Source organism: Pipistrellus hanaki (assembly GCF_964339955.1).
Source record: "Pipistrellus hanaki genome assembly, chromosome: 9".
Lineage (NCBI taxonomy): Eukaryota > Metazoa > Chordata > Mammalia > Chiroptera > Vespertilionidae > Pipistrellus > Pipistrellus hanaki.
In genome coordinates, this window is record NC_140511.1 from 39,821,632 (window position 1) to 39,893,720 (window position 72,089).

The 72,089-nt window shown below is 40.8% G+C and overlaps 2 protein-coding genes across 2 annotated transcripts in view; one reads left to right on the top strand and one right to left on the bottom strand.

The window, feature by feature from the left end:
- CLNS1A (chloride nucleotide-sensitive channel 1A) overlaps positions 1-23,714 on the top strand; it is a 24,520-nt gene extending 806 nt beyond the window's left edge. Inside the window, exons 2-7 of the mRNA XM_084895026.1 lie at positions 7,691-7,827; positions 14,128-14,229; positions 15,032-15,139; positions 16,695-16,868; positions 19,779-19,869; positions 22,963-23,714. Coding sequence (XP_084751152.1) covers positions 7,691-7,827; positions 14,128-14,229; positions 15,032-15,139; positions 16,695-16,868; positions 19,779-19,846 — 589 coding nt within the window. The 3' untranslated portion in view covers positions 19,847-19,869; positions 22,963-23,714. The remainder of the gene's footprint in view (positions 1-7,690; positions 7,828-14,127; positions 14,230-15,031; positions 15,140-16,694; positions 16,869-19,778; positions 19,870-22,962) is intronic.
- Positions 23,715-29,108: 5,394 nt separating this feature from the next.
- AQP11 (aquaporin 11) lies at positions 29,109-39,621 on the bottom strand. The gene is made up of 3 exons (XM_084895023.1): positions 38,782-39,621; positions 32,406-32,522; positions 29,109-29,423 (listed from the first exon to the last, which is right to left on the bottom strand). Exons 1-3 carry the CDS (start codon positions 39,404-39,406, stop codon positions 29,344-29,346), a joined length of 822 nt encoding a protein of 273 aa, XP_084751149.1. The 5' UTR covers positions 39,407-39,621; the 3' UTR covers positions 29,109-29,343.
- Positions 39,622-72,089: the final 32,468 nt, after the last annotated feature.

Sequence of the window (72,089 nt, forward strand, 5' to 3'; positions counted from 1 at the left end):
TACTGCGGTTGTAGAACTAAGGCCCCGGTTTTCTTTGATGTATATGCTTCCATTCGTCATCAAGCCAACAGTGAAACCTTGAATCCTTACTGCCCTTCAAATCTTTCTGCTGCCTCCCTTTGGCCAGAGAAAATTCTCTGCTTTTAAGAGCTCCTGTGATTACATTGGTCGTACACACATAAATAGGATAATCTCCATATTTATTGTCAACTGATTAGAAACTTTCATGACACCCACAAACTCCTTTTTTACCAGGTAACTATGTAGTCACAATCTTAACTCCCAGGAATGAAAAACATGGAGGCCAAAATTCTGCCTGCCACAGAGGACACACAAGAAATTTAAAAAAACACCCTGGTTTAGAGAGAAACCTAGACATTGAACAATGTGGCTTTTGGCCATCACCGAGATAAGAAATATGGATGAGAGGAGAAACAAGTTTTGACTCAGCTGCAGGTAATGAGTTTGCTTTGAACAGTGAGGAGTAGTTAGACACAAAAGTGGGTGTACATATCTTCAGAGAGTGATATTAAAGAGAGAGGTTTGGAAATGGTTAGTATAAGTGTTAGCATATAATCATGAGAATAGATTAGATACTCCAAAAAAGAACAGGGCCAAGGATAGAACCTTGGGGACTCATATACATTAGGCGAGGATGGTTATGGAGAGGAAGGTTAAGAGATTGGAGAAGAGAGAGAACAGTAAAATCTGAAAAGCACTTGTTGGGTGTTGACAAGGAGATCTTTCGTGATCTTGAGAGAGCAGTTTCTTTTTAAATGGTGGAAAATGGAGCACATATATCCCCATTCCCTACATAGTTCTTTTTCTTTCTGTATTTGGCTCTTTCTATAACATAACCCTTTTGGGGGGAAGGGTCTATATATGCTTCTTCATTTTGAAAAATTTTAAACCTAAAGAAGACTTACATTGTTAGTTAATATCCATAGACCAACCTTTCACAAAGATTTTTCAGTTGTTAACATTTTGCCACGTGTTTCCTTTTTTGAACTATTTGAGACTTGCAGACATGTTGTTACTTGATCTGTAAATACTTTAGTGTTTTCTCCCAAGAACAAGGACATTCTCCTGTATAACCACAACACAGTTATCACATTCAGGAAGTACAGCTCATCTGAAATTCTTATTCGTTTAAAATAAATTTCATTTCAACTGTTTATTAACACAGTTTTTACTTTTTTGTAAATGTCTTTTTATTGATTTCAGAGAGGAGGGGAGAGAGAGAGAGAGAGAGAGAGAGAGAGAGAAAGAAATCAGTGATGGGAGAGAATCATTGCCTGGCTGCCTCGTGCCCGCTCCCTACTGGTGATTGAGCTTGCAACCTGGGCATGTGCCCTTGGCCGGAATCAAACTTGGGACCCTTGAGCCGCAGGTCGACATTCTATCCACTGAACCAGACCAGCTAGGGCATTTACTTTAAGACCATAGTTTTCTGCCCTCGCCAGTGTGACTCAGTTGGTTGAGCGTCATCCCATGCACCAGAGTACATGCCTGGCCAGGTAGGGGGTATGCAGGAGGCAGCCTATTGATGTTTCTATCTCTCCCTCCCTCTCTAAAATCAGTAAAAACATTTTTAAAAAAATTACTATTGACCTCGCCTGCCCCCGCCCCAAGGCTGCCTCTCAGACATGGCTGGAGACTTTTGCGGGAACTTGAGGGTCTGCTGGGTCAAGTGATGAAGGCTTAGATCTGGATGTGTTGAGTTAGTATAGCGTTGGGGTGTTGATCTGTGAGTGCCTTGGATGGGGCCTGGATGAGGCTGGTTGACATATTTGGAAATGTCTTTTGTGTGAAGTGTATCTTTGGGCATGTGGAGGTATTGTTGATATGAGAAAATGCTAAGTAACTGATTTGCTATCTGAAAAGGGATTTACTATCGGGGGAAAGGGAGGGAGGAAGAGACTGAACATAAACTGTGCACCTATGGATGAGGACAATGGGGGAGGGGAGGGGGGCGGAGGTTGGGGTGGGAACCTGGTGGAGGGGGGAAGAAATGAGGAACCTTTGTAATAATATGAACAATAAAGATTGATTAAAAAAAAATTACTATTGAAAGAAAATACTTTTGTAAAAAATGTGTGTGTGTGTGTGTGTGTGTGTGTGTCACACACACACACACACACACACACACACACAAAAGAATGTAAGTTAAATATCTTATGGTTTAAAGAATTACAATTAAACTAACATGTGTATCCACTGTCCAGGTTAAGAATACATTACCAGTACCTTGGATACCTCCATTTACCTCTTCATTGTTAATCTCTTTTCCCATTTTGTTCTTTCCTGTGTGGCATTTCCAAGTCTTGATAGAATCAAGCTCTCAGCAAACTGAGAAGGCTTCCTAGAGGAAGTGATAAATGAGTATTAGCAGTTATCTAGGGCAGTGTTTCCCAAAGTGTGGTACGCATACCCCCAGGGGTACGGGAAGAGTTTGATGGGGATATGCACTGCACTGTGCTTAGCTGTGCCTAATTCTACGTTCTCATGAGTACGAGGGGTACTCAACGTTATGAAAATTAGAGAAGGGGTACACATATGTCAAAAGTTTGGGAAACACTGATCTAGGGGAATGAGATGGGGAAAGGGGGAAATGTTCTAATTAGAAGAAGCAGGATGCAGAGAGCTAAGGGTGAGAAACTATTGTGTCAGTATCTTACCTATATGTATATGTATGTGTATTTTATCTCTATATACTAGGGGCCCGATGCACAAAATTTGTGTAAGGGGCTTGGCCCTCTCAGTCCTGGCTTCGTCTGGAAGGTTGTCCAGAAGGTCTGGAAGGTCGTTAAGCTGTCTGGTCTAATTAGCTAATTATGCTTTTATTATATAGAGTAAATTATTATAAATAAAAAAAGCGTAATATACTAAGTGTCCAGTCATCTGGTGGTCCATTCAATCAAAGCATAATATGCTAATCACATGCTAAGGTCACTCAACCACTTGCTGTGATGTGCACTGACCATCAGGGGGAGACAGTCAGCCGGTAGACTAGTCGCTATGATGTGCACTGACCACCAGGGAACAGATGCTCTGACCAGTAGGTTAGCTTGCTGCTGGGGTCTGGCCTATTGGGACTGAGCAAGACGGACTGGGCATGCCCTGAGGCCCTCCTATAACCCCTCCCCAGCTGGCCAACCTCCCGGGTCCCTTCCCAGCCCCCATCATGCACTGGTGGGGTTTCTCAGCCTGGCCTGCGCCCTCTCACAATCTGTGATCCCTTGGGATATTGGAGAGCCAGTTTCAGCCCGATCCTGCAAGCTAGGCTGAGGGACCCCACTGGTGCGCGAATTTGTGCACCAGGCCTCTAGTACTATATAATAAAGAGGTGATATGCAAATTGACCCTCACATCCTTACATCACAAGATGGTTGCCCCCACATCATCACAAGATGGCCACTCCCATGTCACAAGATGGCTGCCCTCAGGTTGTCACAAAATGGCAGCCCCCACATTGTCACAAGATAACCACTCCCATGTAGTCACAAGATAGTTAGCAGGGGAGGGCAGTTGGGGGTACCAGGACTGCAGGGGAGGATAGTTGGGGGCACCCAGGCCTGTAGGGGAAGGCAGTTGGGGGTGATTGGGCCGGCAGGGGAGCAGTAGGAGTTAATCAGGCTAGCAGGGGAGCGGTTAGGGGGCTATTGGGCTGGAAAGCAGAGTAGTTAAGGGCCATCAGGCAGGCAGGCAAGCGGTTAGGAGACAGTGGTCCCGGATTGTGAGAGGGATGTTCGACTGCCAGTTTAAGCCCGATACCTCAGGCAGTCAGACATCCCCCGAGGGGGTCTCAGATGGAAGAGGGTACAGGTCGGGCTGAGGGATAAATCCCCCTCCCCCAAACCCTCAGTGCACGAATTTTGTGCACTGGGCCTCTAGTTACAGATATAAAAGGCTAGGTGACCAACCTGCTGGTACATATGATGTGCACTGGCAATTTAAAAGTAAAGATTGACTCCTGCATGCGTGATACATATAAAGCTCTCGCTGGCACCAGTTGCATGCGTATTTCAATTTTATAATACTATATTATATTATATTATATTATTTTAACATGTAACTTACAGATATGTAATTACTGCACAAATCTTTCTTCTAATTAATTTCCTTTCAATGTGCATGAATCCATGCACTGGGCCACTAGTATTGTTACAACAAAATATATACTTAAAAACAATATAATGTATTTAGAAAGTTATTTACACACAGAGCACACACACACACACACACAATCGAGCAGTTCTTTATTTGAGGAAATGAAGGCGAAAGGGTGGGAAAATAAAGCATGTTCATGAGCTTGGCTTTTAGCCCTTAGGGTTTGGGGAAACTGCTTTAGGATTTTAGGCAAAAAGAGCAGGGTCTGATTTGGTTTTAGGTATATATAGTTTCTCAGATATATATTGAGAGATTTAGAATTCTCAAGTTTATTTTCAAAGCTTAGTTTTCATAGGAAGTTGATGTTTTAGCCAAATAAGAAAGGGCTTGAATTATTCAAAGTAGATCATTTGAAACAGGTAAAAGAAAATAGGTAATTAAATTAAAAATAGGTAATTTTGCCCTGGCTGGGTGGCTTAGTTGGTTGGAGTGTCATCCCATTTACCGAAAATTTGCAGGTTCAATTCTCAGTCAAGGCACATACTTACTGGTAGGTTTTGGGTTCGATCCCCTATAAAGTCCCCCTCAAATCAATAAGCATATTCTTGGTCGAGAATTTAAAAGAATAAAAAGGTAATTGATCCAAAATTAATTTAAAACCAAATAAACCAAATCAAATTCAAGACCTCTCTTATCTTCCTGTCCCGTTTTTCACCCTGTGCCAGGAATAAAGGACACTGATCATACTGTGCAAAAGCATTCTAAATTAGCAAGTCATTTTTTGCATGTTTATTGGCTTTAGAATTCTTCTGTTTTTTTCTTTTGTGACTCATGCTTTCTTTGGGAGTGAATATAGTTAATTTGATGGTTTTGGAGGGCATTTCTTCTAGAATATATAAAAAGATGATAAAATCAGAACTTAATGACAGAGTAAATGATGCTTTTTTAAAAAAATATATATTTCATTGATTTTTTTTTACACAGAGGAAGAGAGGGGGACAGAGAGTTAGAAACATCAATGAGAGAGAATCATCGATCAGCTGCCTCTTGCATACCCCCCACCAGGGATGTGCTCGCAACCAAGGTACATGCCCTTGACTGGAATCGAACCCGGGACCCTTCAGTCCGCAGGCTGACACTCTTTATCCACTGAGCCAAACTGGTTTCGGCAGTAAATGATGCTTTTAAGTGGAACTTGCTTATGTATAAAATTATAAGAGCTCTCTGAGAGATGCTCCGCTGAGGCAGCATTTGTGTCCTGCTAACAGTAGGGAACCTCAGAGCAATTATGATGTGCTTTTTAAAGTCAAGGCCATAATTTGGTAGGCACTGAGTCTGTTCAGTTTTTCCATCTTTATAATGAATGAGTCATTAAGTTTTATGGCTCTGGATATTTGAAATTTTGGACACCCACATTTGGAATGCTGCTTTTAAAGTGTTTGCTTAAAATAATAATACTTTTAGTAAGGGACTGGCTATACTTTGGTGACATGTGACCACTATTTCCTTTCCACAGTAAGATGAATGCGGTGGCCAGGAAAGGCACATGTAGCATGCACAATCTAATTGCAATAATAAAATCCATTTCCTTAGGACTAATGGGATGAGTCATTCTGAAAAATCATTTCTAGAGCTTTTACCACTTTAAGCTCCTTAAGATTGATTACTTTAAGCCTTCCACATTTTCTTTTTTAATAAGCATGTTCAGTGAAAATCTTTCCAAATGATAGTATGCACGTTTTTTGTTTTTGCTTTACTAAGTATACAATTTATTAGATTTTAGTATACTCAGAGTTGTACAATTTTTATCACAATTTAATTCTCCCCTAAGTTTTGATAAGTAAGTATCATCATATGTTATACACTTATGCTGTTAAACATCAATTTCCTTTAGAGGCACTGACATATGTGTTTAACCTCTCCTTACATTGACTGTGAATGAGCTGACTGCTGCACTGTCATTGTTACTGCCAAGGGAATCCTAGCTTTTCTTACTGTATCTGTTTTTTGCTTGGTTACAAATTAGAAAACCAGACTTGTTAAAATTGTATAGAAAATAGAATGATACAGGGGTTATATTGTATTAACTTCTTTTTAAAGTAACAACTTTATTGAGATACTGTAATTCATGTGACAATCAATTCATCATTATACATTTAAAGTATACAATTAAGTGTTTTTTAATCAATATACAGAGTTGGGTAACCATTGTTACAATCAATTTTAGAATATTTTTATTTTCCCCTAAAGAAGTCAACACCCATTAGCAGCCACTCTGTTTCCCTCTAGCCCTTTGAAACCACTATATTGCATTAGCTTTTCTTTCTTTCTTTTTTTTTTTTAAAGATATTTTTATTGATTTCTGAGAGGAAAGGAGAGGGAGAGATAGAAACATCAATGATGAGAAAGAATCATTAATTCGCTGCCTCCTGCACGACCCCTACTGGGGATCAAGTCCACAATCTGAGCATGTGCCCTTGACCAGAATCAAACTTTGGACCCCTCGGTCTGCAGGCCTGTGCTCTATCTACGGAGCCAAACCAGCTAGGACGATGTTTCCTTTCTATAGCAATAAAATATTTGCATTTGACTCCTTTTGAGCTTGCTTAAAACTGTACCTTGCTTATCTGTGGCTTTACCTTTAAAGCTGCAAAGTAAATGAAAATCTTAATAAAGTCTTTCAGTGTGGTAATTATTTTATAACTTGTGGTAAGTATGATTACAGCCATTTCATGTATATTTCATTTAATGTAGGATTAGTGGAGAAATGAGTGATTCCCAAGTAGTTATTTCATACTTACTGGGTTAGTGGTTTTGAAGAACATTATATAAAGAATATGACAGTTTCTCTGGTAGCTCACATTCGGGTGAGGGTATATACCAGACTCATTATCATAAAGTTAAATGCTAAATGGTATATTACTGGTCATAAGTGCAATTTAGAAAAGGAAGAAATCATTATAGACTCAAGTAATTGGAGGGAAGACTCAAGGAGGAGCTGGGACTTAACCAGATGAAGATGATTTGCACAAGCAAAGAAGGTACCTGAAGACCTTCCAAATAAGAGCAAGCATAAGAGGCATAGAAACACATATGTGAATTAAGAAAAATTGCATTTCTTTTTATATATATATATATTTTATTGATTTTTTTACAGAGAGGAAGGGAGAGAGATAGAGAGCTAGAAACATCGATGAGAGAGAAACATCGTCCAGCTGCCTCTTGCACACCCCCTACCGGGGATGTGCCCGCAACCAATGTACATGCCCTTGACCAGAATCGAACCTGGGACCCTTCAGTCTGGACCCCTCAGCTCTACTGCTGAGCCAAACCGGTTTCGGCGAAAAATTGCATTTCTAATATACCTGAATTATTAGCTGGAGAAAAAGAGACAATAACAGAATTGGTCTTAAAGAAATTCAATTCCTGCTACTGAATTTTCTTATTTTAGGAATATTTTTAAATAGTAAGCTTGATATTATTGTGCATAAAAATGTCTAAGCTGAACCTTTATAAATATCAGGAGGTTAAATTAGGATTTAATTGCTTAAAATAATCTACTTTAAAACATGTTTTTCAGCCGCCTGTCTTGGTTAGATGGCTCTGGATTGGGATTCTCACTGGAATACCCCACCATTAGTTTGCATGCAGTGTCCAGGGACCTAAATGCCTATCCACGAGAGCATTTATATGTTATGGTGAATGCCAAATTTGAAGGTATGTATGGTAATTTAATCTTATATTTTTTATTTTTATTTATTGATTTGGGGAGGGGGGAGAGAGAGGGAAATTGATTTGTTGTTCTACTTATTTATGCATTCATTGGTTGCTCCTTGAATATTCCCTTACTGGGATTGAACTTGCAACCTAGGCATGTCAGGACAATGCTCTAAACAACTGAGCTACCAGGCCAGGGCTGAGGTAATCTTGGGCTGGCTTTGGTAAAATGTTACATATTTAAAAGCAGTCTTTGATCATAATCAATGTAATGTTCAAGCCATTGGCCGATTTTGGAAAATAGTTTCTTAAGCAAAATTTCAGCACAGTAAAATAAGTTGAACATTGCCTTTTTTATATATGCTTGCATTTAGAATTGTTCAGTTATTACGGGTTTATAGTTCTAATTTTTCCTCGTGGGTTTAACTGTTTATTTTCTTTCTCTCTATAAAGGCATTTATATTTGGCACCCTTACAAGTTTGGATCAGTATATTTTGTGCTTCCAAGAGTTTATGATAGAACCTGATTTGTTTTGCTTCATTATCAGTGGGGATGATGTTGCCCTCCCCCTACACTCAGCAGTGACATTTTGATACCATGACTGGAGTGAGGAGTAGAGCTACTGGCATCTAGAAGTTAGAGAGCATGGATGCTGCAAAACATCCTACAATGCACAAGATAGCTTCCACATCAAAGAATTATCCAGGTCAAATGTCAATAGTGTCAGGATTGAGAAACCATGCAATATAAGATTCCCAAATTTTGCTATTGAAGATAACTTCCAGGATTCATAAAAATCTAGTGAGGTTGATAAAAGATGAAATAAGAAAGATTAAAAAATCAATTTTTTAGGCTGTAAACTATGGGTTATAAGAATTCTGAATGAGCTCTGAAGAGGTAGCACAGTTGGCTAGTGTGTAGTCCCGATAAGCCAAGGTTGCAGGTATGATCTCTGGTCAGGTCACATACAGGAAGCAACGAATGAACGCATGACTAAGTGGGACAACGAATCAACGTGTTTCTCTTCCTCTATCACTTCCTCTCTCAAAAAAAGAAAATCAATTTAAAAAATTGGAATTCTCAATGAGAAACAAGTTAGGCACAAGATAAAAAGTAAGATGTGGGTATACTATATTGTGTTAGTTTAATATGTTCATTTTTTTATGTGGAAGTACAGAACTTTGGGATTAAAGGACATTTGTAAAACCTTTAGTAAACTTGCTTTTAAATAATGGGTGCTGCTTTTCTTTGAAATAGCGTGCAAAAGACAATCCCATAAGTTTGCCTAGTGAGCTATTGCTCCTTCAATTTGGGATTTTAATATAATTCCTGATATAAGATGACCATTTATATTCAGCCCTAGCTGGTTGACTCAGTGGATAGAGTATAGGCCTGCAGACTGAAGGGTCCCAGGTTCGATTCCGGCCAAGGGCACATGCCCAGGCTCAATCCCCATTAGAGGGTGTGCAGGAGGCAGCCCATCAATGATTCTCTCTCATCGTTGATGTTTTTATCTCTCTATCCCTCTCCCTTCCTCTCTGAAATCAATAAAGAAATATATTTTTTAAAATTATTTATATTCAGTGTGACACCAATTATTTAGTAATTTTTAGGGCATTTGGCATGTTCTGCCTCATTAAATGGTAATGACTGATTCAGCTATTTGAGAATATTTTTGTTACAAAACTTCATTACCATTGGAAAGGGCCCAAAGATAGATAAAAATCTAGTCGAGTCTAAAAGAAAGGGTAAGGAAAAGGAAAAGCCTTTGACCTTGGGTTATAGTAAGACTTCCAAATGAGGTATCGACACAAAGTTTACTTTGCATCTAAGTAAATGCAACTGTAATTTCATAACCAAGAGTACTCTGTATCATATTTAGTTTAAAGGCATTCATTCATTCATAGAAATGGGAATCCTTAGAGGTACCTTTGTCAGTCAATTTCAAATGCTAGTGTGAAATGTCCATAAATAATGTAGACCACTGCCATTGGTCAAAGGCAAAAAATAAGGTTGAAGAGGAAGGGTTCAAATAAATCTAGCTTGAATAAAACTAGATAAAGAGAAAAGCACACTGAATAAAAAGATTGATTAACTTGTTAGGCAAATCATCATTTCTGCACCCCAATTTCCTGTTTTATTTTTAAATTAACTTGTTTACTTTTTAAAAAAATACATTTTATTGATTTTTTACAGAGAGGAAGGGAGAGAAATAGAGCGTTAGAGACATCGATGAGAGAGAAACATTGATAAGCTGCCTCATGCACCCCTCCTACTGGGAATGTGCCCGCAACTGAGGTACATGCCCTAGACTGGAATCGAACCTGGGACCTTTCAATCTGCAGGCCAACGCTCTACCCACTGAGCCAAACCGGTTTGGGCTAATTTGTTTACTTTTTAAATCCTCACCTGAGGATATTTTTCCATTGATTTTTAGAGAGAGTGGAAGAGAAAGGGAAAGACAGAAATATCAAAGTGAGAGAAACATATCGATTGATTGTCTCCCACGAAAGTCCAAACAGGGCCTGGGCTGGGGAGGAGCCTGTAACCTAGGTATATGCCCTAGCCAGAATCAAACCCGGGACCCTTCTATCTGCTGGCCACCTGCTCTGTCCACTGAGCCGAACCGGTGAGGGCTTTGCACCCAAATTTTATCCAGAAAAATCCGGAGATTGTAGTACTCATTAGATCTTAAACCTAGCTGCACATTAGAAACCTGGGACTCTTGTTAAAAGCAAACGTTGGGAATCCCAAACTAGGAAGTAAGGATTCAATAGGCCTGGTGTAGGCTTTTTTCTTTTCTGTATATATAATTGGTTTCAGAGAAGAAGGGAGAGGAAAAGAGAGACATCAATGATGAGAGAATCATTGATTTGTTGCCGCCTGTACGCTTCCCAGTAGGGATCAGCCTGGGCATGTGCTCTTGACCGGAATCAAACCCAGGATTCTTCAGTCCACAGGCCGATACTCCATCTACTGAGCAAAAAGGCTAGGAGTGGTGTAGCCATTTTAAGTATTTGCTCTGTAATTATTTTCTTTTCTTTTAAAATATCTTTTTATTGGAAGAGAGAGGGAGAGATAAAACCATCAATGATGAGAGAAAATCATTGATTTGTTGCCTCCTGCACATCCCATACTGGGGTTCAAGCCGGCAACCTGGCCATGGGCCCTGATCAGGAATCAAACCATGACCTCCTGGTTCATAGGTCAGTGTTCAGCCACTGAGCTATGTTGGCTGGGCTATAATAATTTTCTTGAAATAGATGGAATTAGGACTTTTCTATCTTCCTTGGATTACATTTATTTCAGTGATTCTCCAGTTCTTTTCTGGAACTCCACTCTTCTCATAAATTACACATGCTTGGATCCTATTTCCCCAAATTTTGTTCCTTTCATCCTGATTCTCTAAGCTCCAGACTCTTTTTCTCTTTGGCTTACCTCCATATCCTCTTTATTTTTAACAAATGGTTAATTAAATTATTTTTTTAATTGATTGATTTTAGAGAGAAAGGAAAGGAGAAACATTGATTTGTTGTTCCACTTATTTATGCATTCATTGGTTGATTCTTGTATGTGCCCTAACTGGGGATAGAACCCACAACCTTTGGACAATGCTCTAACCAACTGTGCTATTAGACCAGAGCCTCCATAAACCTTTTTAAGGTGGACCATCAGATTATTGTTAAGGACATTAGATGACTTTTAAAATAACTAAAGATTCATTGCCATTGTTGTAAATTTAGAAATATTCAAAAAGACTGCAAGTATAGCAGCCACTGATGAGTGTTGGTCATGGTCATTATTTGTAAAAATACTTTATTACATTTCTATTTATTGCCCTAAGGTAGATTCCTAAGGATACAGGGTTGGAAAAATGGGTTTACAGTTCTGATTTATGTAAAACACAGAGTTTATTCTTGTGTTACTATTTATTAATTATTGTATTATCTGTATTATGACTGTAAACCTACTTTTGCCCATCCCTGTATAAAAGAAACTTAATAGTATTTTTTTCTAGGGAGAGAACTAGGTTTGTGCCATCTAGCTAGACTCTTTCAATTATCTTATTACCAGCATGTATTGTTTTTACAAGTTAAAAAATGTTAATTCAGTTATAGAATAATAATTATAGTGTGATATCATTTTTCTTCCTCACCCAAGGATATGCTTTTTATTTATTTTAGAGAGAGGCAGGGAGAGAGAGAAAGAGAGAGAGAAACATTGATGTGGGAGGGAAACGTCGATCGGCCGCCTCCTGCACACGGCGCCCTGACCGGGAATTGAATCCACAACCCGGGTATGTGCCCCGCCAGCAACGGAACCCACCACTCTTCGGTGTACGGGACAGCGCTCTAACCACCAAGCCACACCAGCCAGGGCTCATTTTGTTTTTTAAAATGCATTGAAATGTTTGGTAGTAATTTCTATAATTATTTAAAGTTCTCTGATGTTTTGTATTGTTTTAAGTTGTTTATGGAGGATATGTATGTTATATTTAACAATATAATAACAGAAACAGGGCAGAAAAAGTCCTATTTAATTGGTTATTTAAAACAGTTAATAGTGGCCATTTAAATATTTTCCCCTTTTTGCTTATCTATTTTTTTTTCATTATACAGTAAGCTTGTATGACTTATAAAATTAAGTTTAAAAAATTTAGTAGATATCTTCCTATGATTGATTCCTATGAGTAGAATTATTACTACATTAAAGGTAATAAACATTTTTAAAGCTCTCAAAATTATCAAACTGCTTTCCAGAAAGCTTATATCAATATACAGTTTGAATAACAGTATATAAGAATACCTTTTCACCTTATCTTCATCTGCATGAAGAATATTATTGGTTTTAAACATGTTTTATGTTTTGGGAGTCTATTTAAGTATTTTGTTGACTTTTTTCCCCTAACGAAGTAATTAAAACATTAAAAAGTTCACAGAGTAATAAATTTTTCATTATTTAATACCCAGCATAAATTATAACAGTTTTTGTAGTTATTCTAGTCTTTCTAATAAAGAAAAGTACATGAATACTGTTGAAATCCTTTTTGTATCCTTTCCCATTTCATTCCTTACTCTCTGTCTCTGGAATTTAGTATTGTTCTAAAGATGGCATGTGTCCTTCCTGTCTATGCTTTTAGATTTTTACTGAATATATACCTATAAGCAGTATAATGATTTAGTTTTATGTTTAAAGTTTTAATGTAAGTGGCATTATGTATATTCAGCAACTACCTTTTTCACATATATTTTTATTTTTTATATTATTATTTTTTCTTACTTGAGATATGCTTTTTATTGATTTTAGAGAGTGGAAGGGAGCAAGTGAGAGAGAGAAACATCAATTGGTTGCCTCTCGTACGTGCTCCAACTGGGAATTGAACCCGTCACCTTTTGTTGTATAGGACAATACTCCAAGCAACTTAGCCACACCAGCCAGGGCTTTTTAAATTATTTTTAAAATTTTACTTTTCAATTATAGTTTGCATTCAACATTATTTTGTATTAGTTTTAGGTGTACAGTATAGTTGTTGGATGATTTATCTTTTAAAATATATTTTGATACATGTAAATCACATTTTATTTTTTTAAATTGATTTCAGAGAGGAATGAAGAGGGAGAGAGATAGAAACATCAGTGATGAGAGAGAGTCATTAATCAGCTGCCTTCTGCATATTCCACACTGGGGATATCAAGCCCAAGTGCCCTGACTGGGAATCGAACCTTGACCTCCTCCTAGTTCATAGGTCAGTGCTCAACCACTGAGCTACAGTGGCCAGGCAACATATAATACTTTAATAAACATACATTTATGTACAAACTTCTTGTGCATATATTATGTATTTAGACTAGGAATTGCTGGGTAATAGCATTTCCAGAGTGGTTGTAGTAATTTCCACTTCCACCAGCAGCGTGTGTACAGTCTGTATTTTTTCTTGCTTACAGACTTTAATTTATCTGTTGGATTAGTTAACTTTTTTGGGCTTTGATTTCTCATCTGTGGGTTTTTTTGATGACATTGGAAAACTGTACTTATTATTAGAGGCCTGACTGTTTGAGTTTCCTACCCCCTGCGGGGACTTGAAATTCCTAGGGCTCAGTGAAGTACAGGGTAACTAGACCAGAGAGACTATCCCAGAGACTCTTTTAGCTCTAAAATAATGTGTTCTTGTAATTTGAAGTAAAAATTGAAATTTTAGTATTTAGATAGACCAATAAGCATCCTTTAAGAAATTCTTTTAGGCTTTTTTCCCAAACGAGTATAATATCATAAAAAAGTTATTTTTATTCCCTTTCTAGAAGAATCAAAAGAATCTGTTTCTGATGAAGAAGAGGAAGACAGTGATGATGATGTTGAACCTATTGCTGAATTTAGATTTGTGCCTGGTGATAAATCGGCATGTGAGTGTTTATAGAATTGATTCTTTTCTTCTTACATATAAGGTATTCCCCATTGACACACACACTTTTACCCTCATTACCTCTGTTCTGCTTTTTCTTCATTTTAGCATCTATAATATTGAGAATCAGATATCTGTACATTCATTATAACAAAGATAGTGAATTAACTTTATAGTATAAGAAGCAAATGTACAACACAGAATGGGAATAAGACAGATAGTGAATGTATAGTAGACACCATATTCTTTCGTGTGCTTTGTGAATGGAGGGATGTGGTTATTTTTATAAACTTTGAAACATTTTATGACTGAATTTTACCAGATAGAGGGCAGAGGAGTCATGGCAGTTCCAAAATGGAAGATGTCAGGGTAAGTCCTTTTAACCGTGAGGGGCTTCACTCTGGTACTGCCGTGTTTCCCTGAAAATAAGACATCCTCCGAAAATAAGACCTAGCGCAACTTTGGGAGAAAAAAGTAATATAAGACACTGTCTTATTTTCGGGGAAACAGGGTAGCAGTTTGACCAGGATTCTCTGACTCTTTTCCTCAGAAAGTCCAACCAGGCATAAAGAGATCTCAATAATATCCTGAAATTAACTTTTATTATTTTGTGACATATTCGCTGCCATGAAGCACTTTTCAAGATTGATTCAACTTAAATTTGGCAGGTTTTGTGAATATTGTGACCTAGTATATCTCTTGTTTACCCATTAAATTTATTTGCACTGATGGTTATTTAATTAAATTTTAATTGCACATTGACCAGGAAGAAATATTAATTATAATTTAATTTTCTTGTTCAGTGGAGGCAATGTTCACTGCAATGTGTGAATGCCAGGCTTTGCATCCAGATCCTGAGGATGAAGATTCAGATGATTACGATGGAGAAGAATATGATGTGGAAGCACATGGTTAGTGAAATGAATTTTTTAAAAGTGTTTGTGTCTTTCATTTTAAGCATTTATTTGTAGTAAGGGGTAGGATTATAGATTTTTAAAAAATGTATTTTTATTGATTTCAGAGAGTAAGGGAGAGGGAGAGAGAGAGAAACATCAATGATGAAAGAGAACCATTGATCAGCTGCCTCCTGCATGTCCCACACTGGGGATCAAGCACCTAATGGGAATTAAACTGTGACCTCCTGGTTGATGCTCAACCACTGAGCTATGTTGACCAAGCCATAAATCATTATATCTCTGATAAATGCCTATATAATATGACTCTATTATAATGAAAGTGAATGCATAATTCATGTCTATGCCAAAATGGGAAAATTTATGGGCTTTCCAAGGTAGATGGAAAAAAATAGAGATTATTAGGAGGTGAAGGGAAAAATGGAAAGAGATCAATGGAAGGAAAGAAAATGGTAGCTAGGAAAGTGGGTAGTTAGGAGAATCTTTTTAAGTTGATGTAGCTGCTACCAGAGAATAAAACTTCTTCCTTTATCACTTAAAACCTGTATCATCTACATTTTTCTTGAAGAGCTGCCTTTAGATAGCTCACTGCCAAAGTTATTTATTTTTCCCAGACCTTATTTATTTAAGGGTATTTCCCCTTCCTCTGACCAGAATCCAGTCAGTAGTTTGGTAGAGAGTCTTGTGAGAATCCAGTCAGAATCCAGTCAGTAGTTTGGTAGAGAGAGCCTGCTATTCTCTTTTCTTTTCCCCATGGTCTTGACCTGTGCATCAGTCTGGCTATGCAAAACCCTTTCCTCCATGAATGTCCACTTCTTGGCCTGAGACAAGCTAATTCTAGCATTTTCTTTTCTTTAAATATATTTTTATTGATTTTCTACAGAGAGGAAGGGAGAGAGAGAAACATCAATGAGAGAGAAACACCAATCAGCTGCCTCCCACACATCTCCCACTGGGATTGTGCCCACAACCAAGGTACATGCCCTTGACCAGAATCGAACCCGGGATCCTTCAGTCCGCGAGCCAGCACTCTATCCACTGAGCCAAACTAGCCAGAGCTAATTCTAGCATTTTCTTTTGTATATATAAACACATCCTCATCTTAGCTAAGAATTTTTTTTATGCTTTTTAAAAATCTTTTTTGCATTTTCCAGAATTTCTGATCTTTTAAAAGGAGCATCTAATGAAAAAATCTTGAGTACCAATTAATGGCAAATTAATTTACACTCATCTATGTATTTTCTACCTTTGAATAATATAAGACCATCTGGCCTCAGGAGCACCCTCTTCCTTCTAGTCCCTGGGCATTTGATTCTTTGGGAATTGCTATTTCCTGACTCACTCTCTCTTATAATCCCTTCTCATTCTAGAGGGGCACTTTCTTTATCTCTGTTTTCCAATAGATGGTCTGTATGTGAATGTTAAATGATATTGAAAAATATTTTCCTGGAAGCCTTTTTTCACTGTGCCTTGTCTTTAGTAAATGCATTGTTGAGTACTTATTTTTCTCCTCATGGTGTTATAATAGCTAAAAAGTCTTTTCTTTGCTTAGAACAAGGGCAGGGGGACATCCCTACATTTTACACCTATGAAGAAGGATTGTCCCACTTAACAGCCGAAGGCCAGGCCACATTGGAGAGATTAGAAGGAATGCTTTCTCAGTCTGTGAGCAGCCAGTATAACATGGCTGGAGTCCGGACAGAAGATTCAATAAGAGATTATGAAGGTAAGTATCCTTCTTTCTATCAGTTTGAACAGTCAGATATTCATTTAGGCAACAAGGTCAGCTATGGAGAGACATATATCGTTTTTTTATTTTTATTTTTTTATTGATTTTCTTTTTAGAGGAAGGGTAAGGGATAGAGAAATAAAAACATCCCTACTGGGGATTGAACCTGAAATCTGGGCATATGCCCTTGCTGGGAATTGAACTGGTGACCTCTTGGTTCCTGGGTCAGTGCTCAACCACTGAGCTACACAGCCGGGCCATATACAAGTTCTTTTGGAAACTAAGAGAAATCTCAGAATTAACTTTATAGTGTAGGAAGCAAATGTAGAATTACATAGAATGGGAATACTTGTGTAAATTTCTTAAAACTTCTTTCCTAACTACAAAAATAGTCTATAAGCAGTCAAATTAAAAAAAAAAGGGGGGGGGGGGCACAGGCAAAGGAGAAATAAAAAATCAAGTATAATTCTAATTGAAAACATCTATAAAATTTCTGTTGCATATCTTTCCTATCTTTTTGTTTGCTTGTGTGTATATTGTGTGTATGCATGCATTGTGTTGCTATTTTTAGTTTTAAAATGAATTCCTACATGATGATATGCAAAACTAGTATAGTCAATTGATTTAAAGGCTGAGGCAGCAAGAAACTTGGGTTCTCTTTTTGTGACCAACATCTGAGCCTTAAATAAGTGGCTTTAAAATATTTATGTTTTAGTTGGGTTCTCTTTTCTAAATATCCTAATTAAATTAGATTCTTAAAATTTTGTGTGTGTGTGTGTGTGTGTGTATATATATATGTGTGTGTGTGTGTGTGTGTGTGTATATATATATATATATATATATATATATTTTTTTTTTTTTTTTTTTTATTGATTTTTCAGAGAGGAAGGGAGAGTGATAGAGAGTTAGAAACATCGATCAGCTGCCTCCTGCACACCCTCTACTGGAGATGTGCAGAACAACCTTCCGGAATAACCAGTGGGTGGGGTAGGGCTGCCCCACATCTATTGTCCTGCAGAGGGTGGCGGCAGCTGGGGCTGCCAGGGCCGAGCACCTTGCACAAATTTCGTGCATCGGTCCTCTAGTACCGTGTTTCCCCAAAAATAAGACATCCTCCGAAAATAAGACCTAGCATCCATGGAAAGATAAGGCATCCCCTGAAAAAAAGTGACTGCAGGACTGACTTCTGGTGTTCAGTCGTTACAGATCCTATATTAGGATATTAAACACATACAAGATTCAAGAAGTGCTTATAACAGTGCTTGGTATATTATTTTTGCATATTAGCTCATTTAATCCTCTCTTCACTTATTAGCTACCCTGTTTCCCCCAAAATAAGACAGTGTCTTATATTAATTTTTTCTCCCAAAGTTGTGCTAGGTCTTATTTTTAGTTACATTTCATTGTGGTATAGTGTTGAGATACAGGGGAAGCTTGAATAGCTGCAGTGTCAGAGGCTGGACTCTTCATCCAGCCTGGATAGTCAAGGGAGAGAATCAAACAACATAAGTGACATCTAAACCATGACCTGAAAGATGAATAACGATGACCCTGGTGAAGAGGGATTGCATGAAGGTTAGGTAGGCAGTAAAGGGGTCATCTATGTGCTAGTTGAGAACTGAAAGTAGTTCATTATGTCTGCAACTCTGAGAGTGAAGGGTACTTATAGCAACAGATAAAGAAGGAACTTGAAGCTCTGTTAAAGAATTTCAATTTTATGCTTAGGTCGGTGGGAAGCCATGGAACACTTTGATTAGTGTTTCTCTGGCTATGCTATGGAAAATTAGTTGCAGAGGAAAATACTGGAGAAAAGAAGAGAAACCCTGTTAAGTAACCTAAGTCTTAAATTAGATGAGAGGTAGTGGCTCAAATTAGGTAGTAGCACTGAATGTCAAAAAAATAAAAACAAAACAAAACAGATTTGGGAGATATTTAAAAGATAGAAGCAATAGAAGTTAGAGATGTGATGGGGGTTTTACTTGTCCTAATCTAGTGGTCGGCAAATTCATTAGTCACCAGAGCCAAATATAAACAGTACAACCATTGAAATTTCTTTTGAGAGCCAAATTTTTTAAACTTAAATTTCTTCTAATGCCACTTCTTCAAAATAGACTCACCCAGGCATGGTATTTTGTGGAAGAGCCACACTCAAGGGCTCTCGAGCCGCAGTTTGCCGACCACAGTCCTAACCTCCCCCTTTTAAAAAAATAAGATGAGATAAATAGGAAAAGTGAGAACCTTGCTTTACTTTGTTTTTTTCCCTCCTGAATTATGTCAAAGTTCTGTGAAGATAGGACTTGATACTTGAGGGGGGGGAAAAAAAAAGTTGCACAGAAATCCTTACCTAGCCGAAACCGGTTTGGCTCAGTGGTAGAGCGTCAGTCTGCAGACTGAAAGGTCCCGGGTTCGATTCCGGTCAGGGGCATGTACATTGGTTGTGGGCATATCACCGGTAGGGGGTGTGCAAGAGGCAGCTAGTCGATGTTTCTCTCTCATCGACGTTTCTAGCTCTCTATCTCTCTCCCTTCCTCTCTGTGAAAAATCAATAAAATATATTAAAAAAAAGAAAAAAAAGAAAGAAAGAAATCCCTACCTAACACAGTTCTGTGAAGAGTGAACAATTGTAACTGCGTTTGCAAGTTCCTACCTTATGTTAGTGTTGAGACTGAGAATTTACAAAGTAAATGTTAAAGTGTTTTAACTCATTTTACCTTGGCCTAAATCCACAGATGGCATTTTTCGTTCTCATTATGTTCCTTTATAGTACTTGAATTTTCAAAATAGAAAAAAATAGGAACTCTTACCAACAGAGGGCACTAGCTTCTTTCTGGTCAAAATATAAGCTGAATCTTTACATGTTTAAAGTGCTCTGAAGACTTTGCTCAGCAGTCAATTTTGTTTCTTCAGATGGGATGGAGGTAGATGCTACACCCACGGTTGCTGGACAGTTTGAGGATGCAGATGTTGATCACTGAAAATGATTTTATGTTGCTTTGGGGTAAGTAGTTTGTTTTTCCCTTGTCACTGAACATGAAAATCCTGTCTAATAATTAATTTTTATTTTCATAATTCAGGAGGATTGTATAAAATGAGCAGTTTGGAAAAGAGTAATCCATTTCTGACATTATTGAAAATTATGTGTGTGTCGTTTTCTCTAAGAAATCAAGCTCTACAAGCATGGTGATGTTTAGGTTAATTAACAATTACTGAGCATTTAACGCACGCCAGGCACTGAGAGTATATGGAAGATTAAGACACACCTGTCTTCAGTGAACTGAGGAGAATGACATTAGCCCTTTTTTCAAAAATGGAGTGCTCCTGGCTGGCTCAGGTGGGAGCTGCAAAGCCTGAGATCATGTCCTGGTCTGCTCGTGAGTCACCTTTCCCCATTTGTGACTTGAAACCTTAACATTTTATTTTCAAATATATTTTATTGCTTTTTTTTTTTTTTTTTTTTTTTTTTTTTAATGGAGAGGAAGGGAAAGGGATAGAGAGCCAGAAACATCAATGAGAAACATCGACCAGCTGCCTCTTGCACACCCATAACTGGGGATGTGCCCACAACCAAGGTACGTGCCCCTGACCAGAATCGAACCTGGGACCCCTCAGTCCACAGGACTGCGCTCTATTCACCGAGCCAAACCAGTTAGGGCGAAACCTTAACATTTTCTTCAGAAAACACAAAGCAGAGATTTGCTGCAACTCACTGCTGTTCAAATCAGGGAGGAAGTGGAAGTAATTTCAAACTTTATCAAGCTTCTATTCATAATCTTGTGTTGGTTTCTCTACTTCTGAAAATAATGGTGGACCTAGGTCCTGGGCACTTGACTGTTCAAGGTTGGTTTGCCAAAGCATAACAAGTCCATGTACAGTTGTCCAAAAGCTATCATTTTCCAATTGTTTCTTAACCTGCTTTTCCTGACTAATACAAGAGCTCACTGCCAATTTTCTGCCCTCTGTTCTTCTCATGAGCTTCGTCTGCATTTTGTTCTTGTTTATTTGCTACATGGTACTCTGAGAAATCAGTTGTCCTGAGCAAGCTTGAACATCGCAATTAAATGTTAGATAATAACCCTCTGTACACCATAAGTGACTATAGATATAAACTTTGCATAGCAAAATTCTTGTCGCCCAATTTTAAAATCAGACTTGTTGGTGACATCTCTGGGTTTGTAAAGAAAATTATGGTAACTTAAATTTGTAAATATTCCAGCATATGTGGAAAAAATTCATATATATATATATATATATATATATATATATATATATATATATATGGCAGACTAAGACCACGAGATAAACACTGCGATACTTGAGTACTTGAGATTTGTTTGTTATGAATTTCACGCCTAAAATGGTAAACATGGTGTGCATTCTTCATTATTTTTTTTTACAGATTTCGTCTTTTGAGGCTTTTCATGTCGACAGTTTATTTAGCACTTGCTTTTGTTGATATTTCCATAGAATTGAAAATTATTGAATTTATCATTGTAATATATTGTGCATATAAAATTCATTCCTCATTAATGACATCAGATGAAAAAATAATCGAACCAAGCACCTCGCAGGAAGAAGTGACATCCTTTATTCAACTCCAGAATCAGATGATTTTTTAAAATTAAATTCAAAATATTGTGATGTGGACGCATGGCAGTTAATAGGTTAAAGTTTATGTAACTAGTTCACATCATACAGAGCCAAGACAAATAATCCTAGCAACCCTTCCTTATAAGCTGTAAGATTTTCACATTAAGTTACTATCCCTCTTCTTTATAGTGTCCTGCCTCTGATTTGATAGCATTTTCTTGAATACTGGCTTTCTTCCAATCTTTGAAATTCTACTTACGTCCAGCTTTATTTTAATAATTTATTATAATAAATAGAGACTTTGTTTTATTAAAGCAGGTAGCAATAGCATGGCAAGATTTATATATATTTAACTTGACTCTTCTGCTATTGTCAGGCATCTAATTAGGTTGTGAGATCCATTATCCAAGTTCCATTTACCTTCCAAATTATTGCCAATACTTCTTATACTTACCATGCTTTCATCTCAGGTGATGCCAGGTGAACTATCAGAAAATACTGTCTTACAGTCCTCTTTTTCTTTAAGTACGCGATTTTTATTTCTGCAACATTTACTTCTGTCATTGGTAGCCATACAGTCTAAAATTAGCAATATCTCCTCTACAGTTAGCTAAAAAATTATATTCATATTGCTAGAGCTCTGTTAACTTTAATTTTCATATCTCATAGTTTCAGATGCCATCACTTCAGCATTTTATTTCATGGGAACTCTTTTGGTATAAACTTAATTCTTCCTTTTTGTCTTATACTTTATTTATCATATTCTTTATAGCATGTTGTTTTTTCAATTCAGTAATATTTTTTATATCTTTTATTGAAAATGGAAAAGATTTATTTGATCTGTCTTTCACATATTTCTTCCTGAAAAGTAGACTAGAAAACACCAACCACTCATTAATAAGGATTAGAGAAACTCATTTGGTCTGTCACTAATGGTTGCACAAATGGGATGTCATTGCAGTTCCTCGGAGAGAATTTGTAGCATACTTTGTAATGTAATTTTATGGTGAAATGAACTTTCTAATGAGGTGATTTGTTTTCTATTCATTTTATGCTACAGCTGGAGCTAAGAGATAATTTATTCATCAAGTTTATGCAAGTTCTTCATGTGGATAATTGACCTGAATTCCAAACAATATCTGTATATTTTTAATCACTTCAAGTTGTGTTTGCCTTTAAGGAATGAGCAGGGATTAATTAGAGTGTTTATGTAACAATTAAAATTTTTAAGGCAGTGGAACCTCCCATCTCTCAACACATGAGATGGGGTGAAGGAGAAGGCACATGAATGGTGGAATCTCAGCCCTACCACATACTGGCTCTCTCTCTTCAGGCAAGGCGTGCAACTTCTCTAATCCTTAGTTTCCTCTTCTGCAAAAAAGGGGATGATGGCAGGATTGTTGCATAGTCTGAGATGTAATATCTAAGTCTGGTGGTGCTCTTGACTAGGTGTTCAATAAATAACAGCTATTATTACAAACACTGTAAACCTTTTGTTTTTCAGATTTTACTCATAACTGTAGGAGAGAACTTGGTGCCTTTTCCTCGGTGGAGTGGGTGTTGATGAAATTATTTTTCCTTCTCCAAAACTTCCTCAACCAGTTCTTTCTTGGCACAGACTGTATGAGACAACAAGTTGTCACCAGCAGAAGAAACTATGACTTTTATTAACCAAGGTGAATTTACTTAACCAAGAGGGTATTTGTAGTTTATCTTTTGTCCCCAAACTTTCTGCGTCTAGGTACCTTCTGAGTAGGCCTGTAATTCCTGCCTTCAGTGTATGTATCTTCTGTAACCTAGCAGGGGTGTGTGGTGAAAATGCACGGGCACTTCGGTGTTGGTGGATGGGATGGAAGAGAGGCTCAATCTAAGATAGACCGTTCAGGGCCTAAGAACACCCTTACCCTAAAATGAAAGACAAAGATCTCAGATGAATCCGGCCTCTGCTCCTTCTCCACAGGGGTAAGGGTCTTTTTACTATTGGGACCCAGATCATTCATTCAGGCATCTCGAGGGAGCCTTTTTGGAAGCATCCCAGCCACACATATTAACACTGACTAGCTTTTGCTCCTTTCACCATGTTTCACCAGTCTGTTCTAATAAAGCTTCTTAGGTTATGTTATATCCTTTAATTTCTAGCCTCTTCATTCAGTTTCTGTAGCAGGACACATGAAATTGGGATGAAGTTCTCAAAGTATTCCACATGATAATTGTTTTGTCTTTGTAATAGCTTAACAAATAAATCTAGGTTTTCTATGTGATTGTACTCTCATTCTTGACTAAAACCATTAATGGGAATTTTTTTTTTTTTAATGTAATGTTGGCAAAAATGAGAATCTTTTTGGTCTTTTATTTTTGTTTGACTTTTGAGAATATGAACATGAAATGAATAAGAAAATGTGTCATTAAAGCTTCTGGCAGATATTTAGTAGGGCAAGGATTTAACACATTTTAAGGAATTTCTGCTTCTTCCACTTGATTTAGAGTAATTTCTTCTAGTGTATTTACCAACTCTCAGTTTGTATTTACAGATTTATACCTGAACTTCAGTACCATTATTTGACTTTAAAAATGAGGTTAGAAAAGCTATTCAGAAGCACTTGGCTAATTAGTGACTAAACTGTCACCACTAAGCCTAATTTTATTTTCAACATTTTCACTTAGTTTTTCTCATCCTGCATGGTAGACTGAAAGGAAAGTAATTTTTCTTTTTCTGACCCTCTCAAAAATACCAAATTTGTTAAAATAGGCAAGTGAAAGGGCCATTGGAATGGACACTGAAATGTAGAGACCTTCGTACCAACTATTGTCCTGTGTTCTTTGCATACATTATGCATATACTCTTCATAAGTACATATGAGATGTTTTTATTGCTCTACTTTAGAGATGAGGAAATGGTTTAATAGAGAGGCAAAGTAAACACTTAATATCAGAGATAGTGAGCTGGGATTTTTAAGCCTTACCATCTACCAGGAACTGAAAGGAAACGGACTGCTATAAATCTCCGCAGCACTCATTCTGTCCTAGACATTTATCCATTCCAGTAAGCAGTCAGGGTATTCTTATGCATGGGTTGATTTTAGAAATTCTATTCGGGTACCATTTAGCTTAATTAATTTATTCAATAAAAACTTTTTTTTTTTTTTTTTTAGAAAGTCAGAGGTAGAAGTGAGCTGTAGAAGAAAGGGGCCCAAGAAACAAAAGTTACAGAGGCAAAAGAAGGGCTCTTGGATTTGAGGAGAAAGAGGCCAGGGAAACTGACTTGAAGAAGGTGGTGGGGAAAGATGCTGGTGTGTTCTAGAGAGAGAGTTACCCTTTAATACCCCCTCATCCCTGCTTTTTAAATACGTTTTTATTGATTTCAGAGAGGAAGGGGGGCGGAGAGATAGAAACATCAATGATGAAAGGGAATCATTGATTGTCTGCCTCTTGCACACCCCACACTGGGGATCAAGTTCACAACCCAGGCATGTGTCCTTACCGGGAATTGAACCAGGACATCCTTGGTCGCTGCTCCACCACTGAGCCACGCCAGCCAGGCTTGAGTTCCTTTTTAAAAGTCATGCTTACAGACTTTTGATCCTAACTTTTAGTGAAATATAAAGAGCTCTGATAACATACCAACAAAATGTGAAGAAGATCCTGTGCGTTGTGTTTCCTGTAGGCACTGCTGTGCGCAGCTTAGTTGTGAATAACATACTCAGCTAGGATGTAGGAGGCCAAGCGTCTCCCGGTGGGGCAGACAAGAAGCAAAGAGTCAGCTGTCACATTCTGTAATACTAGTCATTTGCACCCATGGGAGAAAATAGCAGAAGGAGCGAGAAAGAGATTAGGTTAGACTTTTAAAAAGTAAAATTCATAATTATCAGCAAGCCAACATTACTTGAGTCTATTTGAGTTTAATTTTAGGGTTGCTAGAATTGTTTTATTCCTTGATATAGAGCAAATTTAAAGAAAGGCATAGATATTTTCTGCCCATATGTGAGCCATTTAAATAACCCTAATGGTTAGGATTGATGGGTCCCAGGTTTGATTCCCAGTAGGGGGCATGCTGGAGGCAGCCGGTCAATGGTTCTCTCTCATCATTGATGTTTCTATCTCTTTTTCCTTTTCCTTTCATCTCTGAAATCAATAAAAATGCATTTAAGATATATTTCCACAAGAAGTTGTGGAATCTTGTATGCTGTTTAGAAGCAAGGAAATTTATTCCCATGTAGGATTATTTAAATTGTAGTTATTCTAGCCCCAGCATTCAAATCCAGTTTTGTTATAGCATGTTTTTTAAATAATGTGAACTAGTTCACAAACAATTGCTAAATATGGCAGTGATGTCAGTATAACCCAGAAGTCCCATTGGTTCATACGCAGTTTTCCCCAACACATTAATATTAAGTACCACCCATTTTCTACAGTTTTATAATAGTTAACTGGAGGAATCCATGCATTATGTCAGAAATAGGAAGTTGTGTCATATATTGATAGGATCGATCAGATGGAAGAAACAGGAAGATACCGCAGTAATCTGGGAGGAAGTAGGAAGTAGGTGGAGGCTTGGACCAAACGAGGCCATAATGAACATTATGAAAGCCTGCCTTCCTGGAAAAGCACGTGTACACAGGAGGTGTGCACAGAGAAGCTTTTTGAAGCACTGTTTTAATAGTGAATAAGCAGGCCCTGTCTGCGAAGCTCAGTTGGTTAGAGCATTGTCCTGATACGCCAGGGTTTCAGGTTCAATCTCCGTTCGGGGCACACATAAGAAGCAACCAGTGAATGCATGGATGAGTGGAACAACAGATCAATGTTTCTCAAGTCAATTAAAAAATTTTTTAAAGTGAGTGACTAGAATACCCCATCAATAGATTGGATAAACTATGCAGTTTGAATTAAGTAGAGCTGCATGTATCAACGTGAGTTATTAGATGAAGAGAAATGCCATCTATACAGATGAATATGAGTCTGGAGTTGTATAAGATACAGAAATTTGGCAGTCATAGGATATAGTTGCTGCTATAAGGCCACAGGACTGGATAAAATTACCCAGGGAGTAAGTATAAATAGAAAAGAGCTCAGAAGTGAGCCCTGGGAAACTATCATGTAGTGTGGGGAAAGGAGGAAAAACTAACTAAAGAAACTTGAGAAAATGATTTTCTGGAACAAGCATTTTCAGGAGACAGCAATCGATTGTATCAAATACTGATAGGCAGGAAGGATGAGAGTTCCATTTAACCACATGGAGATTCTTGGCAAGAGTTTCAGTGGAATGTTGGGATTGAAGGCCTGATTAGAATGCTTTTAGAGAAATTGGGAAGAGGAAAATTGAAGAACTTCAAACTCTCACCAACAACTACTTACCTAACTCTTCTTGTGCCAATATATTACTTTTTCTCCTGAAACTATGAATGAGCTGTCTGTGCCTCTGGTTGAAGCCAATCCCTTCAGTTGTATACTTGATTCTGTTTTCACTAAATGACCCCTTCCTCTCCTACATCATCAGTTGTTTTCTTTCCACTGCACCATTCTGATCAGCATATAAACATGCTGATGTCTTTCCCATTAAAAAAAAAACCCCACAACTCTTGACCCAGTTTTCTCCTTCATAAGAAACTGCCCACATTTTCTTCCCTTTAAAGAAAAACTCTTTGAAACTGTTCAGGTGTAGGCATGGAAAAGCACATAGATTTAATCAAGTTGTGGTTAAGCCATGTGAGTATGATAAAGAGATAAAGGAACAAGGAAGTTAAAATGGTATGCAAATGTGTAATTTTAAGTTGTGTAAGGAGAAGAGAACACTTGAGAGGAGAGATGTGAAAAGGGGGTGGTAGCAATGAACAAAGGCTCCCCATGAAGGCCAAGGTATCATTCGAAATAGGGTCCTCAATCTGGAAAGAGGTATTAGTGTTGAAGAGTGGGGTGTTGAGATCATAGAAGAGTCTGAATTACTGCTAATGACAAACTCAAGGTTATGACCAAAGTCGTAGCTGAGACAGAATAGGCAAAATTATTGTGTCTTTCAGTTCAGCCAACATAATGAGAGGCCAAGACACTGGAGGCATCATCAGTATGGGCATTGAAATCACCAGAAATATACCGGAATAGTGTAGAGAGTAAGACAGGAACTAAGTTCTTAAAGGAACAATGGGGAATTGGAACTGTACAGTAGATTATTGCAGTAAGAAGTACCCAGGTAGCAGATGTCATGTCTGATGGCATGTTTTTTATAGAGAGCAGAATTCAGGCCTAGTATTGCCAGCTATTTTGATATTTTGCAAGAGAAAACTGGATTTTTACGTGAAAAAGACTTAAAATACCAGCGTTTTGTTTTTAAATACTGTGCAGGCCAAAGAGAGCATGCCATGCCTGCCTGGTTTGGCTCAGTGGGTAAAGCACAGGCTCCCAGACTGAAGGGACATGGGTAAAATTTCTGTCAGAAGCATGTACCTAGGTTTCAGGCTCCCTCCCCAACTCACATTAATGTTTCTCTCTGACTCACCCTCTCCCTTCCACTCTCTCTAAAAATCAATGGAAAAAGATCCTCGGGTGAGGATTAACAACACCACAATATGACAGAGACTGAATTTAGCTATTGTCACAATTTTATGAACTCTGCTTTAAAATAGAAACTACTAAGGTGTGTATTTGTGAGTCCATGGTTGGCTGGCTGGCTGGCTGGCTGCCTTGCTGGGTGGCCTGCAGCCACAGTTCAGTCGGCAGGTGTAAACAGGGACTGTCCACAGCTGATCACCAAGCAGCACCTGAAGTACCTGGCAGTTTGTCACTTGCTTAATTGATTAAGCAAACAGATTTTATTTCACCCCATGTTTTTTTACTTCAGTTCTAACTCTGATAATGTAATTGCCTTTGCAGAGAAACACACCTAACCTTTTATGGCCAGAACTTTCATTAAAGTAGACCTCATACAATAAATAGGGGAAGATTTGAAGGTTCTTTAAGGCAAAAAACAAAAAACAAAAACAAAAAAACTAGTTAATTCCTAAATTTGCTTTTATAAAATAATGTTTTCTTCAAAATCTTTAATTTTCTTTTAGTCGTACTGATGACTGAGACTATTTTTTGTATTAAAGTAGACGTCCTCAAGATGGTGTTTGACTGTATTTGAACTTGGGCAGGGCAGCAAGGCTCCCTAGACTTAGTTTCCTTATCTGTAAAACAGATTAAAAATACATGCCCTACCTACTTTGATTAGGATCAAATGAGAGTGTGAAAAGGTTACATTTTGACTTTGTATGGGTGCTTTGTGTCATTATATACTATTAAAGAATAAAAACTTGCCTAAAGCTAGTGAGCTGCTCTATTTAGAGACAATATTTTATATTAGAATATATTTAAAATTTAGGAAACCCGGGGAATATGAGTGGGTATATAATCTGCTTCCAGAAGCAACTTTCCTATTGAAAAATGACACTGGGTATCATTGTGTGAGACATTGGCTGTAAAGGATCTCCTCCAGGTCTGAAAGCATGACTAGCGCTGTGGTTAAAATCCTGTTCATTCAGGAGACACTTGATATACACACTCCCTTTGGGCCTCCCATCACCTTCCTTTCCCTTCTCACCCAGTACTCTTTTTTTTTCTTTCTTTCCTCATCAAAATGAACAATTATCACTTGATTTATAGTTAATGTAGCAAGTCTCTGCTAGAAGCATTTAATTCACACTCAAAAAAACAAGTCTTAACAGAAATACAGGATGCCTCCTTTTCGTTGTAATTTTTAAGTCCCAGTGATGAAAACTAAGGCAGGCAGCTTCCTCAAAGGAAGTGCCATTGATGAGTCCAGGGCAGCCAGTGTGCTGAATCTGAGGAGACAAAGTCTTTGTCACGTCCAGCTGGACTGTCTTCTGACTTGGTCTGAGTCTTTTGGAACAGATTATTCCTTCTTAGTAGGTGTATGGTTGTTATACAGCCAGGGAAGAAACAAGCTGAATGTCAAAATCATCAACAATATACCTGAAAGATAAAACACAATAAAATAAAAACACATCTCTAAGGAAATTCATAATCACCAAGTAGGAATAATTTAAGATTATATGTACAATTATATACCTAGAGATTGGAAAGCAATGTTTAAAAGAATTAGCTACATCAATTCGACGTGAAATGTAGATCGTTTCTAAATCTGTTTCACATTGTTTTTCTTCAATCATGAGCCCTTAAAAACAATATGTACTTGGTGAAACCAGTAAGATCTAAACATAAAGGATAAACTAAATCTAAATAGTTGGGAATTCTAGTTTTGACTCCATTACTGACTTGCTGAGCAAGAAACTGGACTTGGTTCTCCATTTGCTCTTTAAAATGGCAACTGGTATCATCATACTTTTTTTTTTTTTTTTTTTTTGAAATGTAATGCTCTTCCCACATTTTTATTCATCTGTCATTTTATTCCACATGCATCTGTTTGAAGACCAAGTGTTAGAAATATGCATAAATGCCACCAACCAGGAAAAAAAAGTTGATGGTGTACCCATTATGTTAATTAAAGTCTACTCCCTTATTTTGTTCTTCTAAGAAATTGCTAAATTATCTAATTGCTAAATCTCAATGGTCCTGAATCATACTCTTGAGTAGTGATTTTCAACATTTTTCATCTCATTGCACACATAAACTAATTACTAAAATTCTGCAGCACACCAAAAAATACATTTTTTGCCAATCTGACAAAAAAGATAGGTATAATTTTGATTCATCCACACCAGATGCCTATAGTTATGTTAGCTGTTGTTTTTTCATTTGACAACCCTAAGGGAAAAGGTCATTAATGCATGTTTTATAAAATTCTGGCAGCACACCCATTGAAAATTGCTGCCCTCGCCCTGGCTAGGTAGCTCAGTTAGTTGGAGTGTCACCCCTTACACCGAAAGGTTGCTAGTTCAATTTCCAAGCAAGGCCTCGGTTGCACTCGTCATATATGGGAGGCAGCCGATCAATGTTTCTCTCACATTGATTTCGCTCTCTCTCTCTCTCTCTCTCTCTCTCTCTCTCTCGCTCTCGCTCTCGCTCTCGCTCTCGCTCTCGCTCTCTCTAAAAATCTATGGGGGGAGAGGGGAGGGAGAGGAGTTCACATCCTCAGATGAGGATTAGAAAAAAAGAAAGAAAAATTGCTGTCCTAAGGATGTTCTGGGAAAATAAAACAACTGAAAGCACTCTTGAGTTTTCACTTGGAATGATCAAAAAAGAACACTATATTAGATTATCTCCTCATTTTCTCATCAAATCTTAACCGTTAATAGCTTTTAAAGCTGTATCAAGCAAAATACCTAAAACAAAATTTTGGTTAATGATGAAATTTTAAAAGATATGAAAAAAAATCACATAATAGTAAATCTTCATTTTGAGTTCTTGTTTCTCTTCATAGCAGATATTGTAATTCCTTTAATGCCCTCTGCCATCTCCCCAAAACTAATTTAAAATGTTGTGACTATAAGACTATATAAAATTATTTCTCTAATTTATACCTATCATAGAATAAAAATTAGCAAATTACATTCGCTTATATGAAATGGGAATTCCATTTTAGGAAAAAGTTTTCAATGTAATGTCTTATTTTCTAGCTTTGACTTTATAAAGAAAATGTCAGATTTGGTGGATCGTAACAGGATTGTTCTGACATTGTTTTCATTTCAAGCCTTTGGTTGCAAAACAGACTCATCTTTTTAAAAATGTTAAGCTATCCAAATGCTAGCTAAACCTTAAGGTTTCCTGTTGTTACCAAATAAGGGTAATATAATATCAAATCTGCATGTGGCAAACATTCTTAATCTCAGTTAAAACTGGCTTAGAGCTTTAGGCCTAAGGATGTTAAGATAAAACACATTAACTACTGGAGACTTCCCTTTCAAGGCAGTGAGTGACTTGAGCACTCTACTCTAACCTGTTCCTCACTGAAAAGTCAACCAGTACCTACATGTCCCATTTGTCTGGAACTTCTTCATTAACTTTGGTAACATTTTAAACTTCTTAAAAATCAAAACTAGAGAAGATTTACCTTTAAAGCTTTTATTGGAAAATTAGCAATCTGCTGAACTAAAAAAAAAGGGCCACCAATATTAGCATTTTAAAATGCAGGTTTTCTCTGACATTCTCCATGTTTAGACCTACATATTAACATAATAGATACTACATGAAAGAATGGGAGGTAAATGGCAGGAGTCAAGTGTGAGGACTAGTCAAACCTGTGCCATTGTTCCCTTCTAAATGTACCCTTAAAACAGAAACAAACAAACAAAAAAATGGAACCAAACAAGAAACAAACCGCTAACTATAGATAAAAATAGGGATGAACTAATAGAAAGCCAGGTATCCTCACACTCATTTATAGTTATGAATTATAATCAAGCTTAAAACAAATGACTGATCAATAACATAAAGAAGTGCATATTATAACTACAGTTATTTTTTAACTTTCTTTGTTATTTGGCCCATCTGTATAGAGGAGTTTTATATATCTTCTCATCTAAAAAGAAGTAACAGTAATGAATCTTGTGGATTTTAAAACTGCTCATTACAGGTACACATTGCTTTATGAAATGCTTTTCTGCAACATGAGCCGAATGAACTAATAATATTTTATCTGGAGTTCACAAGTTTGAAAAAACTAATTTCTTTAGTAAAAAACAATACGTTTTTAATGAATTTAATGAAACTCTAGATATGAGGGCACTTTTTTTGCCCTCATATCTGAGAGTTTTTTTTAAAGTGGTATCATACTGTAACTGACTATCCTTAACTAGATAATTTTGTTTCTTTGAAGATAAAAACAGTTTTAAAAGATACTGCACAAGATAAACTTATTTCGGACATGTTAACTATCCTTTTTATTTGTTTTGTGTGCCTTCTCTGGCTTTAGAAATTGATGTGTTACAGTGACATTCCATATCATATTTCAAGATAAATTGATCTTTCAATCATATTAAATAAAAACATGCTTACCTAAAGAAGGAGCCAGCCAATATACTATAAAAAATTGAAGGAATGCTTCATCAAAACACTTGAAATGTAGTGAAAGTGCCAGAGCTGGATTAAATATAGCTCCTGTTAGACTTCCTCCTGTAATACATTTTAAACAGAGTGATACCAAACATTTTCTTGTAACTGAAAATAAAGGGGTTACTAAATGTGACTTCTGTTTTACATAGTTAAGTACAGTCACCCCTTGGTATCTATGGGGTATTGGTTCCAGGAGTCCCTGCAGATAATAAATCCATAATTGTCCAAGTCCCTTATATAAAATGGCGTAGGAGTTGCACATATATGCATACATACACATCCTCCCCTATACTTTGTCATCTCAAGATTACTTACAATATGTAATACAATCTAAATGCCATATAAATAGTTGTTTATTATATAGGGAATGACGCAAAAAAAGTGCACACAGTCAGTACAGACACAATTATCATAGTCCTAGCTACATAGTACATATCAGCAACAACATAATTTTTTAAGAATATTTTTGAGGTATGGTTGGTTGAATCCGTGGATTTGGAATTTATAGATTCGGAGCCTGTGGGGTTTCAAATATAGGAGCCGACTGGATTCTTACTCTATGATTTTTCTTTGTAGAATCACCTGTCATAGAGTATAAAAATAGATTATAGTATGCCAGGTACAAAAAGAAAAAAGAAAAAAGTCAGGTTATTAAGAAAGTTAATCCGGCCCTGCCTAGCATGGCTCAGTGATGAGAGCATCATTCTGTACCCCAGACGTCCAGTTCCTAGTCAAGGGCACCTAAGTGGGTTGCAAGTTTGATCTCCACCCCCAGTCAGGTAGGTATGGAAGGCAGTCAACTGATGTCTCTCTCTCTCACATCAATTTTTCTTTCTCCTCTCTCTTTCCTGTCTCTCCCTGCCCTCCCTTCCACTCTGAAAATCAGTGGAAGAATATCCTCACTCTTCAGATGAGGATAAAAAAGAAGAAAAGAAAGTGAACCCAATGCTTTTCCTATATATTATTGCAAATTGCACATTCAGAATGAATCTGCTCTATCGCTGTTCCTATAAGGTTTTATAAAACAGGAGATTTGGTTGCCCTTGACCGGTCAATTTAAATGAATAAATAATAAAAATAAAATGAAAATACATTAAAAAAATGGATTCAATACCTCAGGTTTCTCTTGTACACAGCATACTTTTGTGTAGAAAACAAAAAGTAAAATGGACCCAAGCATTATCATGAACTCCATTTTTACTTGTCAAGAAAGCCCTCAAGAAGCAAGTGAATGGTATGTAAATTACACCTCAGCAAAGTGGTTACAAAAAGTTTTGCCAAGAAGTGACTGAGGAGTCATGAACGATGAGCACAAGTTCTGTCAACTGCTTTTCAGGGTTCACGGTCTAGCCCTACCCCAGGGGATCTCTCTGACATGGGGCCTCGGAGTTCATCGTTCTTGCTGCACAGCAAGAAAGGAAAGGCAGAGGAGGAAGGACTGCCTGCTGGTCCAACAGTGCTCAGCAGAGCCCAGCTTTTCAAAACACACCCTAAGAGTATGCCCGAGAGGGACATTTCTGGTGGTTCTTCAACGAGGAAGCTTGGGCACACACAGCTGCCCCTGACTCAGCCCCAGAGATAAAGCCAATATTTTCACAGATCTTCTATCTATACACATCCTTATTGCATACTGTCTTCATAAAATGCAGCAAAGTAAAATGGGAAATTTAGTGACCTGTTCATAAGAATTCACCCAGATTTCACACTTGATAGGCTGAAATCCCTGAAGCTGTGTTGAGATGACGATGTTGAACAGTGACCCGAGTTCACTTGGCTAAGAGTTTTCTTCTAGCTCACTAGCCTCATTCATAGCATGATTCATATTTTAACTGGACAACCAAGCAGACATACCTGCATACAGGTTGTTTATAGTAGCAATAGGGAAAACCCACGTGCCCATTCATAAGAAAACAGCTAAGTACGCTAGTTTATTGTTAACTTGGAATGCCATTCAATATTTGGAAATAATGTGAGATCTCCGTATCCTTATAACCACCACCAAAAAAAGCAAACCACAGGAAGTAAGGTATGAAACTTTATGTTTACACAAACACATGTACTGGATTCTGTAGGGTCTTATCTATATATATATAATAAATGCACAGGAAACAAGTCTGAAAGGACACACAATTCATGCCCAGAGAGTTGCCTGGAGGGGAGAGTACACAGGGACGGGGAGGGGTAGGCAGGAGGATGGCAGGCAGAAGTCACTGTTAGTCTCACTGGTAGTGTCAGGGTTTTTTTTTGTTTTGTTTTTTTTTTACAAAAAGAACACATGTATTGTGTAATTAAACATGAATTATTTAAAAAGAAATCATGCACCAGGCATAGAACTAACAAAATGGCTTTGAAAAACAAGCTACTAATCATTGACATTTGAAAGGGAGAAATCTGCCAAAACCGGTTTGGCTCAGTGGATAGAGCGTCGGTCTGCGGACTGAAAGGTCCCAGGTTCGATTCCGGTGAAGGGCATGTACGTTGGTTGCGGGCACATCCCCAGTAGGGGGTGTGCAAGAGGCAGCTGATCGATGTTTCTCTCTCATCCATGTTTCTAACTCTCTATCCCTCTCTCTTCCTCTCTGTAAAAAATCAATAAAATATATTAAAAAAAAAAAAAAGTAGAAATCTTAACAACTTGAACAGGTATCAGGGCGAGCTGGCCAGCTGCCATGAAGAGTCTTGGAGGACAGCATAAGCTGAGTGAAGTCACCACAGTGAAAGGCTGAGTCCCAAATGTGGCAATTTTAGGCACTAATGTTTCTCAGCACTCCTGAAGGGAATCACATTCTCTGACAAAATGACCCTCTTAGAATCCCATAAGACTCGTGTAATCCAGAATGTCCATGAACTCATTTACAGTGGACTAGCCCTTACTAGTGACCAGAGTATTTGTAGCAGGTACTATGCTAAGAACTTGCATACATTATTCTATTCACAATTGGTAGACAGTATATTCATTTTAAAAATGAGGAAACTGAACCCAATTTAAGTATCTCTCCTAAGGAAACAGTCCAATTCCTCTTAACCATTCTCTTATAACTAGCGTAATATAAAGTGTCTTGAGCCCAGCTGATACGGCTCAGTGGCTGAGTGTGGAAGTGTCCAAGAGATCAGGGCCAATTCCCTGTCAGGGCACAGGCCTGGGCTGTGGGCTTCATCCCCAGCGTGGGAGGCAGCCAATCAAGGATTCTCTACTGATGTTTCCCTTCTTCTTGCAGAAATAAATAAAAACAACATTTTAAAAAATGTCTTGAACTTTTATTTGAACCTATTTTTCATCTTTAAATTAGCGCCTATTTCAGATGGTTATTGTATTAAAAATGAAAACATGTAAAAGGCTTAATTCCCTTCTCCACTGACAAAATCTTACATTCTTCATGAAAAACTCCTGAATTAAATAATAAAGTAAAGTCCTACAATTTCTTCAGATAATTTATTGTGCTTATTTTGAAAGTACTTAGACATTACATATGGAATACCCAGATATGTATTATTTCTTTTAAAAAAAAATATACTTTATTGATTTTTTACAGAGAGGAAGGGAGGATAGAGCTAGAAACATCGATGAGAGAGAAACATCGATCAGCTGCCAAGGTACATGCCCCTTACCGGAATCAAACCCAGGACCCCTCAGTCCTCAGGCCGAGGCTCTATCCACTGAGCCAAACCAGCTAGGGCTGTATTATTTCTTTCTGTGAGTTTTAAAAAGTAAATAAAATATTTGCTGATTCACTCATTCTGAAAATCCTTACTATTTTGTAGCAGGTGACACCATGCTAAGTCATGGTTATATGTTATAATGAATCAATTCTAGTCTCTACCCATAAAGTTTACTGTCTGGTGAAGGAAAACAGACATTATATCAGAAAACAAGTGTATAAAAATTCTACAAAGGAAATGAACAGGGGGCTGTAGTAAAGACAAATTGGATGTATAAACTAATTTTTTCCAACATAGAATTGAAAAATGAATACAGCCAAAACTGGTTTGGCTCAGTGGATAGAGCATTGGCCTGCAGACTGAAAGGTCCCAGGTTCGATTCTGGTCAAGGGCACTTACCTTGGTTGTGGGCACATCCCAGTATGGGGTGTGCAAGAGGCAGCTGATCGATGTTTCCCTCTCATCAATGTTTCTAACTCTCCCTCTCTGTGAAGGATCAATAAAATATATTGAAAAAAAGAAAAATGAATGCAGTTCTCTATTACTCTGTTCAATGAGCTAAAATTCCCCATATCTAAGTTAAGATTTTCTTGAAATTTATGTTAGTAATTGTATAGCTTTAACATGCTAATAGGTCACACAGCTTTTCCCTGCCACCTTTTTCGTCCTTTTTATTTGGGAAACCAATTAAGTACACAAGTGGTGATATCAGTGGTTTCAATTTGTGAATCCAGTGCAGGGTGCTAAATCAATAAACACACAATCAGACACTTGGTCACTGGCTATCCAACGAGCCTGTGGCTACAGTGCTGGACAGTTATGTTCTGTCTTAAAATATATAACCAGCTATTTTGATGTGACCTGTATTGATGGTGACTTCTGAGTGCCCTCAACTGGCAAAACATTTTGCAAGGGATGACCCTGTTTATATATGATGTTTCTGCTTTAGCTAAAACCTAAAATTTTAATAAGCAATTATTCACCAGCTCCTCAAATATACTTTATATCCTGCCCTCTTGCCTGTACCATTTATTTCCATCTATTTTTTAAAAAAGAAGGGTCCTAGAGTTAAAGAAAGGAAAACATTGCATTGCTGGTGTTCATTTTTACCCTGGGAGGGCAAGCATATGTTTAGTAGGAGTCCTCAGCTCAAGGTTTGCTTCTACTCCTATTTTAATGGGAAGATAAACTCTTACTACATATTTCCTCCAAAACATTTTATAATTCAGATATAGTCCCAATGAAGATACTTTGTTGTAATCTTTTAAAATGACACATTTCATCATTAAACTTTTCTTTTTGCATCTTATTTCAGTCAAGGTAAACAGATGGTTTACAAGAAATCAGATTTCTCAAGAGTTGTTTTTAAAAACCTTTAATTTCAAGCAAGTTTTAATTTTTTAATATTTTTATTGACTTCAGAGAGGGAGGAAGAGGGAGAGCGATAAAAACATCGATGAGGCTGAAACTGGTTTGGCTCAGTGGATAGAGCGTCGGTCTGCAAACTGAAAGGTCCCAGGTTCAATTCCGGTCAAGGATATGTACCTTGGTTGCAGGCACATCCCCAGTGTGGGGTGTGCAGGAAGCAGCTGGTCGATGTTTCTCATTGATATTTCTAGCTCTCTATCCCTTTCCCTTCCTCTCTGTAAAAAATCAATAAAATGTAAATTTAAAAAGATAATTGTTAAAAAAAAAATCTATGAGAATCATTGGTCAGCTGACTCCTGCATGCTCCCTACTGGGGGTCGAGCCCACAACCTGGGCATGTGCCCTTCACTGGAATCAAACCCGGGACCCTTCAGTCCGCAGGCCAACGCACTATCGACTGAGCCAAACCAGCTAGAGCCAAGTCTTAATTTTAAAGCATCTTTCTTGATTGGTCACTTAAAAGTTCATTTATTAGCCGAAACCGGTTTGGCTCAATGGATAGAGCGTCGGCTTGGGGACTGAAAGGTTCCGGGTTCGATTCCGGTCAAGGGCATGTACCTTGGTTGCGGGCATATCCCCAGTAGGGGGTGTGCAAGAGGCAGCTGATCGATGACTCTCATCGATGTTTCTAGCTCTCTATCTCTCTCCCTTCCTCTCTGTACAAAAACAATAAAATATATTTTTTAAAAAAGTTCATTTATTACTCAAGATGAATTATTGAGGAAATAAATTACTTTTAAGTAATTTTTTCAGGAAAAGAGCTAAGAAATAGAACTGTACTCTGCCACTCTTGCTACTAAACAGTCATGTAGCTTTAAGTTGGAAGGAACTTTTTAAGCCCAGGATCATCTTTCAGTGAGTGTCAGAAAAGATCTATACCAGGTTGGCTTGAGGCGAGAGGTAGCTGATAACGTATCTTCCTCTCTGCCATTGAAATAACCCCTTTGTAGGCTATTTGAGCCCTTGGCAATATCTCACGCGTTCTCAGTTTCAGCACCTGAAGTGGCTCCTTTTTCTGAGTGTCCAAAAATGGACTGAATGGAGGAACACTATGTTGGCCCTACCGGTAAAAAGAACAAGAGTCCCGCTAAAAATGGCTAGAATAACGGGGATACTAGTACTGACATCCCAGAGGTTCGGGGGTTTTCAAATACACTTCCTGGTAAAGCGCTCAGAGCCTCGGATCACAGAGGTGCGGACCAGCCGAGCGTTGGGTGGGAATAACACAAACCTGCATAGACCAGAAAGGTGATGAGTGCCGCCAGCATGTGGATGCGGAGCTTGGCTCGGACCTCCTGGCAGTGCAGCAGGACGCTGTGGAAGATGAAGGAGCAGATGGCCTCGACGACGATGGCTTTGGGCAAGTCGACGTGGATGGGGTTCCTGCAGGCGAGGCTCCTCTCCCCGACATGATAGCCGGTCAGCCCCAGGCCCCACAGGGCGCCGACGCAGTACCTGCTGCCCAGGGCGGCGACCAGCTGCGCCAGCAGCCGCGCCGCGCCGGCCTCGGGGGCCATCTCCCCCAGCAGCATCTGCATCATCACCCCGCACGGGTTGCTGGACGTGCCCGCCAGCGTCAGGCCGTGCACCAGCGAGAAGAAGTAGGTGAGCGTCAGCGGCCAGGTGGGGTGGCCCGGCTCCTGCTCGCCCATCAGCTGCAGCTCGTGGGTGCAGAAGCAGAGCTGGAAGGTGGCCAGCCCCTCCAGGACGAAGGCGTGGGCCGCGGGCCCGTGCACGTGCCGCCGGAGGAGCCCGCGGGCCAGCGCCACGGACAGCACGACGGTCAGCATCAGGCCCAGCGACGTGCAGGTGTCCTGCGCCTCGGGCCACAGCCCGCGCTGCGCCGCCGCCGGCATGGCTCGCTCCCCTCCCGGCTGGGCTCGGCTGGGCTGCGGGTCGGCGCGGCGGCGGCAGCGGCGGGCGGTGTGTGGGATCGAGTCCCGAGTCCGAAGTCTGCGGCCCCGCCCCCGGCGCCGGCCCTCGGGGCGGGCGGACTCCAGACCGGCGAGCGGCCCGCGCGTCACCGCAGGGCTCCGCCCCCCGCGCCCCGGCCCCGCTCCCCGCCGAGGTGCCGGACCCGAGCCGGAGGGCAAGGGGGGCGGCGGCTCCGCTAGGGCACCGGCGGAGGGGCCAGGGGTCAAGGGTGAGCCTCAGGGCCGCGCACACACCCTGTCCCTGCCCCCCCCCCCCCCTCTCTCTCTCACTCTCTCTCTCACTCTCTCCGCGCCGGTGGGTGCGGGGAGCGGGGGACGCCGCCCGGGACCACTGCGCGTGCGCGGCGGCCGGGCCCCGCGGCGCCGGGGGGACCTCAGCGCTGGGGGTGCAGGTGCAGGTGCGCCCCGCGGGGCGCGGGAGGGTGAGCCGCCACCACGGTTTGACAGTTGCTTTGCAGCAAGGAAACTGCGGGTTTTTACTACCCGCTTTCTAAAGCTGGAAAGCCGCCAGGCTGGAAAGACACCCAAAGATCACCTTGACCAACCACCGGTTTTTTTTTATTACTAATGGGGCGACGGAGAGGACGGGAGGTGAGGGAAGTGCAACGCAGCGGCTGCATGGGGGGGGTGGTTGTGCGGCAGTGGACTTCGGAGAAGAGCGAACCAGCCTTTGACCCGTGAATAAGGGCATGCAGCTCGATTATCTCCTTGATAATCAAGCTAGTTTTCCTCATCTGCCTCACAGAGCTGTGGGGCATGGGACCCCCCTCGGGGGGATTGGTTTGCAGCCCGGAGCCCAGCAACCAGGAAGAGTCCAGGAAGTGCGAGCCTAAAGGTGAAAGTGCAGGTCTGATGGGGCCCAAGTCTAGTTTCAGTTTTGCAAGATGAAGAGAGCTCTGGGGTGATGAATGGGGTGATGGTTGCACAATAATGCGAATGTGTTACAGGTGCAAAGTTCGTGCACCCGATGCTTTAAAAGAAAAGCCAATATTCCAGCCGGAGTGAAGAAGGGTTCATTGATCGAGAAGGCTCCAACCGAGAAGATGGGAGAAATAATCTTCAAATCCATTTAAGAGAGCCCCAAATTCAGGCTGCCTTATCTGTCAAGGGAAGGAAGGAGTGGCGATGCAAGCGGTGGTTTCCTCCCCTTCCCTACCCTCCGAAGAGAGCTGGAGAGCTGGGCTCTGAAAAGGAGTCCGAGGAAGAGCTGGGCATCTCCAGATCGCTTTGATCCAGTCTCTGGTTGAGCCCCTCAGATCTGAGTCCAGGTGTGGAGATTCCAGTAAATCTTTGATAATCAGTCATTATTTCCCACACCTTACAGAAAGGCCCCTGGGCAAGGAGCTGCTGGGGCGAACACTCAAGCCTCCAGCAGAATTCCTTTGGTTAATTAGCATATTTGAGGCAGGTGCTTTTAACCAGAGGCTCTGAGAGAAATGCAGGGTAAGAATAAACACAAAGCATTTCACTCTGTTACAAATGTGCTTAATATCACTAAACTGTACACTTAAAAATGGTTACGATGGTAACTTATGTGTATTTTACTACAATTTTAAGTTTTCTTTTTAAGGGATGAGCTAGCAAGTTAAACAAGACATGAATAAACCTTAAATGTGTATTACTAAGTGAAAAATCTGAAAGACTACAAATAATGTGATTCTATTTATAGACTTCTAGAAAAGGGAACTATAGAGGCAGAAAATAGGAGGGAGAGAAGGGTTGAAAAGATTAAGCATGGGGGATACTTTATGGTGGTAACACTATTTTGCATAATACTGTAAGGGTGGATATATGACACCATGCATTAATGTAGGCAAATTAAAAAAAAAATTTAGGAGATTCCCAAAATGGAATAAAAGTTGGAACAAAGTAATACACATTATAAATGTGTGAACCAACCTCATGGAAGGGAGAAAATATGCCTATTTATAACTTGGGGATGAGTGGAGTCAGTAAAGCTAGATGCAGCCTTCTGTACTGCATCCCAGTTGAAAACTTGTCTATCCGCAGGGAAAAGGCTAGAATGATCCAGGTGGTGATGAACTAGAGTTGGAGATGTCACTATGACCTCATGGTTAGCTGAATACTGATACAGGCAGTTACATACAGAACTATTTATAGATGTTTGTGTGTGTGCTATGGTATATACACATACAGTATTTCCTTACTCTGATACCTGGAAGAGCTTAGCAGGTGGATACCCTGGTAGCAAAGAGCACACCGAGTGCCCAGATCTTGGTTTCTTTTCTCTTCTTTTCTCTTCTCTTCTTTTCTCTTCTCTTCTCTTCTCTTCTCTTCTCTTCTCTTCTCTTCTCTTCTCTTCTCTTCTTTTCTTTTCTTTTCTTCCCTTTCCCTTTTCCTTTCCTTTCTTTTCATTTCCTTCCTTCCTTCCCCCCCTCCCTTTTTTTTTTTTTTTTATAAGCAAAAATTTATTTAGAATGTCACAGAGGTGGAAAAAACAAGTTACAGAGACTAAAGAAGGGCCCTTGGAGCTTAGGAGAAAGAAAGGCAAAGAAAACTGTCCTGGGGGAAGGTGAGGGGCAAAAGCATGGAAGAGAGAGAGAAAGAGAGAGAGGAGAGAGAGAGAGAGAGAGAGAGAGAGAGAGAGAGAGAGAGAGAGAGAGAGAGAGGAGAGAAAGGAACAGACAGAGGGAGGCATTGAGTCCTTTGTCTTGAGGGTTTTATCTCCAGATCTTGGTTATACCATTCTCCAATAAAAGGATCCAGGAATGACTGTTTCAATGACCAAGACAGGAAATATGCAAGGTGAACCTGGAGCATCTGGTAGTGCTAGAAAGTCTTAAGAAGGAACATTTAAAAGATGTAGTAGGTATGTCAAAGGGACACAGGAGCCAACTGAAAGAGTTGGCCAAAGCTGGACAATTTGAGCAACAAAATAAAGTGGTATTGGATTATAACCCAAAGTATAAATTAAAAATCCATGAAGCATATTGATATAGATAAATCATAGAACGAGTAAACAAATTAACATGAGAGAGTATAAAAATCTCCCATGAAGAAGAATTTTAAGAAATTTACGTGGATACTCTGTTTTCAAGGAGGCTGAGCACAGCTCCTCACTGTTAACGTTAAGTGCAGTTTCTGCATATTGATTCCTTCCAAAGAGAACAGTATGGAAAGAGTGGTTTTGTAGTGGAGAAACCTGACAAACATGACCTCACCCAAGTGATCAAGGTTAACATGCACAGTGATATCATGTTGGTAGTATGTGACCTTGATATAATGTAATGAAAATGGCACTTCTGTGACCTTCCTTTCCTTTTTAAAAAAATATATTTTATTGATTTTGTACAGAGAGGAAGGGAGAGAGGTAGAGAGTTAGAACATCGATCAGCTGCCTCTTGCACACCCCCTACCGGGGATATGCCCGCAACCAAGGTACAGGCCCTTGACCGGAATCGAACTCAGGACCCTTTAGTCCCCAAGCCGATGCTCTATTCATTGAGCCAAACTGGTCTTGGCTGTGACCTTCCTTTCCAACACACATAACCCCAATCTAATTATGAGAAAAACATCAGACAAATACCAGTTGAGGGACATTCTGTAAAATACTGGGTCAATACTCCTTAAAATTGTCAAGGCCATAAAACATAAGGGAACTCTGGCCCTGGCTGGTGTGGCTCAGATGGTTGGAGTGTTGATCGATGCACCAAAAGTTCTCAGGTTTGATTTCCTGTCAAGGCACATATCCAGGTTGTGTGTTCAATCCCTGGTTAGGGTGATACGGGAGGCAACCAATTGATGTTTCTCACTTCTCTCTCTCTCTCTCTTTCTCTCTCTCTCTCTCTCTCTTTCTACCCCCCCCCCCCCCCCCCAGTTCCCACCCTTTCACTCTCTCAAATTATATCTATGTGTGGGAAGTCTGGGAAACTGACATAGCCAAAGGGAGCCTAAGGAGATATGATGATTAAATGTAATCTAATGTAGTATCTTGGATGGAATCCTAGGACAGCTAAAGGACATTAGGTAAAAATTAAGGAAATCTGAATAAAATATGGACTGTAGTTAATATTAACATAGATGCATTAATTATAACCACTGTTCCATACTAATGTAAGATGCTAATAATATAAGGGAAATAAAAATAAGGGAAAACTGGAGATAAGATATATAAGAACTCTTGGTACTACATTGCAATTTTTCTGTGAACCTGTAACTTTTGTGTGAGTTTTTCTATAAGTATTTTAAATTTAAAAAGCTTATTAAAATAATAAATAAAATACTATCACACAAAATAAAACCCTCACCTGAAGATATTTTCCATTTTTTTTTTAAGAGAGTGGAAGAGAGAGGGAAAGTCAGAGAGAAATATCGATGTGAGAGAAACACATCGATTGGTTGTCTTTTGCATGCGCCCTGACCAGGCCCCTTGACTGGAATCAAATCCTTAGGTCTGCAGGCCGATGCTCTGTCACTCTTAACTTTTTTAATAGAATTTGAAACACCACATAGTTTCAGCAGAACTTGAGGTGGCTCTGGTGATTTTGACATGACAAGCGATGGTGAAGACATAGCATAGTCCAGGAAGAAAAGGCCTCCGCATAGGACTTGAGTAGCTTGGGGCCGGCACTTGGGACACCTGCGGAGTGCTGGGGCAGGTCCGAGGCCTGTCTGCTCTGGGAGCTTCACAGAGGCAGAGGTCTCTCCTGGAGCCAGAGAAGAGCAGGCCGGAAGGAAATAGTAGTGAAGACAGCTGCTGCCCCGTGCACTTGGCGCTTTATAAAACAATTTGGGGGAAAACAGGAAAGTTGGCTTTGCTGCGGAATGATGGAAGCAGAGCCAGCGAAGGACTGTTTTGCGACTATTGTTGCAGTCCTTTATTTGCTGATGCCTGAAAAGTGAGACTTATTGTCAAGATATTATACATCTCTCTAAAACCTGATAAATATAAAATGTAAATATAAAAACATATAAAATATGCCCCACCCAATGCAACTTAATGGCCTGAGTCAGAGTACTTTTTATTTTATTTATTTATTTATTTATTATTATTTTTTTTCCAGAGTACTTTTTAAAGATTAAAATAAAGTACGAAGTTGCAGAATTCCCTTTTAATATACCTGATCTATTAGAAATACAAGCCTCAACCAACTGGTTTTTCAACTTCCCTTTATCGCTAATGATGGGACTGTAGTTTGAACGTATGCCTAAATGTCTAGCTTTGAATTTAACTGGACAAACCTGATTCTTGCCAGGATTATCAAGTCTTTGAATTTTAATGATGGGAGCCATGTCCTTCTGAATTTCACTCCACCTAACTTCCTATTCTCTGTTCCCTTCCTGATGCTTATCGAGCTATTTCATCTTTGCTCCAATTTCTCTTATAGTGTGTATTATTATGACTGGCTCTTCTATGTTAAAAGTGGTCTTTGTGTTTTGGTTTTTTTTCTTGTTTTGCTTTTTTTTCAGTAGGATTAATTCTTCCCTTACCTCTAGACGAGAATCTGTCAAGACATACCCTAACCAAAGAACAAGGCTTGTTCTATGATGACCGTGGATAGAATGACTAAATACTAGGCTCTTAGCACTGTGGAGCCTTCATTCATTCAACAAATACTCAGAATCAGTTAGGTGCCAGCCAGTGTGCTCCGCTCTGTAACACAGCGATGAATAAACGCTGTCCCTTTGCTCTTGGCGCTTAAGCTATTGAGAAAGACAGGATAATATTGAACAGTGATTATGTATTATGCATGCTATGCTGTCATCCCTAAAACGATGTTTTTTAATCTTTTTTAGGAAGGGAGGGGTAGTCATAGACCTCTTGAATTTGATCAATGTCATGGACACTTGCCTCAGAAAACAAACATACTCCAAAAACTTGCCAATAATTTCAAGCCCTGCCATGAACTCTGGGTTTAGTATTCCTACCCTATATAGGGTAACACCCAAGTCAGATGAAACCCGAAGAAGCAGAAATTCTAAGATATGGGGGGCAGGGGGAATGAAGACTAATGGCTGAGGAGTAGCAGCAGTAAGAATGGAAAATCATTTCCCATGGCTTTATCTCACAGGTGTTATCACCAGCTAACATGCATACTAATTAATGTTTCCAGGAATAATCCACTACCGAGGACCCAATGCCCCACAAGTGAACTTTGCCCTCCCCCAGGAGAACACTAAGAAGCTACCAACTCATTCACCTTTGCTCTAGTGCGGACCCAATAGGACGCGTGGTAAGAGGTGCCAGAAATGAAAACTAGGCAGGGGGAGGGGGAGGAATTACTGGGGTTTTGTGACTGTGCTTTTTACATAGTTGTGTGGGATGGCAGGAAGCCTTCTCTGATCAGGTGATATTCGAGCGGAATCTGCAGAAGTAGGGGAGCAAACCGATGGGGTATCTGGGAGAGCATTTCAGGCCGAGGGAGCCTTGGAAGGGAGGAGGCCCGGGGGCTGAGCAGAGCGGGTAAGGTGGCTGGGGAATGAGGTCAGAGAGGGAGTGGAGGCTTGTGTGGCTGGACTCCCAGGACCAGGGAGAAGGGAGAAGCAGAATTTGAGGGCACCGGACCGTGACAGGATCACAGCATGCTGTTCGTGGAGCCCAGGGGGAGGGTTGTTTGCGTTGTTATAGCCACTACTGCACTAATTCTCTTTAAAAAAATATATATTTTTGTATCGATTTTCTACAGAGAGGAAGGGAGAGAGATAGAGAGTAAGAAACATCGATGAGAGAGAAACATCGATCAGCTGCCTCCTGCGCACTCCCCAGTGGGGATGTGCCCCCAACCAAGGCACACGCCCCCTGACTGGAACCCAACCTGGGACCCTTCAGTCCACAGGCCGAGGCTCCATCTGCTGAGCCAAACCGGCCAGGGCCTACTGCACAGATTCTGCAGTGGAGGGGCGTTAGCCATAATCCGATAATGTGGCGAGGCTTCCCAAGCCTCACCTGACCAGGGTAAGGGTTCCTGTGTGTGTGATGGGATGGGGCCAGGGAACTGAAAAACAGTGGGGAATACCGAGGAAAGGGAACAGAGCACGGAAGAGGAGGATGGCTCAAGTGGAACGAGCTGAGAAAGGGCGGAGGGTCAGGAAAGGGGAGGACGGAACTGTTTGCTAAGTGGCCACTCTTTGCCCAGATGCCTACATGTATGTTTTAATTCGGTTTTAAAGTCGTACGAAGAGATGGGTGTTATTCTCCCCATTTTACAGGTAAGAAAATAACTTGACAAGCTAGAAACTAGGAGGAGAAGGCAGTTTCATTGTTTTGTCTTCAGTTCTTACCTGCTTTCTTATGTTGCTGAACTGATTTATTCATAATACTACATGTGGGGAAACAAAAGGATGTTCCAGGTAGGAAGACAGCAGAAGGATAACGAGGTGGAAGGCTAGTAAGAAATGGTGAATTCTGGGCTCTCCTCCATTACACACCTGGCCTTACAAAAAAAGGCCACTAGATGGCAGCAGCATCTCACCCGTTGGTTGGGCTCCGGAGACATGCTCCAGGGCCAACTGCTGGCAGTACAAAAATATTGAATAAAAGTACTGTGTCAGGACCAACTTAACCAGAAATTCTTATCAAGAGCCAGAATAAAGGCCCCAAATTCGCAGAACTATGCCTATTCACGTGCATTGGGAGCTTGACATTTGCCTCTAAATAAACATAATTAAAAAGCAACAGCAGCCCAAACGGTTTGGCTCAGAGGATAGAGCGTCAGCCTGCGGACTGAAAGGTCTATGGTTCGATTCCGGTCAAGGGCATGTACCTTGGTTGCGGGCACATCCCCAGTAGGGGGTGTGCAGGAGGCAGCTGGTCAATATTTCTCTCTCATTGATGTTTCTAGCTCTCTATCCCTCTCCCTTCCTCTCTGTAAAAAAAAAAAAAAAAAAAAAAAAAAAATCAATAAAACAACAAAAAGCAACAGCACCATTCCCAACGCTGTGTGGGAGTTATGTGAAGTGGTAGAAAGCAGTGGTCAAATTTTCATTTGGGATGTCAGAGGGATCTGTGTTAAAATTCCAGCTATGAAATTTAGCTGCACGGTATTAGGCAAGTGAAAATCTAAGCTCATTTAGCATCTTTTATTCAACCCCTTGGGTTTATTGTAATATTAAGTAGCACAAAGAGCTCTTAGTGAAGGGCCTGACACCAATCAATAAACTGTAGCCACGTTGATAGCAAAAAAAACAAAAAAACACAATTAAAAGATGGGCAAGGGACTTGAAAAGACATTTCTTCAAAGAGGATTTACTTAGGCCACCTGATATATGAAAAGATGCTCAATACCAGAGGATCAACAGGGAAATGCAAATCAAAACCACAAAAGATATCAGCTCATACCTGCCAGGATGACTATTATAAAAACGAGCAGAAGGTGATAGTGAGGATATGGAGAAATGGAACCCTTGTACATTGTTGGTAATAATGTAAGAGGATCCAGCTGCTATGGAAAATAGTATGGAGGTTCTTCAGCAAATTAAAAATAGAACTAGCATATGATCCAGCAATTCCACATCTGGGTATGTATCCAAAAGAATTGAAAACAAGATCTTAAAGAGCTATTTACATTTCCGTGTTCACTGCAGGATTATTAACAATAGATCAGACATGGAAACTACCTAAATGTGCATCAAGGAGTGCATAAAGAAAAATGTGGTGCCCTAGCCAGTTTGGCTCAGTGGATAGAGCATCGGCCTTGCGGACTGAGGGGTCTCAGGTTCGATTCTGGAAAAGGGCACGTGCCCGGGATTGTGGGCTCCATCCCCAGTAGGGGGCGTGCAGGAGGCAGCTGATCAATGATTCTCTCTCATCATTGATGTTTCTATCTCTCTCTCCCTCTCCCTTCCTCTCTGAAATCAATAAAAATGCATATTAAAAAAGAAAAATGTATATATAAAATGGAATATTATTCAGCCTTAAAAAGGAAGGAAACCCTACCATTTGTGATAACAAGGATGAACCTGGAAAACATTACACTCTATGAAATAAGCCAGTATCAGACAGACAAATACTGTATGATTCCCCTTATATGAGGTATCTAAAAGAGTCAAACTCACCCTGGCCAGTTTGGCTCAGTGGATAGAGTGTCAGCCTGTGGACCAAAGGGTTCCGAGTTTGATCCCGGTCAGGGGCACGTGCCTTGGTTGCAGGCTCCTTGGGCCCTGGCACTGGTTGGAGGCAACCAATCGATGTGTTTCTCTCACATCGATGTGTTTCTCTGACATCGGTGTGTTTCTCTCTGTCTTTCCCTCTCTCTTCCATTCTCCCTAAAAATCAATGGGAAAATATCGAATGAAGATTTAAATAAATAAATAAATAAGTAAGTAAAATAGTCAAACTCACAGAAGCAAAGACTAGAATGGTGGCTGCCAGGGGCTGGGAGGAGGGGAAATGAGGAGCTGCTGTTCAGCGGGTACAAAGTTTCAGTTACGTTAGCTGAATAAATTCTAAAGATCTAGTATAAAAATAGTGCCTGTAATTAATAGCAATGCAAAGCATCGTGTTGTTGTTCTGTTTCTGTTTTAAGTCTGCTGTCTGGAGTCCCAGCCTGAGAATTCTGATTTAGTTGTCTGGGGTGCAGCATGGTCTTTGAGGATTTTTAAAGCTCTCTAGATGATTCCAGTCTGCAGCCAGAGTAGAGAAAAACTTCTCTGGACCAGCACCCTCACTGTCCAGACGGCAAAGAGAGGCCCAGACGAAGTGAAGGGACTTGTCCGGTAAAATGAGATAAGTAACTTCAACCGAGGTCTCCTGACTCTCAGTCCTGGGCTCTGTCTCCCACACGGCGCTGCCTCAGGCTCACCTTCTGTGCTTCCACACGAACGCTCTGCCCCAATCAAATTGTCTCCTGTTATTCTCCCCGAGCACCCGGGGTAACTCCTGTGTCAAACCCACAGCAATACAAGCTGCCATTGGAGTGCCTGTCATGTGCCAAACACGGAGCAAGCCACTTACACGTGGTATCGCTAACCCATGCACGCTCCCAAGGAAGGAGTGAGGACCCCGCTGCGAGAGGAGGAAGCAGATACTCAGAGACGCTCAGGGGCCAGCGGACGGCCCGGCCAGCCAGGAGAAGCCAGAATCTGACGCAGGTCCGCTGGACTCCAAAGCCCGGCTCTTCCGCTGCACTCACTGCCATCTGCTCCTTCCCCACCTTCCCTTCTGGATTGTTTCTCCAAGAACCAGCTCTAGTTCCACTGCCTCCCCCACAGCCCGTCCACCTACACCACAGGGATCTTTTTATTCACTCAGCGTTCCTGGCATGAATCACTCGCATTAGCCGTTTGGCAAAGTCTACCTCATGTGGGAATTTATTTTGTCATGTGTATGACCCGTTTCCTTCTCCATGGGTCTGGGGAGGAGGGGGGGGCCTTCCTCTAACTGTATTTCTTTTTCTTTTTTAAAATATATTTTATTGTTTTTTTGTTTTTGTTTTGTTGTTTTTTTGGTGTGTGTGTGTGTGTGTGTGTGTGTGTGTGTGTATGTGTGTGTGTGTGTTTTACAGAGAAGAAGGGAGAGTGATAGAGAGCCAGAAATATTGATGAGAGAGAAACATCGATCAGCTGTCTCCTGCACACCCCCTACTGGGGATGTGCCCGCAACCAAGGTACATGCCCTTGACCGGAATCGAACCTGGGACCCTTGGGTCCACAGGCCGACGCTCTATCCACTGAAGCAAACCGGCCAGGGCTCTAACTGTTTCTGTCCTGGTTCTGTGGCTGTTTCAAGACATGGTGATACCGTAAGATCCTAACACCTGTCTTCTGTGAGACTCCTTCCCTGGGGACTGTCAGCCCAGGCGAAGCTGGAAGTCTGAGCTGGGAAGGGTGGCGCTTCCTTCAGGCTGAGGTGTGTGGGGATATTTACAAATGGGCCTGAAGGTGTCAGTAGAAAGCCCAGTTTTGAGAGTGTGAGAGCCTCAGATGAACTGAAAACCTCAGGCTGGAAAGAGTTTTTCTCATTTTAGCCATCAGCCTAAATCTAGAATAACCTCTCCAGCATGACAGCGACCATGGCAACGTTCCTCCCGGCCCAGGGCCTGGCGTGAGGTGGGATCTGCCATGTTTGCGCAGCTTCGTTAGAACGTGAAACGCGGCCTCCTGGTAGCGTCCACCCATTCTACAAGAGGAGTAAGGGGAAACAGCCCGGGATCTACAGCTGAGCCGAGGCATGTGCGGGGCCTATACCTCTGAGGCAGGCTTCTCCACAAGGTTGATTATTCTGGGATGTTGCTGTCACCAGTGGGGGCCCCACTGCTCTGCACTGCCCCCCTCAGGACCTCAGGGAAGGAAAGAAGCGAGCCGCACCCCTTTGGCAGAGTGCGGTCCTCTCAGACCCAGAGAGGGCCTCTTCCCAGCAAAGTCCCAAGACGGGGAGGGTGTGTGTCTTGCTCAGTGAAGACTCCTTTTCACGTCTGTTCTTCCCACAGGCTCCTCCCCAATAACCTGTTCCTTACTTAGCCAACTCACTTTCTCTGCTCGAAAAATATAGAGGGATTACCACTGTACCTTCTGGTACCAGTTGTAGCCTGTAGAAATATGTACAACAAACCCAATGTCTCTTCTGCTAGGGATCTAAAGACAGATTCATCCATTCATCATCCATCCATCTACCCATTCATCATCCATCCATCCATCACTGTCCATCCATCCATCCATCCATCCATCCATCCATCCATCCAACATATCTTTATTGGGAGCCCACGGTGTTCCAGGCACTGAGTCTCCTAGTAGGCAGTCTCAGTCTTCACCTGAGGATATACTTTTATTGATTTTAGAGAGAGGAAAAGAGAGAGGGAGAGAGAAAAACATTGATGTGAGAGGGAAACATCCATTGGTTGCCTCCCACAGGTGCCCCAACCTGGATGGAACCGAAACCTGGGGAGTGCCCTGACTGGAATTGAACTGCAACCTATTGGTGTACAGGATGATGTTCCATCCAACTGAGCCACCTGGCCGGGTGATAGGTTTACTTTTACGCGGTGGTTTCTGAGAAGGGAATGGAGGGATAAGGGAACTTGCATTTACTGAACAGGAACTGCCCATCAGGCCAGGGGTTAGGTGCCTGTTTTACGAGCCTTCTATTGTTTAAGCCTTCCCACTGTCCAATAAGGTGGATTATCTATGTCTCTGGTTTTCAAAGGAGGGAGCTGAGGCTTAGGGAACTTACGTAATTTAACCGAAGGCTCACAGCCAGTAAGTGGTGGAGCTGAAGTCCAGATACAGAGCTCCCCAAATGCAAACCACAGGCTGTGGGCCTCACGTGGGAATCCCTACAAGAGCTGAAGGGTTAGCATGGTCCCTTCAAGTCATGTATCTGAAATAAATACTACTTACGTTTCCTTTTCAAGCCCAAACCCCTCATTTTCTCTCTCTCTCTTAAAAAAGTTTACAAGTGATTGCTTTGTTGTTTCTTGCAGAAGTCAAATTTCCCGCCAGTGCTTCTCCATCATAAATTGGAACACGTGACAAGGTTCAGGAAAGCCAATAGCAGTAATCTGGGTATTCATCAGTCTGTTTTTCTTCTAGAATTAGTTCTTAGATTGTATTTATTTTAATTGGTAAATCGCTGTGATAATATCAAAGAAGACTTTCAAGAAAAAAAAATTTACCCAAATCTCATATCCTAAAACAACTATTTCCATTCTAATCCATATGTGTATATTTTTTTCAATTGTAAATTCTTAATAAATGTAGGCTATTATCATAATTCCAAATATTTTATATTGTAATTATTTTCACTCAATATTATTTAATATCATTTACCCATGTTTCTATATATTTTTCCTAATGATAATTGCCTTTTCTTTTTAAATCCTCACATAAGGACATTTTTCCATTAATTTTTAGGGAGAGTGGAAGAGAGAGGGAAAGACAGAGAGAAACACATCAATTGGTTGACAGTTTTGTACCTGGTCCAGTCCTACCTTTCTCAAATCTAGTCTCTTTTCACGCTATTACACTGACTTTCTTTTTATTCCCTTTCTCATTACATTATGTTGAAATCTCTTTCTCATTACATTATATTGAATAATGGAACACATGCTCTGAAGACACTCTTAGCTCAAATAGTTCAAGTGGAGTTTAAATAGTCTTCCTCCCACTCAATTTACCAACTTAGTAACTGTGTCTTAGCCCAAATTCTCTAGATCACAGAGCCTGGGGTCAACGATAAAGTGCTGATGATTTTTTGTGGGTGGAGGCCGAGTTTAGGAAGCTAAAAGTGAAGGAAAAGGCATGTCAAGCAGTGCCACATGATGCACTACCATGTCAACAACGGCTTCTGAGAAACAGCAGGCCACTTAGCAGGCAGATTCCTTGAGCCACAGGAGTCTCTGTCATGGCCTCAGGGAGGAATCACAATCTCAAAATAGTCTGTGGAAGGGGGAAACGACAAAAGTGCACCTGTTTGCTTCACCTCTGTCTCCCGTTTCCCCTTTGTCAAGGTTTGTGCCACTAGAAGATAACTCTCCCGAGCTTCTGTGCAACTTCAGTGATGCATCATCCAGTCCGCTGGCAGCAGCTCCAGAAGGAAGACTTCGTGCCGTGTTGTGGCATTTCGTCCTGAGAGGAAGAAGCAAAGCAGTGCAGGTGGGAGGAGGTGCGGGCCATGCTGGTCTGAGCTTCCGTTCTGGCTGCAGGGAGCTCAGCAGAGGCGGCGGCAGTCCAGGAGGTGAGTGCCTTTGGGGAAAAGGGAGCGGGCAGAGGGGTGAGGCTGAGCACATTCCGCGGTCCAGCCAGACACCACCCTCCTCCTTCCACTGCAGTGCTTGGTGGAGGGCCTCAGGGAGAGCGCAGCAGATCTAGAGGATACTTCCTAATCTTTGTCTTGCTGACAGCTTTGCTTCGTTGGACACTTAAAAAGAATAAAAATAAAAATAAAATAAAAAAGAAGAGGAAGGAAAAGGGAGAGAGAGAGAGAGAGAGAAACATCTCTGATGAGAGAGAATCATTGATCCACTGCTTCTGCATGTCCCCTAATGGGGATCAAGCCCATAATCTGGGCATGTGCCCTTGACTGGAATCAAACCCAGGACCCTTCAGTCCGCAGGCCGATGCTCTACCCACTGTTTCAAACCAGCTAGGGCTATTGGACACTATTGATCACTCACACCTTGAAACTCTACTTTCCTCTTGTTTTCCTGATTAACAGAATAGTTTCTGTTCCTGCTTCTCTGGCTGTGACTTCTTAGGGACTTTTTCCTTCTCCCATCTCTTAAAATGAGATGTTCTTTGTGGTTTCCATTTTTAGCCTTCTTGTGTTCTCACTCTCCACACTTAGCTGTCTACTATGCACTGATAATTACCAAGTCAATATCTGCAGGCCCAACCTCTCTGCTCTAGATCCATGGAGATGATGGAGTTATCTGTCTGATAACTCAGGTGGTCACACTTAAGAGTCCTAGAAGTGAGCTCATCTTCTATCCTCTTTCCCAACCCTCACCAAACCTGCTTTTCCTCCTGTAGCTCTATCTTGTACATGTCAACACATCCAGAACCCGACGGTTATTTCTTTTCTTCAGATTTCATATCCAATGAGTCACTATTGATCTTTCCTCCTAACTAACTCATTGATCCAGACCTCTTCTCTGTTTTCATGGCCACTGTTTTATTTCAGAACTATAATCGCTTCCTAAATGTTCTCTCTGCCCTTGACCTTGCCTCCTTTTAACACATTTCTTCTGAACTGACTCTGCAATTATAACTTTAAAAGGCAAATAATCATTACCAAGTAAGGTTTACTCCATGGATATAAGAAAAGTTCAGAGTTAAAGGTACCTACTTATAAAATTTATGACATCAGTGTATCAAAGCAGAAAAATAACAGAATGCTAAAATGTTTTTTGATAAAAATCAACATAGATTTTTGAATCAAGAAAATCTTAATATGTTAATATTAAGGGATATTGATCTCAAGCCAACAGTCAATATTATATTTAGCAATAAAGCATTGAAGAAGTATTTCCATTAAAACTAATACTTTGATATTATCATTTAAAAATATGTTTTTACTGATGTCAGAGAGAAAGGCAGAGGGAGAGAGAGATAGAGACTTCAATGATGAGAGAGAATCATTGATCGGCTGCCTCCTGCATGCCCCCTATTGGGGGTCAAGCCTGCAACCCGGGTATGTGACCTTGACTGAAATTGAACCCAGGACCTTTCAGTTCACAAGCCGACACTCTATCTATTGAGTCAACCAGGTAGGGCTGTCATTATAATTATTTACCATTACTCTGGAAGTGCTAATCAGTGAGGGAGGTATAAATATTAGATAGGAAGAGAAAAAAATGATCATTACTTGAAGATTATATGGTTGCTTGAAAAACCATCAGAACTAATAAGAGAGTTAAAAAGTTTGACAATTATGATAGAAATATTTAAAAAACAACAGTTTCCCAGAACCCTCAGGGACACTGGTGGGGACTTGGGTTTCATGCCATTTATAGGGTATGGGTTTGAGCAGAATTTTTTGATATATCAAAAGTTGGGGAGACTCCAGTAGATTGGAGGCGCCTGTCAAGTACACAGTGGATAGGGGTGAGGAAGCTCAGGAAAAAAAAAAAAAAACTGTTCGGAAGGATACACAGCATCTGAAAGTTACTTATGATACTAAGTTTACGAACAATGTTTATTTTCTTTTGCTCACTTGTATTTTATTTATTTATTTTTATTTATTTTAAAAATATATTTTATTGATTTTGTAAAGAGGAAGGGAGAGAGATAGTTAGAAACATCAATGAGAGTCATCAATCAGCTGCCTCTTGCACACCCTCTACTGGGGATGTGCCCACAACCAAGGTACATGCCCTTGACCGGAATCGAACCCAGGACCTTTCAGTCCCCAAGCCGACGCTCTATCCACTGAGCCAAACCGGTTTCGGCTCACTTGTATTTTAATTTTCCTAGAGCGAATCCACATCACTCGTGTAATTTTAGAAAGAAAAATGTTCTGAGGTAATAGGTAACACATAGGCAGAAAGCTGATTGCTGATTGCCAGGGGCTAGAGGTTGGGGGCACTGGGAACTGATTCCTCATCAGGCATGGGTTTCCTTCGGGGCAATGAAATGTTTTAGAACTAGAAAGAGGCAGTGGCTGCACAACATTGTGAATTTAGTAAATGCCACTGAGTTGTTCATGTACAAGTGATTTATTTTGCCTTGGCTGGTGTGGCTCAGGTGGTTTGGTTCCTGCTCAGGGCACATGCCCCAGTTCAGGATTTGATCTTCAGTGTGGGGTGTGTGCAGGAGGCAGCTGATCGGTGTTTCTCATTAATGTTTCTCTCTCTCTCCCTCTCCCTTTCTCTCTCTCAAAACAATAAAAATATACTTTAAAAATGATTTATTTCATGTTATGTGAATTTCACATCAATAGAGCAAAAAGAAAAAAAAAAATGCGCCGAGGAACAAAATATACAACATAAATAAGATTCTGTCCCTCTTCTGCTTAAAATCCTTTGGGGACATCAAGGCTCTTCCCGCCCTGGCCCTGCCGCTGCTCCCCTCCCTGCAGACCTTCCTCCCCAGCCGTACACAGCCGTGTGCAGTGCTCTCAAAGGCCCATTCTTTCCTGCCTCCGTGCCTTTGTATGGGTTTTCTTTCCCTGGAATGCCCTTCCCCTAGTTACTTTCCACTCATCCTTTAAAACTCAGCTGACCTGTTCCTCCTTTGAGCGGTTTTTCCTGACTCCATAGCCTGGGGGTGCCTCTTTCCTGTACCCCCAAGAGCCTTCTGGACATTTCTCTATTTTATCCGGGTAGGTGACTGGGAACCTTGGAGGGCAGGGTCCGGGCCTTCCCTCTCTTTAGCTTCACAATCTGGTCCAGGACAGAAGCCATGAATGTGAAATGCGTGAGAACAGAAATGAATGGGAAATGAACGAGATGAAAGTAACCTTTTTTAATGTAAAGGGTAGTTACGCAGGGTGTGATATTGAAAATGACTCAGAGATGTATAACTGGCTTACTATGGCACTTGATCATGGAAGAATGGACAATCTTTTACTTTTCTTCTTACTTTTTAAAAATATATGCTTTTATTGATTTCGGAGAGAGGAAGGGAGAGGGAGAGAGAGATAGACACATCAATGATGAGAGAGAATCCTTGAGTGGTTGCCTCCTGCACACACCCTACTGAGGATTGAGCCCAAAATGAGGGCATGTGCCCTGACGGGGACACTGAACCCGACCTCCTGGTTCATGGGTTGATGCTCCATCACTGAGCCACACAGCTGGGTTCTTCTTACTTTCTATGACTGATTTAGGAATTGAAACAAAAATTACTCTTACCAAAACAACTCCTGATGGGTAATAAGTAAGATTATATTTTGGTCCCAAAACTAAAATATACTATTCCATCTTAGGATGGTGTTGAAAACACATGTTTTACAGGATTATAATAAAAATCTTTTAAAAAAATGCTTACTTAAAAGTGTGTGTTAGAGGTAGATGAAACAATAGTACAGAATATTAAAAATAGTTGACTCTGGATAATAATGGACACATGGATTCATTATACTATGCCTTCTCCTTTTGTGTGTGTTTAAAGTTTCCATAATAAAAAGACTAATGTTTAGCAGCCCTGTGCCAGTGTTCTGAGTCCATCTACAAGCCAGGACTATGTTATAGGAGATGGCAGTGTTGAAACAATGAAAGGATCTTGGGCCTTGCCTGGCCAGCATGGCTCAGTGGTTGGGTGTTGATTTATGAACCAGAAGGTCAGTTTAATTCCCAGTCAGGGCACATGCCTGGATTGCTGGCTCCCCAGTATGGGACATGTAGGAGGCAGCCAGTCAACGATTCTCTGTCATCATTGATATTTCTATCTATCTCTCTCCCTTCTCCTATGAAATAAAAATAAATAAATAAAATAAAAAATAAGATCTTGGGCCTTGGAGTCAGAAAGGCCTGGGTTTGGATCCCAGCTCTGCTACTTACAAGCCCTGTTACTTTGGGCAAGTTACTCACTTTTCAGAATCTGTTATCTGTAAACAGAAATAATATTTACCTTCTTCAGAGGTTGGAGGAGTAAGTGAGAAAATATATAAAGTGTCCATCTCTTTGAATAAATAGAAGTGTTAACTACCTTATTCTTATCCAGTTATTCCTTTATTTTTTTAAAAGTCAATTTAAATAATATCAAAATTTATGAAGTATAAAAAATGAAATTCCCCAGTTTGGTTTGTCATCCAACAAAATAATCACTTTGTCATCAAACAAAATAATCTTTCTGACTCCATTTCACTTCCGCCTGCCCAGTTCCCATAATGTGTGGATTAGCAAATTTTTTTTAGTTCTGCACATTGATATGCTAATCGCTAAAGGAATCAAACATGTAGCCTACGAATTACTGAAACAACCTCCTGGCTCGAAACTACCTCCCAAGGAGATAAGGAAGGTATGTTTATCAAAAGATTTTAATCCCAGCTGGGACGGCTCAGTGGTTGAGCGTTGACCTATGAACCAGGAGGTCACAGTTCGATTCCCAGTCAGGGCACATGCCTGGGTTGCAGGCTTGATCTCCAGTGTGGGATATGCAGCAGGCAACCAATCAATGATTCTCTCTCATTATTTATATTTCTACCTCTTCCTCTTCCTTCCTCTCTGAAATCAATGTGTATATATAAAAGCCTAAGTGATCATCTGACAGTTCGACTGTTCGATTGTGAGCTATGATTTGCACTGATCACCAGGGAGCAGATGCTCAATGCACAGGCACGGAAACATGGAACAGATGAATCTCAGAGGGAAGGGGGGAGGGCAGGACGAGATTAACCGAAGACCTTATGTGCATACTGATGCACAGATTCATGCACGGGTGAGGTCCCTTGGCCTGGCCCTCGCCCTCTTGCAATCCAGGACCCCTCAGAGTATGTCGGACTGCTGGTTTGGGCCCAAACACCACAGGCCAGACTGAGGGACCCCACGAGTGCACGAATCCGTGCACCGGGCCTCTAGTAAAAATCTATGGAAAGAAAAAGATTTTTAGGAATTCCATGACTGAGACCAAGGCAAGTGGAGTTTGTTGACCACAAGCAAAGAGGCTTCACCGTTCCCTTGGACCCTTGCCGCAGTCCAAATGTCAGAGGTCATCAATTGCCTCCTGACCTCAAACCCCTCCATGTCCATTCCTTCCCCGGGCATAAAGGAAGCCTGAATTCTGTAGTTTCTCAAGATGACTCTTTAGGATGCGAGTCTGGGGTCTTCTGGGTTTTCTGGCTTTCCAAATAAAGTCATTTTCCTTGTCCTAACTCCTTGTCACTCAGCTTATTGGCTGTTGTGTGGTGAGCAGGTCAAGCCTCCACTGGACTGCAGTGTGGCTATCTTTCCAATCTTTTTCTTTGTATCTATGAGAATATACAGGTAGTGCTTCCACATGCATATGGACTGTGCTTCTGTTAAAACAAAAATGGGATCATATATTGCACATTGTTTTGCACATTTTTCTACATTGCAATACATAGTGTTTCTCTTTCTGTCAGTTCATGTGGCTCTGTATTTGTGAGTCAGTAAGCAGTGCCTTTTATATGCTTTTGCTTCCTGGTTGTGAACCTTTCTGGGTACTAGAATCCTACAGGGTCAAAGGGCACATGTCATGTATATGTCTTAGTGGTCCTATAAAATGATTCTACTACCCCTCCACAAGTTGCTATTTTTCACATTCAGAACTCAATGTTATCTATTGTATTTTCTATGCATCTCTAAATTGCATGCTGAGAGACTGTCCTTTCTGGTCCCACTTGTTTCTCCACAGGCACTGAAAGTGTTTCAGAGAATAACTGTGTTTGAGGAGCAAAAAAACCAGCCTCAGGGAAAAACAGCCAGGCCCCACCTGCTGTTCGTTCCTGTGAGAGGGCAGAGCGCCGCACGCTGTTTCCAAGGCTGAATGTAGCGGCGGATCGGATAGAATAAACGGCAGCCCTAGTTTTCTTTGTGAAAACCCAGGGAAGATTCTGTGCGGCGGGATCCTGAAAGAGAACGCGGGGGGATAAAGCCTCCTCTCAGAAGCTGTCCCGGATGGCAGCGTGAAAAGCTGGAGGAGGGAAAAGAGGGAAAGGAAAGGCAGCTTCGGTTCCCCGGGGAGGTCAGGATCTCGCTTTCCCCGCCTGCTGTGCTAGTGACTTTTCGCGAGGACAGCTCCCGAGAAGGATGGTTTTAAAAACAGAAATCCAGACGGAACCTAGTTCGTCCTTCCTTATGTAAGAGCACCTGTCATGGGGGCACAATAGTTCCAGGCAGAACTCCTAAGAAAGATCACTTTGTAAGCCCCCCTCTGCAGGGAGGGGGGGTGGAGGGGAGCAGGGGGGAGGCCAACAATGGCCCTTTGTCCGGGCAGCCCTCCCATTGTCCCTCAGTAGAGCTGCTGCTGCTCCAAACCGCTGTCGCTGTGGTAGGTTTGGGCGAGAAGACATTATTCCATTGTGTTTTAGAAATTAGATCAATGAGGGTGATGTCACTCATGATGTGAGGCTTTCCCTGGGTCCTGGCTGTTCCAGATCTAGGAAACCACGTGCTGCCCCATCGCTGTCTGTATTTCTCCAGAGCCGTAGGCCGTGTGCCTCAGAGAAAGTGACCTGGGTCAGAGGAGAAGCTGCTGCCGTTCCAACAATCTTGACTTTTTTTTAGGTGAAGTAAAAAAATCAACATTTGATATATTGATTTCTAAAACAACGTTTGTAAAAACAAGAAATAAATACCCTGGTCTCTTTTAGACTTAGGGATAGGTTTGTTTGTTTTTTAAAAAAATATATATTTTATTGATTTTTCACAGAGAGGAAGAGAGAGGAACAGAGAGTTAGAAACATGGATGAGAGAGAAACATCGATCAGCTGCCTTCTGCACACCCTCTACTGGGGATGTGCCTGCAATCAAGGCACATTCCCTTGGCTGGAATCAAACCTGGGACCCTTCAGTCCAAAGGCCGACACACCATTCACTGAGCCAAACCAGCCAGGGCAGGGATAGGTTTTAATTAAGTCCAGCTTACAGCTCAATAAGATATCTAAAACATTTTTATTGTATTTGACCTCTAAAACACTATTTGTCTTTAATTTTTTTTTTTTTTTGCCCTGGATAAAGTCATCTGCCAATCCACAGATAGGCTAATCAGAGTAAATGGCCAGTTTCTATGTGTTACCATACGTGACATCTTGATTTTTCTTTGACAGGTAACTTTAATTATTTTGACAAATATTTAATGTGCTAGGTATGGTTCTAGGTGCTAAGGATAAAGCAGAACAAAACAGCATGAAGCCTTGCCTTTGTGGGCTTATTATATGCCAGTGGGGAAACTTCACTCATTCATTCATCCATTCACTCATTTACTCAACTAGCACTTAACTTCTAATCTGTGCTCAAACAGGATTTTACCTCTGCCTAGCAGAGTAAGTCTAGCAGAGTAAGACAGGTCCCCTCTCCTCCCCTGCTATCCTCCACGGAGAGAGGATGGAAGAGGAGCGCCTCCTTTAGCTTGAGTGGTTCACAGCAGGTTCCTGAGAGAAGATGACAGGGAAGATGAGGGCGGAAGGATGCCCGGGTGAGGGAGGAAGGCAGTCCGGGTGGTGGTGAGACAGAGCATGGCATGAGGTCTGGTTCAGGGGAGTCCATGAGTGCTGCTGAATGAATGAACGAAATGTCCCCAGGAGAACATACACTCCATGAGCTGTGATCTGGGAACTGCAGCTCCTTCCCTGTAGCAGAGTTTCGTGTGTGGCCACGAGGGGCAGGAGCTGGGGCTGAGACGGAGGCGGGCTCTGGCTGTGAGGTAGGCCTGGCCAAGGTGCTTTGTCCTCCTGACAATGAGAAAGTTTGGGGATCCCTTTAAACGGCAATGTGTTGTGGTCTGATTATGTTCTATTCTTTTCTTAGTAAAGGTGTATTTTAAAAATTACACAAATGGTATCTATTCTAGAGGACTTTGTAGGGGCCTTTTTGTGAGAGCAGTGATTTCATGATGCTATTTCCGTAACTGGTACATGGCCCCTCTCTCTCTGTATCACAGTGGAAGGACCTTGCTCCCTCGTTGGACCTCACACACACAGGCTCTCTGTGAAGATTTGCTGTTGTTGAAATTCCATGGACAGCTTAGGCAAGGCTGTGATCTGGCCCGAAAGTGCCCCTCTGAGAGACAGGGCTTCTACCCCTAACTGGGAATAGTTAACAGTTCCCATCCCCACTCAGCACCTGTATTCTGCCAGGAGCTCAAGTTGATCTCAGCCACTGCGGACAAAGGCACCAATGCCACTTCTGCATCAGGAACTCAACCTCACAGACCATGCCCATCACCAAACCTCATGTCTCTGCTACCACGCTCAGCAGCAGGAGTGCACTAGGAGGTCTTTTCCCTCTCATAATGCCCTTCTTCACCAGAATCTCACACAGATGCATCTGACTGGAAGAGTGCAAGTCACACACCTGTGTTCTAGCTGCAGGGGAGGGGGAGGGGGATGAGTGTTCTGCCTTCTAACTCGGTGGGACTCAGAGGGGAAAATTCTCTTAACCTCAGAAGGGTATTCAAAAGGCACTGGGTACCCAAAAAGCAGGACAAATGTTCACCAGAATGAATGACTTAGGCCAGTGGTTGGCAAACTGCAGCTTGTGAGCCACATGCGGCTCACAAGCTGTTGTTTGTCGCTCTGTTGACTAATGAGTTTGCCGACCCCTGGGATAGGGGCTTAATCACAAGAAACAATAACAGCCTGTAATTATTGGAATAGAGAGTCTAGATCAGTGATACATGGTTCATCTCTTTCTGTATCACAGTGGAAGAACCTTTCTCTCTTATTGGACCTGACACAGCAAACATATATATATAAAAGGCTAATATGCAAAGCATCCCCTTGGGAGTTTGATCGCTCACCATGATGTGCACTGACCACCAGGGGGTGGTGTGGAACAATGAGGAAGGCCCCCGGCCAGCAGAGAGCTAACACTTCGTTTAATAGTTATATTACTAATAGAAGTCTTTATACTAGTATTTTAAAACTACTTTCTATATAGTTCATCATAAGGTAATAAGTAATTATGCTGTTAGTAGGAACCAAGTTTTTCAGTATGAGGACTATAAAGTCAAAGGCATTATTAAAAATTAGTTTTAATATTAAATTTGAATTAGAAATATCATTATAAACTCATGATTTTTTTTTAAATTATATACTATTTCTGTACTTTTTAGGAAGGCCTAGAAGTATTAAAAACCATGACCAAAGGCAACCTCTAATGCCTAGACCCATGGTTGGCAAACTGCGGCTCATGAGCCACATGAGGCTCTTTGGTCCCTTGAGTGTAGCTCTTCCACAAAATACCACGGCCTGGGTGAGTCTATTTTGAAGAAGTGGTGTTAGAAGAAGTTTAAGATTAAAAAATGTGGCTCTCAAAAGAAATTTCAATTGTTGTTCTGTTGATATTTGGCTCTGTTGACTAATGAGTTTGCCAACCACTGGCCTAGACTGTGGTCCCTAAAGGACATTCCCCATTGAAAGTACCAGGACTTCTTGAATGATTGATTGCAAATCTGGGGCAGTGCATGTACAAGATGAGGTTGAAATGCCTTGCTGAGTCCAAAACTATGAATGTATCAAAGATTCATGGGTTGTATCGAAAGGACTCAAGAACCAATCAAAGTAATTCCAACTGGCCAGATAGAATAATGTAATTATTAAAAAGTAGTGATTAAATTTTATTGAAATACATAGAATATATAAAAGCTTAATGATTTTATGGCAGGAAGGAGGAACTCCAAAATAAATGAGCAAACTCACTGGATGCCATTGGCTGTAACTAGATAAAAATCCTTACTTTGAAAATTGACAATTTAAGGAAATTAAGCATTATCTTGCCTTTCCAATTTAATCTACCTTTCAGGGTGACCAAATAGCCTTAATTAATGAGGAAAAATTCTTTACAGATGATTCCCAGCTCATAAATGGGGAAGGAATTACAATTAGATAAATCAATTTGCAATCCTAATGATATAATCAAGCAAAGATCAATAAAGGATGAAAGCATTAGATGAAAGGCTTATGGGAACTTTACAATGAAGAGATCTAGCTGACACCACATGAACCTGCTGATCGATATTAACATTACTAAGCCTGAAATAGCCAGACAAATGTGTTATTGAGGTGCCCTCTTATGGGAAAAAAAACCCTGAATCCAATAAAGCTTTTATTAAAATAATAATAATATATATGGCCTGGTATATGAAATTAATGCATGGGGTTTGGATGGGGGGGGCGGGGGGCCCATGTCCCTCAGCCTGGCCTGCACCCTTTCCAACCTGGGACCTCTCAAGGGATATCTATCAGACAACCCCCTCAAAATCTGGGACCATTGGCTTTGTATTATTGATTTCAGAGAGAAAGGGAGAGGGAAACAGAAACATTAATGATGAGAGAGAATCATTGATTGTTTGCCTCCTGCAAGCCCTTACTGATTATTGAACCTGCCGCACGCAATCTGGGCTTGTACCCTTGACCGGAATTGAACTCGGGACCTTTCAGTCCGCAGTCCGATGCACTATCCACTGAGACATACCAGCTAGGGCTCTAATTAAGCTTTTAGAACTAACCTCCAGTTTACATGAAATATAGGAGGTGGAGGCTCAGGTTTAAGTGATTCCACAAAGATATACTAGTAAATGGGTAAATCCAGGAGATGGGATACTCTATAGAACAACTGGACTGGTTTAATCAAAAGTCAAAGGTGTAGGGGAAAAAAATAAAGGTGAGGCAAGATGGGGAGAGACTGTTCTAGATTTTGCGACCCAGAAAACATAATCATCGCATGCAATGTGGGGACCTCATCTGGATCCTAATTCTACCGAACCAAGGATAAAAAAGGGAACAGGAAAATGGCCTGAAACTTAGATGATATTAAGGATTTGTTTCTTTTGTTAGGTGTGTTACCAGCAATGTGGTTATGTGAGAAAATGTAGGCACACCTCATTTGATTGCTCTTCACTTTATTGTGCTTCACAGTTGTTGCGTTTTTGTTTGTCTGTTTTGTGTGTATGTTTTTTTACCTTCTGAAGGCAAGACCCTCCACCAGCAAATGGATTATGGCTCCCTTTATTGCTATACTCACGTTATTGGAACGGTCTGGAACCAAGCCCACAGCATCTCTGAGGTATGTCTGCATTCACATATTTTAGAGAAGCAAAATGAAGGATCTAGAAAAGAAATAATAAGAGGCCCTAGCCAGTTTGGCTCAGTGTTGGCCTGCAGCCTGACATTTCTCTCTCTCCCTTCCTTTTCCATGAAGAAATAATGAGAGGTCAGGGAATTGCTTTAAAATACTTCCACAGGGGGGAAAAAAAAGAGAGAGAGAGAGAGAGAGAGAGAGAGAGAGAGAGAGAGAGAGAGAGAGAGAGAGAACTAGATGAAGCAGTGTGGCAAAACTGAGAGTTGTTGAATCTGGGTGAAGGATATTTTTTTTATACCACCTTTTCTAATTTCATTTATTTGAAAATGTTCACAATAAAAAAGGTAGTGGAGACAAGCAAAATAGAAATCTTCTGGACAATCCATCCTGATCCTTGTATATCAGTGGAATAAAAAAAACGGAAAAAGTTATTGCAAAACAGATGAACTTGCTGTTCTTTAGTTGTCAGCTCACACTATGAGGTAAAAGCACCTCTGATGTCAGTGATCACACCTGGGGAGATGTGATCAAAGTGGAAGGAAGGGCTGTTGGTGGGGGTAAACACTTCCTCTCATACTCTCTTTTTGCTAACACCGGAAGTGGCACCTCAGCAAATTCAAGCAGGATTTGCAATGAGAGCAGTTTGCAATGTTTTTGTTTTTTGTTTTTAAATCTAAAAAAATGCTAATCACTCTCAGTGTCTTTGCTGATTCACTGGGGGATGATTTTTGGTCCTGTAAGTAGATCTCAAGACTTAAATGGGACTTGGGAAGAATTTAACAAGCATGTCCATCTGTACAGATCACCCCTCATCTGATACAGGGGTTCTGGGGGCCTGGGGGACCTGAGGGTCCACAGTCCACCATGGGTTCTTGGCTTCATGCAGGAAAGAATTCAAATGCAAGCCAGAATAGAAAATGCAAGCCAGAATAGAGTTTAAAGTGAAAGCGAGTTTATTAGTGAAGCAGTGAGACAGAGAAAGGGCTACTCCTCAGACAGAGCAGCCCCCTCCCACCCGCTTTAGCAGAATTTGCTTCCTTTATTGAAGTTTATTTAATGGGGGTGGGATAGAGTATTCAGTAAGGGGAGGAATATTCAGAAGCATCCCAAGAAAGGAGTAGAGATTTCTTGGAAGAGCCCTGTTGGCCATTTTGTGTCCTTAGATGGGCTTTCTCTTTCCAATCCTGTTGATGAGTGGTGTGTTGGTTAACATGCTGATGAATTACAATGAGTGTGTAATGAGGCTAGGGGTTAATGTTAGGTGAAATTAGTCACCATGTTGGATGAGCTGGTCTCTGACAATTTTAAGCCATAAATCCAGTGGGGTGGGGGGGTGGGGGTAGTCTTTGGTCTTTCTTCTTCTTGACAGCTCCTGTAGCTTTTATCAATTGCAGCTGCTCTGCCACATGCCCTATTTCAATCCCACCTCTCCCAACACTTCCTCCCTGCCTGCTCTGTGTGAATTTGGATTAAATTGAATTTGAGGAAGAGCCTCCTGTGAAGGGGTTGAAATCTGGAATAATTACCTAGAAAGATTAAGATACTTATCATAAAAGACTTGTTAAAATCCAAGGCTGAGCCCAGCCGGTGTAGCTTAGTGGTTGAGCATTGACTCAAGAACCAGGAGGTCTTGGTTCAGTTCTGGTAAGGGCACATGCCTAGGTTGCAGATTTGATCCTCAGGGGGCATGCAGGGGGCAGCAATCAGTGATCCTCTCTCATTGAAGCTTTCCTCCCTCTCTCCCTCTCTCTGTCTCTCCCCCTCTTCCTTTCTTCCTCTCTCCCTCTCCCTTCCTCTGTCTGAAATCAATAACAACACATTTTTTAAAAATCCAAGGCTGAGCCTCAGATTTTTATTATCCAGATTCATCTAGTAATAATGAGATTAACAACTATCTGTGGCCTATGTCTGGGCATCTAGCATTTTTGCCTGCTCAGTGTCCCTTTCCCCTCCTCCTCCTCACAATAGAATATTCTTTCTTTTGGGGAAACCTGTATGTTTGCGTAGGGCTGCTCCTTTCCTTCTACATGGGATGGGCAGACCCGGCCAGTCAGATCACCCAATTTCCTCAACCACAGAAATTACAACAGAAGTTACTACACAGATGGGCAAATTGGCTCTACCCAGAATATTTCAGCCGGATCTTCTTAAGGAAAAGCTCTTTATCCATTGAACTGATAAAGTGGCTGGCTACGAGGCTTGGCTTGCTGGTGGCTAGAGTGCCCTGCACACGCAGAGAGCCAACAGAACAGACATGCTGGGCACCATGGAAAACTACCCTCCTTAAATTATTTGAGCCTTTGGATCTAACTGTGCCTGGAGCAAGATTGGGTAATTTAAGTGCAAGCAACAATAAATTGCCTTTCCCCCTCCCTTACTTAGTTTCAATTGGGTTTTAGTGTCATTTTTCTGGAAAGGTCTTAATTAGCACGGCATCATTCATCCCATTAACATTTATTAAGTGGTTGCAGTCACTGAGACACCCTGGAGATGCAGGAAGGAAAGCCAATCCATGTTCCAAGGTTCTAGCAGTCAAAGACACAGTTATGATACAGGATTAATATAATACAATAGATGACACATCTAGTGCTGAATTATTTCTTCATTATTATAAAATGTTCAGGCACTATTCTAAACATTTTACGTACAGGTATAGGCAAACGTAGGTTGACAATTGTGAGTACATGAAACACAGAGTTTATTATTGTATTATTAATTAATTGTATTATTTTCCACATGAACAACTGTAAACCTACTTGTGCCTACCCGTATGCACTCTGTTAGTTTCTTTTTTCCACTTTATTTATTTATTTAAATATATTTTTTATTGATTTTTTTACAGAGAGGAAGGGAGAGGGATAGAGAGCTAGAAACATTGATGAGAGAGAAACATCAATCAGCTGCCTCCTGCACCCCCCCCCCCCCCACTGGGGATGTGCCCACAACCAATGTACATGCCCCTGACTGAAATCGAACCTGGGACCTTTCAGTCCGCAGACCAACGCTCTATCCACTGAGCCAAACCGGTTTCGGCTCTTTTTTCCACTTTAGAGACAGGGAAAATGAGGCACAGAGGAATTAAGGAAATCTCCCAAGTTTACCCAGTTCAGAAGTAGAAGACCAGGATTTATTATAAATCCAGGTAGCCTGGCTTTTACCATCACACCTAGAACTAAGGGTCAATGTTATCCTGAGAATAACTAATAATAATGGCTTACGGTGTGTCCAGCCTGGTGCTAGGTACATTTCTGCCCTAACACATTAATTCTTTCCAAGGATTTAATGCAGAAAAGCTTATTTATTTATTATTTTTTAATCTTCACTTAAGGATTTGGTTCTTTTATATTAATTTTTTAGAGACAGAGAGGAAGGGGAGAGAGAGAGAGGGAGGGGGAGAGAGAGAGAGAGAGAGAGAGAGAGAGAGAGAGAGAGAGAGAGAGAGAGAGAGAGAAAGAAATATCAATAGGTTGCCTCTCTCATACATACCCCAGCTGGGGATCAAACCTGCAACCTTTTGGTGTACAGGATGATGCCAACCAACTGACCCACCTGGCAGGGCAAGCTTATTTGTTGTGTAGTGGAGGGAACTGAGGCTCAGAGAGGTTAGGACTTGCCCAGGTCACACAGGTAACAAGCGGCAGAGGGTGAATTTGGATCCAAGACCTTTGCTCTTTGTGCCTAGGACCGTACGGTCATGCTTTCCGCCAGAGGTGTGGCATGTCTCGGGTGCTCCTGCCTGGCTGCCAGTGCCTGGGGGTGGAGGCAGCACTGGGGGTCCTGTGTCACCGGGGAGCAGTGTGTTTTGCTCCCAGCAGTGCTCTTGGAATCTGTGTTTACCTTGCAACCCAAGGCTCCGGAGAATGTGTCTGCGGTAGTGGGGGAGAGGTTAGGGAACTCAGTGTCAGTGTTCCTTTGGGAGAATAAAAAGGGTATTACCTATTTATTTTTGTGGCAGCTTTTCAAATTTTGAAGAAGGAGAAACTTGCAATTGTTCTGCTTCCTGCCTTCAGGCCAGACTTGTGAATAAGGTATATGTCAGGTATATTGAGGACAGAGTGAACATTTAATCAGCAAACGAGTCATTAGAAGCAGTATTTGGGTTGGAAGATTTTTTATGATCCATATCAGGCATACTTGTCTAATAAAAAGACTCACAATGCAGAATTCCTCTTTTAAAAAATAAAGTCAGTGTTTATTAACATATAGTTCACTTTTATAATTTATTTATTTTTTAAAATATATTTTTATTGATTTCAGAGAGGAAGAGAGAGGGAGAGAGAGATAGAAACATCAATGATGAGAGAGAATCATTGATCGGCTGCCTCCTTCCTGCACACCCCCTACTGGGATGGAGCCCGCAATCTGGGCATGTGCCCTTGCCTGGAATGGAACCTGGGACCTTTCAGTCTATAGGCTGATGCTCTATCCACTGAGCCAAACTGGCTAGGGCTACAGGAGTTCTTTTTTTTTTTTTTTTTTTTAAATTTCTTTATTAAGATATTGCATATGCGTCCTTAGCCCCCGAATGTCCCCCCATCCTCCCCACTCATGCCCTCACCCCCTGGTGTCTGTGTCCATTGGTTAGGCTTATATGCATGCATACAAGACCTTCAGTTGATCGCTCCCCCTTACCTCCACCCTCCCCCACCTTTCCTCAAGAAGTTCTTAATGGAGTTCCACGAAACCAATTCACGGGATTAGCTGGTACTCCCCATTCCTTCTGGAAAATTTATGAACTAAGGCACACCTGTGTGCTTCTGCACCCAAACATTTATTGAGTGCTGACAAAGCTGTTTATATAGATTAACTCATCAAATCCTTATAACAACACCATTTTACAGGCGAGAAAAATGTGGTATGGGAAGTTAACTCAGCACCAATTGAATTAGATGCTTACAAGGAGTCAATGATGTTTGCTAAGAAACCAGTTTTTGCCAGGCACACCTGGCATAACTTAATTAAAGTGTAAATCTGTGAAATATGAGTGTGAAAAGTGGAGCTATTATTTCTATGAAAAGTGAAGTTGATTGTTTTGGAAAGACTTGAGAAAGATGCATTTCTAAAAACAAAAAAAATGGCTGGGACCAGTTTGGCTCAGTGGATAGAGCATCGGTCTGTGGACTGAAAGGTCCTGGGTTTGAGTCCTGGCAAAGGCATGTATCTTGGTTGCGGGCACATCCCTAGTGGGGGGTGTGCAAGAGGCAGCTGATCAATGATTCTCTCTCATCGATGTTTCTAACTCTATCCCTCTTTCTTCCTCTCTGTAAAAAATCAATAAAATATATTAAAAAAATAAAAAAATAAATCAATAAAATATATTTTTTTAAAAACTGTAAAAAATTAAATAAAAACAAAAAATGAATTCTATTGAATTAAGTATGAGCAAGACTCTTTCCTGTTTCTGTTTTTGTTTTTTCATTTTTTTCTTCTTTTAAAAAAAAATTATTGATTTTTTACAGAGAGGAAGGGAGAGGGATAGAGAGTTAGAAACATCGATGAGAGAGAAACATCTACCAGTTGCCTCCTGCACACCTCCCACTGGGGATGTGCCCGCAACCAAGGTACATGCCCTTAGCTGGAATCGAACCTGGGAACCCTTCAGTCCACAGGCTGACACTCAATCCACTGAGCCAAACCAGCTAGGGCTCTTTCCTGTTTCTATAACCGTATCTGTTGCTTCCAAGTAGAAGGATTTTTCTTATCTTTTTTCTCACAAATGCATCCTCTAGGATCACCTCCTCTGAGAGGTCTCCTCTGATAGTCTGAGTTCTACCAGTTCTGCTACTCTTTAGAGGGAAGTTTCTTAATCTCTCTGCACCTGTGAAACAGAAATATCAACCCTGCAGGACAGTTGCAGAGATTAAGTGAGATGATGCTTGTAGGGCTATCTGGCTAATAGTATGTATTCATCAAATGAATAGACGTTGTATATAGATGGTGAAACAAGGATGGGCCTAGGATTGAAGAAGCAACAAGAGAGAGTCTAGACAGGGCTGCTTTGGTTTTCTAAAAATGTTATAGGAAATAAATAAACCTAGGCCAGGCTGCTTTTAGCTCACTGAGAAGTTAGAGAAAAGAGGGCCTTGGAGACAGGTTCAGGCATTAGTTCGGGATGAGCTGCCCTTGCCCATTGCTCCCCTGGTTGCAAGTCGTGTGGGGCCCCTTAGAGTTTAGGAGATGCACGCCTGTGGGGGAAGGAGAGAGGGAAGGGAAGGCACTAAGGAGGTCCTTTGTTTTGAAGGTTTTTAAAGGCTGAGAGTGTAGGAGAGGTCTTAGGGTGGATCTCAATAGAATGCTCACCAGGTTTTCCATGTGTACCCTCTCAGGGTTGTAGTCTTTGCTGATTGGTCAGAGCCAGGAAAGAGGGTCATTAGTAATGGAAGCTGGTCCTGGCATTGCCTACCAGGTTTTGTTGCTTTGGGGCCTGGAGCTAAAATACAACCGGGGCTAGATGTTATCTCTCAGAAGGAAAGGTGAGGGAGTCCTGAGCCACATGACTAGCGATATGCCCGGGAGGAAAGGCCACCCTGAGGCGAGGTCCAGCACCAGTTTTGCCTGTTGCTATACACCCGGGGCTTTCCACCCTGGTGACCTTCTGTGTCTGGCTGCACATTCATTGGCCGGTTTGTTCAGCTGTCTGTCTCAGTTCCCCCATTCCACAGCTTCTTACTATCCTGCCTCAACATGGAGCAGACTCTGGAATCTCTCTAATCTGGGTTCAAAATCATGGCTCTACATATCAGTGTCTATTTGACCTCAGGAAAGTTACATGACACTGAGTATAAACTTCCTCATCAGAAAAGTGGGGGTGATAGTTCTCATTTCATAGGAGGGTAATAAGAAACAGATGAGATGAAGTATCAGGTGTCCAGCACCATATTTGACATAGAGTCAATACCTAATAAAAGTTAGTTTTCTAATGGGTGAATGTAAGCAGGTAGGAATGTAGTGGGTGCACACCTGACTCATGAGGTAAGGATTTGCAAGCAAGCCTGTCTTCAATGCTTTCTTTGTGTCATCATCACAGTGACTCTAGTCTGGATAGCCCATTGGTCTGACCATACACACAGTCTCTTCCTAGTCTTTCAGTAGAAATGACTAATGAGCAAATTCTTGTCTCATTATGTATCCTGGAGGGTTGTCTTGAACAAGGTGGAGGGTTGTCTTGAACAAGGTGGCCAGCCCCTGGAAACCTCATTTTCTTTCTTTCTTCCTCCTCCTTCTTTCCCTCCTCCTCTTCCTCCTCCTCTTCCTCCTCCTCCTCCTCCTCCTCCTCCTCCTCCTCCTCCTTCCCCTCCTTCTTTTCTTTGGCAAGTTCACTGATACAATGAAAGAGTAAACTGTTGAAGTCTTTGTTAAGATACCCTTGATCAGACGGCCACCAAAAAATATTGATGGCCTCAGTTTCTTTATTTATAACATGCAGATTCATGTCTACCTTGTAAGATGGATGAAAGGAGGGTATCAACTAGAAAAATTCAAAAACATTTGTTAGTAAAGATATATGC

Bases quoted from the DNA above. Each gene is read 5' to 3' on its own strand.
- AQP11 (XM_084895023.1), bottom strand. From the start codon at position 39,406: ATGCCGGCGGCGGCGCAGCGCGGGCTGTGGCCCGAGGCGCAGGACACC. The intron at 32,523-38,781 runs GTTTGTGTTATT...AATGTATTACAG, and splicing joins CACCTTTCTGGTCTATGCAG to GAGGAAGTCTAACAGGAGCT. The intron at 29,424-32,405 runs GTAAGCATGTTT...TTTATCTTTCAG, and splicing joins TTGGCTGGCTCCTTCTTTAG to GTATATTGTTGATGATTTTG.